We start from the raw sequence: 56,186 nt of genomic DNA, 5'->3' as shown, positions 1-56,186 counted from the left end.
ATATATATATATACAGATCCTATCCAGAGCGGAGCTCCGCTTTGAAATTAACGTGTGAAGTTCGAGTTTTGGGTCACTTTTCGGTCTCATATCCACATCTCGACCGTTCAGTTTTTAGGTACTAGTGTATAGATCATCTCTGCAAATTTTCAGCCAAATTGATGATCGTTAAGGTATCTAACTCGCTTAAACCAATGGACGGACTGAATCTGTCAACCTGAACCGTACTAGCTTTAAGGCAGTTATCAATGCCTTAACGATCATCATTTTTTCTGAAAATTTGCAGAGACGATCTATACACTAGTACCTAAAAACTGAACGGTCGAGATGTGGATATGCGACCGAAAAGTGACCCAAAACTCGAACTTCACACGTTAATTTCAAAGCGGAGCTCCGCTCTGGATAGGATCTGTATATATATATATATGATGTCACAAGTGACTCCATCATCTCTAACTCTCTATAGGTCTCCACCGTTGCGGGCTCAACAGTCATCTATGAGAGCTGAGGGCGCAACGAAAGCGGACTCTGATTTTTTTATGCTTTATTGTTCCTTCCGGCTAGGTTTCATAGATCAAGTCATAAGGTCGAGAAATCCAAACTTTTCTGTTTTGTTTTGCACTATACACGTGTCTTACAATTGTACTCTATCTGGCTGTCGGGTCGTGAAAAGAATTTGTTGCCTACTGCTCCTTAACTTAATTAGAACTTTAGGTGGAAAATGAACGGAATATATAAACTAATAAGTCTGTTTTATTATATCATATCACCTTTCATTAACTTATTTGCTGGATTCTACATCAATACGAGTTAGAATGATGATCATGTAATTTTAATTAACAAGACTGGTGGATCTAGTGGTCGTGGTGAAGCTAATCACCATTTTCTTTTCGTGTTCAGCTATTTAAAAGTTAACAGTAATATATGTGTGCACGAAAGAAGAATGGGATATGATGATGTTTGTTAAAATGATTATAAGAAGTTTATACAAAAATAAACCAACAAATTAAAGCACTAAACAAATAAGAGGCGTGCAAAGGGCTGATGAGACCACGTAGGGGACCAAGTTCTCTTGGATCATAATATGTAACTTTATAATTATGAGTTTTTGTCTATTTACCTCAATTTTAGATATTTTTTCCTACTTAATTAAGTTTTTTTAATTCCCCCTTATCCAAAACACTCTAAGGAGCTCTTTCCTAATATCTCATTAAATTTTTTATTTTTTTGTTTTTTTTGTTTATTTTTTAGACTATTTTACCCTCACCCCTTTCTATGTAACAGAAATCATAGGGACTTCGTCAGAGTCCCGTCACCGGCTGCCGAATTTCTGCCAACGATCGTTGGATTCTTGTCACCGGCCACCACCCACAGGGATTCTCAAAAAACTTCACCGGAGGTCTCCAAAGGGGTCGTCGGAGATCTCATAGGTCGCCGGAAAGGTTTATTAACCCCCAATAAACGTCTATTGCCTAAAAAGAGGGCTTTTTGGGCAAGAAACCTCTATTGCTCCTCAATAAACGTCTATTGCCCTCCAATAGAACTTTCGATCGCCGAAATGGAATTGCCCTCCGAATAGACCTTTAACAAACCTCTATTGCCTCAATAGAACTTTTTTTTCTTTCAATTTTCTATCATTCTGGGCCGCCTGCCCCAATTTTACTAAAAGAAAAAAGAAAAAAAAAAGAAATTGATTTGAGCACCTAGAGAAAAGCTCTGGGCACCAAATCAGAGCAAACCATCCAAAGAAAAGCTCTTGGCCTCTGTTGCTGATATGCTTCCCCTTCTCTTCTTCTTCTTCTTCGCCGGTTGTAGACCTGCACTGTGAGAGATCCAACTCAACGGTTGCCTGGTTGTCAGCGTCAGAGTCGAAGTCCGTGCTGCAAGTCGAAGTCAGAAACTGGAATTAAAATTCGAAGTCGAAACCGTGCTGCACGACTACCATGCTGCACGTCGGCGTTGAAATTGTGCTGCACTGTCTGATTCGAAACCATGCTGCACTGTCTGAGTTGAAACCGTGCTGCACTGTCTGAGTGGAAACCGTGCTGCACGACTACGAATTGAGCCTCGATGCCCGACCGATTTGAGCCTCGATGGTGCTGACGAGAGAGAGAGAGAGAGAGAGAGAGAGAGAGAGAGAGAGAGATAGAGATGAGTGGCAGGCTGTAGTTTATTACTTATCTTAAGCGTAAATTGACATTTTACTTTAAATTGGGTGAGTATGAATATAATTTTATTGGTGGGGTATGTGCGAATACATTTGCTCAATTTTTTTGCTTTGGGTTAAGGACCCTATAATTATTAGGGTTGGGCATTTGAACTCAAAATCCCGAACCCGAACCCGTCCCATCCCATCCCGGGAGATATGGGACGGGATCATTAATTTTTTTTGGTGATAGGGATGGTCCCGTCTCGTCCCGAATACTTTGAGATTAGATTGGAATTGTAATTTCAATCCCGAGCTCATCTCGAAATAATTAATTTATAATTTAAATTAAAATTTTAATATATGTGTCAATTTTTGATAGGTTGTTTGTGATCATTTTTAATATTTATATTTGCCAATTACTCAATCTTCTTGACTTATTTCAAGTTTTGTAAAGCCATAAGGTTTGGATTGATAGTTTTTGTACGGATAATGCTCGTATATGTTGGTATTTAATTATTTTAAACTTTGAATAAATCATTATAATTGATTTGATGCTAAGTTGAATCATTTAAACATGGGATGATGGGATGATCCTGAATGATCCCGAACGAACCCAAAACCAAAAGAGATGGGAGGGGATGAGATTAATTTTCAAAAAAGACAATCCCATCCAGTTGTAAAAATTGGGTTTGGGTTTGGGTTTGGGATTATGGTCATCCTGGCCCATCCATCCCATCCCATGCCCACCCCTAATGTTCTCTTTTCATAACGGTAAATATGACATTAGCCGGTAAAGTCTTTGCAGTTTGAGAAGTGGGAATACATTTGCTCAATTTTTTGTTTTGGGTCAAGGACCCTATAATTATTAGAGTTGGGCATTTGAACTCAAAATCCCGAACCCGTCCCATCCCATCCAGGGCGATATGGGACGAGATCATTAATTTTTTTTGGTGATCGGGATGGTCCCGTCCTGTCCTGAATACTTCGGGATTAGATTGGGATTCCCTTTCAAAAAAGACAACCCCATCCCGTTGTAAAAATTGGGTTTGGGTTTGGGATCACGGTCATCCCGTCCCATCCCCACCCAGTAAATATGGCCCTAGCTGATAAAGTCTTTGCAGTTTGAGTGTTGCATGGAATTCGTCAACAACAACATACGCGTACCAGTGGTACTACTGTATACACCCACACACCCAGTTCAACCATGCTGAGGCTGCTATAGAATTTCATTCGATCATCCAATAATTTGATTATTACAAACAAACCATATACTACACCCATCTTCGAACCTAACAATCGCTACGGAATTCCGCGTAGCTTTCAGCACTTGGATTTAGTATTATGTTCATATATGATATATTCATACAGGTCTCTGTTTATGGCCGGCCTCAGTCGTAATAAATATAGACCAAATCATCCTTCTAGCATCCCCCACTCTGCAAGCTGCCTTCAACCTCAAAACCCTCCGAGGCTTAGACTTGGCAATCTCAATTCCACTTACGATGGATAAACGCTTCAAGCTCAAGCTCAAATTCCCTCGAGTTATTCCTATGATCCACTTTTGCCGTCCTAAACACAACCCCAATAATTCGGTGGTCGTTCCAGCAATTTACCGTCTGTCCCCGATGAACCCGAAAGTCGAGGACATCGACTACCCCAGCATCATCCTGCCGGGACCACCACCATCAACACCGGAGAACACTTCCGTCAAGCGCCATGTGTCTTCCGGCACCACGGCGGTCGGTTGCGGATGCAGCGGGTCTAGGTCGTGGACACGAGACCTCTTGTACTCCAGCATCGAATCACCAGAGTATGAAGTTAATGCAACGCCGCATTTGATGACTGAAAAGTACTACAACGATAAGAAGAACAAGAGCAGCAATGAGAAGAGGAGGAAGAAACCGAAAGCGAAAGCCAGTCTTCCTTCATCGGAAAGCAGTAAACGCTGGTTTAGCAGCGAAGAGGAGAATGAAGAGAGCGAAACCCCAATCTATTCTTCGAGAAGTTTCTCGACAGACTTTTCAGCTGTGCTTGAGACTATAAGCGAGGTATCAGACAAACAAAGTAGCAAAACGAAGAAGAGCAATTACAAGGTTAGGAGACTGAACCGAGGCGTGTCAAAGAACTGGAAAGAAGCAGAGAAATCATCAACTGGTGAGATAGGGAAGATCAAGTCGGTGTTCCAGCCGATGAGAGTGTGCAGGAGACAAGGGATGGTAAAGGAGAGCTTGGCAGTGGTGAAGAAGTCGGAGGATCCGTTCGAGGACTTCAAGAAGTCGATGATGGAGATGATAATGGAGAAGCAGATTTTCGAGGCAAGAGAATTAGAGGAGCTGCTACACTGCTTCCTGACCTTGAACTCGCGCCATTATCAAGGTGTCATAGTTGAAGCCTTCTCGGAGATATGGAAGCTCGTGTTTTCAGACACACCCTCAACGTCAAGTGAGTTCTACTGTTTTGCAGAGAAGTCCCAAACAGACCAACTGTCGAAGTTGAAGATCTGATACTGTCGTTGCTATCCCTTGTGTTTTACTAGATTTTCAATAATAAAAGATTGAGTGTTACCTAATTTTACATATTTATGATTTCTATTTTGTGCCCTAACAATTAAAAGATAAAGCAATCAGATAATAAGACTCGCTACGAGAAGCCATAGTTAAAAGCTCCAAAGCATTTTACTGAGAAAAATATAATATTTGAGTTCACAACCTAAATCAAAAGCCACCAACAGTAGCAACATCAGAGTAAAACATGAGCACTTAATATATATACAGGGCCGTAAGAAAATGATTGTGGCCTGATACTGTCTTTGATCTCGACATGTAAATTGCTTCAAGCAGCTGCATTTTCACAAACCACGAACCTCCCTGGATCAATGGTAATGCTTTTTGTGCAATTATCAGTTTTGTATATCCCAACAAGTCGATCCGCCAGCTCAAACATATTGTTTCTAAGGCTGCATAAAACATAAAAGAACATATTAAATAAGTCCATAGCTGTGAACCCAGTAATTACCCTTCAGCAAGACCAATCAGTTAACCTTATGATTATGAACTGTGCATCCTTGGTCCTGTCCTTTACATAATGACCCACAATAGAGACATTCTTGAAGTCTGCAAAACCACATGAACCATAACCATATAGATGAGATGAATGTTGGCCAAAAGAATGAACGTACATAAACTGCTCAAGCAATCATTAAAAGTACCTAGGGCGGCATCGATTTCATCCATTACATAAAGAGGTGTAGGCTTGTAATGATGCAGTGCAAAAACAAGAGCTAATGAGCTCAATGTCTGCAAGCAGTGAAAGTAGCAACGTTATAGAATTCATATGTATTGCAACTGGAGTCAAAGAACAATGAGTTGAAAATATCCAGAGTACCTTTTCACCACCAGACAAGTTTGCAATATTCTTCCAACTCTTCTTTGGTGGTCTCACACTGAAAACAACACCTTCAGAGAAGGGATCCAGAGAGTCCACTAGCTCAAGTTCTGCATCACCTCCCAGTGTAATCATCTATGTGCATATGACAAAAGTTAGGAAACAGATGTGAGAAAACTAAACAAAGTAGAGATAGAACTGTAACTACATATTCTTTTTGAGATTGTACTGTCAAAATGAAAGGTAGAAACATTGAGTCCATAAAATACTGGAGACAGAGAGGTAACAGCCGACAAACCTGATACATTTCCTTTAACTTCAAAGATATAGCATTAAATCCTGCCATGAACTCATCCAACCTACACAAATCAAAATATTTCAGTTCAGTTAAAGTTACAGCTTTGAAAAGAGGCAATGCATATAAAAATAAAAAGGTGGCATGCCTCTTCTTTCTCCATTCATTATACTGCCTCTTTATGTCATCACGCTGTTGAGTGACCCTATTAAGATCCTCAACTCGTTCATTATATAATGAGACCTTTCTCCGATACCTATTAGATTGAAGCAGTTAGAAGAGCTCTGTGTATACAAAATCAAATCAGAAATATAATACAGCCAATATAAAGGGAAGACCTACTCTGCGACTGAATCAAGATTCGGATTCATCTCTTTCAGTTGTGCTTCCAGAAGTGCTACCATTTCAAGGCCCTTTTTAAGGTCACAAGGGTTATTAAGAATTTCATCTGCTAGGGTTGCTTGAAGCTTTTCCGCGTCCACTAAATCTTTCTGAATCCTGCAAACAAGGTAACATAGAAAATGTTAAAATGTCAAATACACCATTCTAAACAAGGATTTCTCAATTCACGTACTGTTCCATATGCTTCATAAGATCAGTTTGCAAGTCATCAAGCTTTTTATTGTAATGCCTTCCCTTCAATTCCTGCTCCTTGTATACCTTCTTCTTTTCTTGTAATTGAAAAACAGCATTACCCTGTGACACAGATATTTTTCAAGGTGTTAATGGGGAATAAAACAATGACCGGATAAAATAGACATAACATAGATAATTGCAGAAATCTGAAATGACATATTTGGGACTATGAAATACAAATAATGATCAAGATCAAATATGATGAGGAAATATAATGAGACCGACTACAAATCCAACTAGAAATTCTACAGTTTTTTTTTTTTTTTTTTACTTTTTTTAAAGAGGATCAAAGGATTTCACTCCTACCCCCATGGTGACTCGAACCCATGACCTCGATCTTAGGTAGTGGGTGCTCTAACCACTGAGCTAACACCACTAAACTAGAAATTCTACGGTTGTGCTTACTGCTTCGCACATCACATTTTTGTAGATTTTGTGGCTAGATGCCACTAGTGGATTTTCACAATGGTATTAATTTCAGTACAGTAGAAAAAACCATAAGGATATGCATTTTATATCATAGTACCTCTGATGCCCGCAATTCATACAAAGTCTTTTTCATATTGTCATAGTCAGATTTCGCTTTATCTAACACATCTTTATGATTATCAATCAGCTGCAAAAGATAAAGAAAATCATATAGCAGTAAGACACATTTCTTTCCATATAACTGACCAGGTTGCATAAGAATAAAGTAAAAAATGTAAACCTTCTGTGTTCGCTCGTATTTCTCTTTAACTTCAAATGCCTTTTTTTCTATTTCTTTGAACTTGCCAGACAGATTTTCCTTCTCCTTACCAAGTCGTTCTATCTCATTCTTTGATTCTTCAATCACATTGGTTAACTTCTTTATAGTTTTCTGGCCAGTCTCAATTTGGACTTTGCGACGGTTAACCTCAGTGTTATTTTTGTCAATATCCTGACAATGAGAAGCACAAGTTAGGAAACACACTCCCTTACAGTGGTGCAGGTATTTCATAGTGGTGCATATACTTACAGACTGAATATCCTTGACTTTTGACTTCTGTGCTTTTAACCTCTCACCTCCAGCATTTTCTATGTTGCTCTGAAGTTTCGTGGCCTAAAAACACAGGCAACCAGGAACCAGTCAGTCAATCAGACCTTAAAATAAGAAATGTGTATGTACTTTTGTATGTATGTGTGCATACATTTACAACACCATATTATAATTTCCAAGCATGCAAATGTATCAATCATTCTCAGCAATTTCTAACAGTCATTCTCAGAAATTGAAAATTCAATGACATGGTAAGCCAAAAGATAAACCACATATCAATGTTACAACATATGACTGTATTTTGTTGTTCAATCTAAGTAAGCAAGCTACTACTTGCAAGTACAAAAGTCATAAATGAGTTCCACACCTTCTCCTTCAGCTGCTGAGACCCTTGTATAAGTTTCTGAATCTCTTTTTCTTCTGCAGCAATATGCTTCTTGAGTTCATCCAATTTCTCAAGCTCATCCTTCTTCGGCTGTGATGCAGCCTCCAGGGAACCAATTTGCTTCTCAAGATAATCATGTTGCGAATTCAGGCTGTCAATCTATTCAAAAAGAAAATTTTTATCAAAACAAAATTCAACTCAGATATACACCTCCTTGGTCAATCCATAATAACAATCACCTCTTTCTGGCTTTTAGCTAAGTCCATCTCCAAGCGTGCAACTGCATTTTCAGAGGCTTGATATCTCCTTGCTGCATCAGCAATTTTCTGGCGCAAATTATTTAATGAAGAAGCCATGGCTTCAAGCTCCTTTTCAGCAATCGCAACAGCTTCTCCTGACACACTGGTGGCACGAACAGAAGTGCCCATCTTGCCACCACGTGGCTTACCTCCCCCGCCACTCATAGTGCCAGATTTTTCAAATAGTGCACCATCAAGTGTTACCACTCGCCGAAAATCGTGATTCCCTCCATATGCAATTCGTGTTGCCTAACATTTGAGAGTGCCATTTAATAGCTTGCCCGACTAAAATAAACTTTATTAAGATGCAAAGTAAGACATAAATGATCACTAATTCTGTTTGTGAAAACAGAGATAATCAGATCAAAAATAAGTTTGGAGTTATTTTCAAAACAAATTAAAACTCACCTACATATAAGAGATCATTGCAAAAATTGAAATATACCTGGTCAAGATCTTTAGCTACAACAGTGTTTCGCAATGCTGCATAAAAAGCAAGTTTCATTGTCTCATCCTGCACCCTAACTAAATCAAAAAGGCGAGGAACTCCTTCTGGAGTGCTTATCTTCTCCTTCAACTTTGGTAAGAGATCAGCTTGCTTTTCCTGAGATATTAAAGTCAGAGTCTCATTACTCCCAAAAAAAAACATCCTGCACTGCATTCCCTGCCATTAGTAAAAAAGTGGCTACCAGACATAACCTTCATTTGTTATGCATTAACTCACACCTCAGAGTAAAACCTAATGTTTTAAAAGTAGTATTGAAAATTTGAAATGATTGCAACCTGCCTCAGTCCAATATGTTGAAAATGTGTTCAATCTAAACTCTGCAGTCTATAGAGATTCACTTTGTTTCGTTCTAAGTGGTCTCTTTGGTAAGTTATGAAGAGCTAGTTTACAAAGTTTTAAACAAATATCCTCCAATTCAATGGAACTGCCCTACAAACCACCTCCCACAAGAAAGTTGTTTAGGTGCTTAGAACAACGAATAAATGTTATGATTAATTCTACATGACACTGTGAGATGGAGGAATACCAATATCATGCAAGTCACAATTCCAAGGTTCTCTCTCCGGAGTAGCTCAACACATGATTGTGCTGCAATAGTTGTTTCAACCACAATATAATCAAGTCCGGCACAAGCTGTTGATATGGCAACATCATATTTTGCTGCGAACACAAGGTCATAACAACAACAACAAAAGAAGCTCAATTCCCAATCATAAAGAGGTATGTGAAGTACGTGCCTTTCAGAACACAAACACAAGTTTTTAGCAATTAACAGAAACCCTCAATGCACAGAATACTCACCATCAATAGCACCTAAATCGCCCATCCGTCCATATATTCCCGGTATCCGGTTGGAATCCTTAGCATGTAGAATTGCTTTTAGAACTGTTCCCTGACTCTTCTCAGAATCCAGAACAGACTTCAGTTCTGCAACCTTCTGTCTTGCAGCCTGTTCAATAGGAATGAGAGCCTCTTGTTCTCTGATGTATTCCTGCAAGAGACAACATGTTATCACCACATCCCTTGTTATGCAACAGAATGACTAAAAAATAATCAAAAGAAACTAAAAAAGATTAATAATACAGACTTGTTCCTCATTGCGAAATTCCATTGCTTCGCGCTTGCTCATTTCTAATTCGCTTTGAATCCTTGCAATGCCCGCAGTTTTTGTTTCTATCCTTCCCAATATATCATCCATCTGCTTACGAGCATCTTCAAAAGCTGCATGACCAGCTTCATGCTGAAATTTTAACATTTTCCTTTAGCAATATAATTCAATACTCAAACTAATATTGATAAGTTAAGTGGCAAGACAAAGAAATTTTAGTTAATAGTCACATGACCAATATTTATATACAACTTATAAAGGAAGAGGTTAAGCATATTTAGAGAAGCAGTGTCACCATTAGTTCATGCTTTTACTCATCAAAAAAGAAAAAAGAAAAAAAGAAAAAGGAAGAGTGAATATAGCAATGTCACCTTCTCATTTAAAAGCTTTTGTTCAGTACATTTAACTTCGAGTTTCCCCTTGTGCTCAATCAGTTGCTTTTCCCATGGTTCTAATTCAGCACGAACTTTTGTAAGCTCAGAGCGATATTTTTCAGTTTCCACTGCTTGTGAAAAGAGGGAAAAGAAGGAAAGCATATAACGGATTAGAAAATTAGGTACACGGTTGCATCGGTGATATGAAGAACAGATACTAAAGATGAAAAAGGAACTGAAAGAGCACCACATCCAAGGATGAAAACATTGTTACAACAGACATTGAGAGAAATAAGTAAGCATCCGGGGTGGTAATATCAAAGAGATTTAATGATTAGTTCATTGCCCTTATCTCACTAAGATGCAAACAATCCCCAAAACCATTACATTTAGACCTAACCGAAGTAAATACCATGTATGACTTTTGCTGGCATACAAAGTGTTTATCGTACTAACTTCATCAAAGTAAAATTAAAAGTATGCAATAATATTACCACAAGCCCTGATTTGGCAGAAGCTGTTAAAACAAAGAAAATTTCAAGATTTTGAACAATGAAAATTGAAAAGAAATCACCTTTTGAATTCTCTAGAATTTCCTCTAGGACTTTTTCTTCATCCAACAATCGTTTTTGCAGTTGCGGAATACTTTCCTCAAGTTTTGGGATCAGATTTGTCGAGTCCTCACACTCCTTCTCTGTGTCAGCAATCTTTAACGAGTCCTGTAGTTAAAACAAAAGGTAAGATTTATATCTATTCCTTTGAACTAAAGAATGTCGCCCTCTCTCTCTTCCTTACCTTTTGAAGTTTATCTTTGAGTTTCTTGATCTTCATCTTCTTATGCTTCAGATCTTCCCTATACTTAAGATCCTCCCTTTCAAACTCCTTAAATTCTTCATTACTGCTTCTGAGGGCATTATCAAGTTCCTAGTTCAATGAAACCAGAACACAGAATCTGGTCATATCTTGACAATGCAGAATTGTTTTGGTCACATGACCAAATCAGAAATTCACATATCATAGTTATAGGCTTGGTTTGTGACAACAGAAAATGCATGTAGAATTGTAAACCAAACCTCTTGTTGTTTCATATGTTTACTGTAGACAGAATCAAGCTCCTTCAGTGCATTATTACTCTCCTGGATCTTCTCCCTAAACAATAACTGAGCACCTTAGTAAAAGTAAGTTTTAAATCAACTTTACTAACAACACGACTTACCTTTCGGTCTTTAGATTTTCTTCTAAGCTAGTTATATTCTCCTTTAGATCAGCCATTTTTGCAGTGGTATCTTCATGAGCCAATTTTGTGGCTTTCTCTTGCCATTTCAGAAGTGACAACTCTTTCAGCATATAGGCTTCCGCTTCATTTTTCACATCCTGTTCAATGACATGTCAGAAAGTGAATGAAACATATCAGAAGCTAGCCTATCAATGCTGCACATACGTACCTCCAAGGCATCTCTTTCTTTCTCAGCCAGTTTAACCATTTGCACAACACCAGACCTCTTCTCATTAAGGGATTCTAGCCTATGAGATCAAACACCATGCACAGTTAGAAACATGAGAATTCTGCATGAGCAAAAGAATATCTGTCCTTCAAATATCTTGGCAAAAAGTAGGGGAAAGTGTTCCCATCAGCAACCAAAGTTTGTAAAGCCACCAAGTTATGTATCAGATAAGTAACACATGGGATTATATTCACATTCATTTTAGCTTCTGGTGCTTATTGAATTGAAAAATTCTAAAAATATCCATCTGTTCTGTAAAATAGGCATGCATGACAAGTTTCCATAGCTTTCACTTTCTAGCAAACTAACAAAAACTGTACGTGCTTTGCATCAAACAAGTAGACATAAAATGTGGGGCTAAATTAAAATATGTGCTTTCAAGAGCAATGTTAAAATATGAAAACTTTTCAATGAACTAAAACACAGGCAAATGTACTCACTCTTTATATGCTTCATCAATTTTTTCAACATATTTGTTAGTCCCAATAATGTCCTCAAGGTATTCAAGAAAACCTTCATCATGGGATCCTTGAGCTTTTGGCTTCATAAGTGAAATCTGCTCAACTTCACCCTGATAGTAATCATAAGTAAACTCTTAATATAACAACCTTAAACAAACTAGAAGAGCAGAATGTCTAATATCAAACCTGAAGAATCAAAAAACGATTGTTGTCTAGGTCAACTCCTTTCCCTTTCAGTTTCTTGGTAACTTCAGTGAAATTACTTGCACGGTCATTGATGTAATACTTGGAGGTGTTATCCCGATATGCTATTCTAGTAATTACAAAATCACTTCCTGGAACAACTTCAAATTCTCCATCATCCTGTAATAATTGCAAATATAGTGTGAAAAAATCATCAAATTTTAACAACTTAAGCTCCCACCTGATAAAGAAGAAAATAGGAATGCAGCCAAGACTGTAAATCACCGTATTATCATTACTACATATCAGAGTAAATTGATTGATTTTTTTCAATTATTATCAGACTTGTGGAGTAACATGAAAAGAGTAAAGTACCATGTCAATGATCTCTTGGAAATGAACAGAAACTCCAGCACTATCCAGATTCTGGTGATTCGTGGAGTTATGTATAAGCTCCGAAACTTTGTTCAGTCGCATCTAGACAATTACATTGCACAATTAGGCTCCTAAAACAAGTAAAACAAAATTCAAAGAAGAATGCAAAAAACCCAAAGGAGCATCAATATACCTGCTTAGCTCGTTTTCCAAATACAAAGAGCATTGCATCTATCACATTGCTTTTACCACTCCCATTTGGTCCAACAACTGCAGAAAAGCTCTGAATAAAAAATAAAAATAAAAACTACATCAGTAAATATATAAATTAACTGAAACAAATACAAATAGAACCAGCTTCCGCAGCTCACTCAATCCCTACATGTTTGAATTATTTGACATAAACAAAATAAATTTCAAACCTAACCTAAAATTCCTATTTCACGGGCACAAACAAAATCCCTAGCTTCCAATTTTACAAAATTAAGTAAGTAACAAAGGAAATTTCGCCGGAAAACCCTAACCTTGTGGAAAGGACCGACCCGTTGCTCGCCGGCGTAAGACTTGAAGTTCCTCATGACCATTTCTCTGATGAACAGCCTTGGGCCCCTGGACGCTCCACGAGCGGTGTCGGAGCCATCGGCCATGGACTCGTCGTCCTGCGGCTCCATCCCCAATTTCACCGAGTCGACTCGGAGCCTTCGTTTATCTTTGAAACCTAACTGAGAACCGAGAAGAAGAAGAAGAAGCGAGATGCTTCTAAGTGAAAGAGAAACGAAAGTGAATCGCTAATTGCGAGTCTCTGATCTACATTTACACCGAAGCGCCATTTATAATTTAAAATTTTATTTATGTTTTTAATCAATTTTTTATTTAGTTTTGGGTTATAAAGATAAGGTGCGTCGTTTCCCTTTTCTTTTTCGGCGGGAAACTGAAAATTTTGAGTTTTGCCCTGAGAGGGTTCTCGAATGAGAAATGGGCCCAATATCAGGCTTCCTTAGAAAGAGCATCACGCCTCAATATATGGCCCAAAGATTGTTAAAAAACCATTGGTTTTCAAAACTTTGACGCCTCGTTTGGACAGTAATTACTTTGTCTTTCAGTTTCTTATGAAATGAATTTTTCATGAACTTTCAGTTTCAGTATTTAGTGACATAAACAAAGTTATTAAGAAATTTGTAATTAAGGTAATCAAACAATTAAAATGAGTAATAAATGCAAGAAAAAGATGGAGGAATTCATCGGATTCCTCTTGGGTATGGAGAAACCCATATCTTTCTTTTTATGCTGGATTTTCTATTTTAAACGCTTTTTGACTTTTGACTCCTAAACATTTACTAATTAAACAGGAGCGAAGATCTAGCTCTGATGACTGTTTTTCTTGTTCGATGGCGGTGTGTGGCAGGAGACCGGGATCGGGGTTGGTTTTTCTCTGCGGTGGCGTTGCAATGACCTGGATCGGGTTTGGTTTTCTTTGTGCATGGGTTGCAACGTCGGGGCCCGTGGCAGTGTGGGTCACAAGAGGTGGGACAGCTGCGGAGCGGATCGAGGAGGTGCCGGTCATGGCGGAGTGCGGCGGAGGGAGCTTTGCTTGACTGTTGTGAACGACGGGAGAGCATATAGTTTTGGTGGACTGGACCGGGCCAACGGAACGGGCCTTGGGTGGACTTTTTGTGGTGGCTGCCTTAGTTGGGCTTTGAGTTTTGGGCTAGGGCTTCGGCCCTAGTGCATTATTTATGTATTAGCTTAGTCTTTTATAATAAAGTTCCTTTTAGGAAGCCAATGCACGTTATGTGCACTCTATGTATCTTTAGCGCTTCTGGAGTAGTACTAAAGGAGGATCTCCGCTATGTCTACGCCCATGACAAGTCTAATGAGTGGGTCTATTTCTATGTATCACTGTGGGTACTATCACTATCTTCTTGTCTGTCTGTACATGACAGCGGAAAGGTATGTAACGGCCTATTATGGTTTTAGATGAATACATCTATCAGCACCCGGATTTGGGTTTGGTTCAAAATTAACTAATACTAATTTGAATAGCTAATGCAAAGAAAATGTATAGTTAAGAGATACAGTATCTTTCTCTCTCTATTTTTTTTTTTTTTTTTTTGAGGTAAGTGTGGATTTCATTAATGCATGCCAAAATGGCCATTACATATCCTTCTACTGCTTTCAATTAGACAGATCAAGAAGTTGTAGAAAGAGAACTATTGTGATATATAGAGATAGACCACCTATATTCGAACTAACCGCTCACTTATTTAAAAGTGAGCCTATAAACTATGGAAAAGATAGACACAGCAAATAGGCTCCTACCACAACCATCTATATTTTTTCTTTGCCCTTCAAGCGAGGGCTTGGGGGCTTACCTGAGTATAGAACCGTTAAGACCTCATCAGCAGAGACCGTCTTCGACTTTGGGGTTTTATTCTTGGACCCCAAAGGCCTTCCTCTCTTCTTTTTTGTATCTAATACTTCAAGAACTGGCTTTGGCATCATGATCTCAACCGGCACTAGCATGCCACCAGGGGTTTCCACAAGACCCAAAAATTTTGCACTGAATTTAGAAGAGAATTCAGGCAGCTTCATTTTTTTTTTGCAGAGGCCACAGGACTGGTCTTTCCCTCAAGCAGGTCGGACATCAAAAATTGTAATTTTTTTGGGGAGGGAAAAGATCTACCCCGTTTAGCTTGGCCCTCCACCTCTACCGGTACAAGAGCAAGGGAGTCCTCGTCTCTAAGACTCTAACTGTCCTTGCCTCGTCTCTAAGTCTCTCTATGTAGTTTATTATCAATTTTTTATTTCTATATCAGCAACAACAACAACAATTTTTTTTTTTAATTTCACGTAATATAAAATCCTGGCTCTGCCACAACCATTTTCATAACAATTTCAAGTTTTCAACATACACCGACAAACAGGTTCCCACGTACATTTAGGATTGAATTTCACCAAGGAGTTATGTTGAATAAACAAAAATGGATTCATATGAAGTCTAGACAGAGTAGCTAGTAGTCTAGTAACAGATATACAGTTTAGTAGCAGATACACCGACTTATCATCATATTTCTTTTCTATGTTTTATTGTTGATTGAAGACTTTGAAGTAATGTTACAAGTACAAGAAGTGCAGGTTCAAATGGCCTTAAACTGCCATCTGAGTGATCTAAGAATTAAACCTTAAACGAACTTCTGAAGTGAAAGTACATGAAAGTGATTATACAGGTCAGTTGCTATCATCCATAACTTGGTTGTTCACAAACAAACTTTCCCTCCGTTTTGGGAATCCCGAAGATTCTAACGCAGACCCTCTGAATTTCAGCTCTGAAGCTGTTCGAAAATTAGGATCAACAGATGATGGTCTCGGGTTATGATCGTTCGTACCTGGCCTAAATGAACTTGTAGCTCCACCTGCATACCGTGGAGGAGAGACGTACCTCCTGGATGGACCTCTGAGACCACCACCTCTAATATCCATCATATCAGCATTTCTTGATGAAGAGTCCACAAAAGACCTTTCTCCAGTGCTATTTCCACCCAATGGAGCCCCTGTTGTAGCTGAAGTCGAACTAAATGGATCATCGGGTCCCCATGAAGTGAGTGCTTCTTTCTTCTTAGCGAAAAATTGCCAAGCTCCAAATAGGAAAAGTACAAAGAAGAATACAGGGCTAGTCCATAGCATCGTACTAAATTCACCTTTAGATGCAGGAAGGTTCGAGCGATACATTCCTACATACCCTCCGCCAAGACCAAGAACAACAAGCTTTTCGCGATCACTAGCAATTAACGGTATCTCATTTCTTTTCTCTGCATCAGCATCCATGGTCTGATAATTTAGAAAGGACGATCTAATCTCATCAAGACCAGCAGAGAAGATAAGTCGAGGAGCACCCACCCTAACATAATGTTGGGACGACACATTATACACGAAAACCTTCTCCCCGCTAACAATAAGCAAACACCCCTTTATCGCCTGGAAAGCAAGAGGCTCATCCATTTCAAACTTCTTCTTGGATCTAACCCTGCACTTGAAGTTCATCACATCCCCCAACAACAGCACATGAATCAGGTCACCTTCTGATGTAAACCCGTAAGCTTTAGACCGCTCCATGGCGTCAAAAACATAGTACCGAGACAGCGAGTGATTCAACCCTTCACATTCAGACTCCCTAATCTTCATGGTCCTCAAGTCCAATGACCCTGCACCCGTCTCCGTCAAAAACAGAAGCCGCTGCTTCAAGAAAGCAAGCGGCCTACTCGACGGCATAGTGGAACCATGAACTGTCCCATTCTCTTTATAAACCGTAATCTTCCCACTCACATCACTGGCCAGTATGTAACTCATCCTCCCAACATGATGCACCTCCAAAATAGTAACCGGCAGCCCGTCTTCCCCGATATCAAACTTGCTCACACTCTCCATCATCACCGTACTCCACTCTTCTCCACTCACCCCCTCCCAAACCCTATGCATCAAAATCTCCCCATTCTTATGCCCCGTCACCACAAAGCTCTCGTTCTTATAAATCGACAAGAACGAAGCCATGGCCATTACGGGTGACCCCAACAGCGTATCAAACTCCACCACAACATCCCCATTTCTCAGAAACACATAAACCCTCCCTCTCTCATCCCCAACCGCAACGTACTTACTACCCCCCTCGTGATCCCGGAACGGCAACACGTGGATACATGTCGCCTGGGAATCCAATTTCACAGCCGAAACAAACTGAAACCTGTCCGACCAAAACGGACTGAACTTCGTTACCGAAACTGCCCTCGCCCTCTCTCCTTGTTGCACTTTTTCTTTTTGCCCGCCGTGTTTTTCATTTTCTAGTTTAGGCGAGACTAATCCCTCTACCACTTTCGTCTCCGACAGCTTGGATTCTAACCTAGCTACTATTTCAGTCAGGTTTCTCACTATCTCCTCCAGACGCTGCAACACAAGCTGTTGCTGATTGGGTTCGGTTTCGGTTTCGGTTTCGGGTAGTTCATGGGAATTGGATTTGACTAAGGGGTTAGAGGATGAGAAAACCAAGAGGAAGTAGATGAGAATGAACTTGCCTTTTATTGTGATCGCCATTTAACCGATGAGAGAGCTGGGAACCTCTTCTTGGTTGCACTAGTGTTACAGTTTCGCCATTGCTGCGGATCTGCGACGCGTGTGGATCTGGAATCGGAGGATTTTGGATCGGGTTTTGGGTAGATTTGAGGGAACAGTCGTGCGGGTCGGTCGGTCGGTCAGCTGAGACCTGTGAGCCTTTTTGACTTGGGGTCTTTATTGTGTGTACGGAGGTGAGATTATGTTTCAGACTTGAGTTGTTGGGAGAGTTCGTGAGTTTATATTTTACAGAATTACCATTTTCGGTGTGGAAAAAGGGAAAGATATATTCAGCCTGTATTTCTTATCTTTTGTACCATGTGTTCCTCACTTCCTTGGCTCCCTGTCCTTTAGTAGTGCGACACGTAGGACGGTGGCCGCGATTTGATTAGGGAAATTTTTACATTTTAGGCATTGACTTTGACTTGGATTTTCACCTTTTCCTACCTACCCGCGTTTCACGCAGGTAAAATTAGCTCTTGTTTAGTTCGGGAAAAGAAAATAGGAAAGTAATTCATCTATTTTCGTGGATTAGAAATTAATTTTTTCATACACTTTCCATTTCGGTGTTTTGTGACATAAAAAATGTTATCATGAAATTTATTACATTGACTAATGGTTTAACTAAAATGTTAGTGTAAATAAACTGTTTGCATTTGCTTTAACTAATGGTTTAATTAAGAGGTTTTTCAATCCAATTCTATTTTGCTATATAAAAGATAGATTCAGTCTACATATCTTTTTTTATTAATCGCAGTCTTTTACTATAAAAGGGATAATTCAATAGGAAAAAGAAGGAAACATTGGGACCGTTTGGTGCTTAAACCAATATATAAAGAGTTAAAAGGCAACGCACTGATAACTAACTGTGATTAAAAATAGTAATTTCAGAAAAGCTTATTCAGAAAATAATTTATATTTGTTATTCTATGAAATCTTGTTTGACCTTCTTTAATTATGTTAATATATAAAGAGTTTATAAAAGTTAAGTGCACTGATCACTTTGATAAAAATAGTAATTTAAGGAATCTTGTTTAGAAAATGAATTAGATTTGTTATCCCATGAAATCTTGTTTGACCTTCTTTAATTATGTTAAGCATGAGGACAATTATCACCATTTATTACAAAAATGTATAATAGGAATGCGAAAGTATATAATTAATCAAGGAACAAAATCTTTTGTCTGTGAGGTGAGTGATAAATTGACAAAAGAGATTCATCCTTTAAAAAAAAAAAAAAAGAATGGTATGGAAGTGATGGAACTATGTATATTGCATCCAATATAGAGGGTGAATTTTATCTTTAATTAAGAGGATAAGTTTTACAAAGTAACAACTAACAAGTATGTGAATACAGTAACACTAACAGGCTACAATTAACAAAAAAAATTCTTATGGAATCTATGGATATTGCATCCTAATATAGAGAGGATGAATTTCGTCTTTAATTAAAGGGATAAGTTTTACAAAATAACAACCAACGAGTTTGTGAATCCAAAAGTAACAGACAAGGCATCACCAGTAACTCCATCATCTTCATTGAGAATGTTGGTTGATTAAGTTCTTACATAGAAACTAGGTTCTTTGTTTGCCTTGACTGAACTCTTCCCACTCTGAATGAAGCTAATGCTGATTGAATCGTTCTATCAACGGAGACTGTTCTTCTCATTTGAATAACAGATTCCCTGTGAATTGTTTGACCTACAGATTCGGTGTCAATTGTTTGATCGACGGATATGGGTTGAATAGTTTCATCAATGATAGACTCCTTATAACAGCGCTTTGAATGCAAGGAATTTTGCCTCAGTATCTCAAAGAATGAAGTATCAGTCTTCACAACAGCTTCAGGTGTTGATTTCTCTTTACGACTCTTCATTTGGGAACTACTGAACTTTGCTGTAGTTCTTGCTGGTGTACTCTCTCTCTGAAACTGCATATTATTATAGCCAATACAAATGTTCAGCGTTAGTGTAAAAGGTTATGATTTGGCACCTTATACTGACTACAGAACTAGGTATAACTTTAGACAACTCGAGCTCATATGTGCTTCACTTCCCTAATAGAGCTTACCATATCTGAAGAATCCTCTGACACTGAGGTTGTGCTCATGCTATTGCTGTCATCTCTTCCAAAGATAAAAGAGCAGCGAGCTGTGCTTAATCCACGCTTACGGGATGAAGGCAGAGAATGATTTGATCCCCGTATGAATGATGACTGCAACATTACCAATGGGCAGAGTATGGGCAGAGTTATAACCAATAGCATCTTACACAAATCTTCCCAAAGTCAACAAATATTATGCCGTGCTGATCTAAAAGTATAATCCAATCATAATATTCAATCTCAACATTTCATGAATTTCTGTATACAGAAACTAACAAAATTCCTTGTAGTCTTAAAACATCCTAGGGGAAGCTTTGACATGAAGAAATCAAACTAGTGCCAGATATAATAATTAGGGTGCTTGTGAAACATAAAGGTAGGCAAGAATGAGCCTGCACAAATGTGCAAATTTGCAGACAAGTTTGAATTTAAAAGCCAGTAACACAAGCTGATTACCTTCGGTATGATCCCATTTCCTCCCATGAGCTGCATACTAGAAATGGCTGCAAAATACGAAAAAAACAACAAGAATAAGAAAAATCTATTAAAAAAATAAAGTCAACAAACTTTAGGATATAACTTTCACACTGGTAAAATTATGCCAATTTAATCTTACCGGATGTTTTGCCCTTCTTAGTGTCAGGCACAATATTCAGCTTCTTTATACGACCAAAAACCTCGCTACAACTTTCATCCTCAGCTGGTGACAAGAAAGTTGCCTGCTCTTCCTGTTTTAAATTAAGACGTTCTTGTAAGTTAAAAGAGTATCTTCAGAGCAAATAACTTCAGATATACAGTTATACAAAACCTAAAGAGCGGACATGTGGTTTGAACAGGAAAAAGAATTTCAACCATCACAGGGATCTAAAAGTCAACACATAAAATTAGTGTTAAAACTCACAGCTTTCTCAAACGAGCACGGCTTAGCTGGCCTCTTTTCTGGTTCATCATCATCATCATCTGATGACAAGTATACATCATTATCGGTAAACATTTGAGGAATCATTTGCTTTGCTATTCTTAAATTCATTTGCACCGAGACTTTTTTTGGTGAACCAGAGGCAGAATTGTTGCCTAGTACATCTGCAGCTTCATCATCAGACTCTTGATCTTCCTCTTCTTCTGCATGTTTCTCTTCAAGCGACATTGTTTCTCTTAGTTTTGAACCAAACATCAGTTTCTGCATAAGTTTTTCTGTTCCAGAAGCATCCTGTTGCTCAAGCCATTTTTGATGGAGTTCATTCCGTCTTTCACCATCAATCGGATTTTCTTCATATCCAGTTGCTATCATATCATTAAGATCCTCAGCATCTTCGTCAGCCTCATCTTCTTCTTTATCTGGGAACAGAAACTGGTCATGATCACCATCGTCTTCTTCCTCAGCTTCATCATCAACAAAAGCTTTGACAGGATCACAAATTGGGGATGTAGACAAATCAGCCAATCCAGGGGAATGAGGATCGACATTTTCTTTGTCATTGTCCTCCTCATCGGAAGAACTATAGAAATAAAAGTGTCTTTGTCAACTTCATCACTAGGAGTTACAGACAAAGATTGCACGAAGAGAAATATAAATTACTTACACATCATCAGGGGGAGTGGAATCAAGTTTTAACCTTAAGTCCATTGCAAGTTTGGAAGGTAAAAAAACCTCCTCCAAAGGACTACTGGGGGTATCATTCTCATCTTTAGAGTCGGTAGTCTGGGAATCAGAAAACAAATCCTAGAGCAATGCATAGGGTGAAATAGTTAACTTCAAATACACAATCTGTTTTAAGAGTGATACGCCTCAGAAAATTATAATGTGGAAAGTACCTGAGTATCATCAACAGGAGCTCGAAATGCTTGCTTGGATACCTTATCAACATCCTGCAATTCAACATTCAATCATATTAATTGGCAAGTTTATCTCAATGTAATGCAAGAAACCATTTATCCCAGCAATTAAAACATATTCCATGAAGACTTCTGGTGACAGTTGAGATAATCTTAATATCAGAGGCATAATTCAGGTATCACCTAGAAAAGATTAGCAATGATGATGAAAACATTCTGTGAACTCCAATGAAAAATTTTGCCACTCTGATAACTTTCTGTGCACAGAAAGCCTCAGCACTAGTTTTATTTCAAAATGCCCTCGATTTTAGCTTCACATAGTTATTATGAACCGTAGCTCACAAATTTACGGATGCATCACACAATGCACTCATTTGTGATTAAGTAATCTTTTCTTACTTTTTCCTTTTCTAAGCACAGCATATATATTCATCAAGAGACACCTAGTTATTGCACTTTTGGATCTAAGCAACAAAAAATTATCAAGAAACGTGTCTTCAAACTTACCATCTGGGAAGAAACATTTTCATGGCCGGAATGATCTATATGATCATTAGAAGCATCCATACACACCACATTTGTACCACTCCCTTTTTCAGTCTGGCATGCAATTGGCTCCTTAATTGCTGCTTTCAATACCTCACTGCCTCCAGTCACATCCACAGGATCACCTTCTGAACTGAACTCCTCCATAATCCGTCTGGAAGGTCCATTGTCATCAACAAAAGAATTCATAGTCATAGACCTGCAATACTCAGAAAACAATATCGCATTGTTGTAATTACAAGTTGATTGAACAAACACAGAGACCAAAATCATTTCATTTCTAACAATAGAATACCCACTTTTTTGAAACCTCCAGTTTTCTTCGCCGAATCTTCTCCAGAATTGACGATATGGGCTTCTGAACAATTGGCATAGGTTTAAATGCTGCTTCTCTGGTTTCTGACCAGGAAAATGCAATGTATTAGTAACATTATTGATTTACATGGTTGCATCACTTCAATTATGTACATCCTTATGTTCCAGATAAAGTTCAAACCTCGCAAAAGTCTCTGAGTTTCTGCATGAAGCTGCTTCAGATGCTCTTGTCTTTCCTATAAAATCAGAACAACTGAACATAAGCAAAAGCACATAAACTAATTGCACAATGTAATAATTTATTTGAGAACTCTAATCACCTTTTCAGCCCTCCTTTTGCTCTTGGCAGCGGCATCTTTAGATTTCGCATCATCACCAACGCTCTTGGCCCTCTTATTCTTCTTCTTCTTGTCCTTCTCCTCCTCACCGCCATCGGAACTCCGCCTTTTCTTCTCCGGTTCCTCCATCATCGTATCCCTACTTTCATCTAGCATCTCTTGGCTTCGCTCTTGGCCTTTTTCTCCGAAATCCTCATCCACAGACTCAAAATCCAAAGCCCTCTTAGCTCCAGAGGCATCTCCTTCACCTTCACCCAAACCATCAAAACCAGAATTCATTTCTAAACCAGATCCCTTTTCACCTTCACTACCGAAATCATCGAAACCAGAATTCAACTCTCCCTCACCATCAAAACCAGGATTCATTTCACCTTCATCGCCCAAACCCTCCGATCCAATCCTTGACTCCGATTGCTCATTCGATTCCCCTAAATCGAGGCCTTCGAATCCGGCGGCTCTCTCTGGTTGATCGAGGAGTGGATCTGGGGAAACCCTAACTCCTTTCTTTAAGCGCTTCAGCTTCCTTTCACGGACCGGAGGGGAAGCCTCGTCGGAGTTTGGTGGGAGCTCAAAATCGTCGTCGAACTCCATCTCTCTGCTTTGGGTTTCTCTCTGCAACGGATTGAGAAGAGCTAGGGTTATAATCAGACTATGGAACTTTTGGGGCGAATCTGAACTAATCTAGTGGTGGGTTAGTTTTGCAATTTAAGCGCCAAATGATTCAAAATAAATTTCGATCGCTATTTTGTGCCGCCAAATGTACAAGTCCACTGAAAATGGGCGGGGACATCCGGACCGTTGATTACCAGGGAATTACAATTAGCGTTTGTGATTGCATCACACCAAATGCAACAGAAGTGAATGGTTCCTTGCTGGCAGATCTAATGGGCTTTAATTTAAGTCGAAAATTATTCCATTTCCTGGTGGTTAACCCGCTAGAAAACATCCACCATCAGTGAACCGAACACTATTAAGACTACCCTTGGTTTAAGTGGTTTAGTTTTTCTTTTAAAGTTTTCCTCCGATTCTACACACGATGGGGAGCAATTTGGATTAGGGTTTTCTACCAGAATATCGGAAATTCAGGTCTGTGTTACTGCTAATGGAGAACAAGATATCATCTGTGCAAGAATATCATTTGATCCGTAGACTTGAACCTAGTTCAAATACACCAAGCCAGTACAAGCAGGAAACATGGTCAGTACAGGATCCATGGTCGAGATATAATGTTAGTTTGGCAGCCCAATTTATACGCGGCGCCAGGCTCTGCAGTTCATTCTCAAGCAAACATATTCAGTGTAAAAAGGGAAGAAACCATGGTCACTCCAAAAGAGACTGACTTCATTTTGTATGAATTGGAGATTTATGATCATTCATTAGAATCAGAACATCATAGATCAACAAATCGTATTTTAGGTTATTACTAGTTTCAATAATGCTAGTATCAAGCTGCCAATTGTGAATCTCACTAATAAAAACACACTATTCAACAGCCAAAAGATGTTTTAAAGCCAACAGCAACCAATCATAAGCTGTTCACCAGACTATAAGAAATTTTGATGGCAAATGGAACAAATCAGATTACTTCATATCTCAAAATCCCAAGTACTCTCAGCTGTTAACTTAGGCACTTTACGTTCCTCGGCCAAGTTGACAGATGCTGACACCTGCAAAGAATATAACACCACTATTAAAAAGGCTTTGCTCAAGTATAGGAGGCTCATCAGTAAATAATAAACATAATAAACCAGTGAAGGTTGAAACACAACAAAACATTCATGACAACCTTAAGTTGCGCCAAATCATAATTGTCAAACTAAAAATAAAACTATATCCTAGAAAACCCTTGAAGCAACATGTCCAAGTTGACAGAGCTTCTCGACATTTGGAAACCAATTTGCTCAGTAACAGACAGGTGGATTTGTGTTTAACATTTGATTGATGGCCACGTATATAGACTTGACGCAATTGAGCTCCATGGCATTGAAATGACATTATCACTCAATGCAGTCCTCTCCACCACAGAACACTCCTACTTCCTCTATGCAGTTTCACCTTTGATGTTATTGCCCACCAACAATTCAATCCAATCACAGAACTAGTCGCGGCCATAATGTCAACCCCTATAATCCCCTATTGTCAATACAGATTAGAAGAACATAATACTAATTACCCAAACTGTTCCTAGAACCCTTCACGGCTTCATGCAAATATTATCTGATCAGACTGGCCACTAAAGCATATAAGAGTCAAAACTCCCAGTATCCCAAGTATCAAATGTCAAATTTTAGAGGCTTCCCCATCTTCCCAGATGCCGATCTCACATTTATCAACACCCTCATAAAAATAGACGATGTCACCGTTGTTCTCCTGATTAAGGTCAGTTCAATTCCTTGACAGATTAAGACTATACATGAAACCGAAATGTCACCTCAGTTGGTGGAAGTATAACCGAGTTGTAAAAAAGACAGGAACACCAGTGATCCAAAAGCTAGTGGCAATTGCATATTCAAAATCAATTAAAAGTATATCTTATTAATTCCCTAACAGTTACTTCAAACCTATATACGATCAAGCAATGGTGACTATAATCAAATGACACAATTGTTGGATAGATAGATTTATGCTCAAATAGTCTATAACGGATACGTCTATACCATATGTATTGAGTTATTATCAACTATATTACTAATCGAAAACGCATCTTCGAATTGGTTAAGCAAGCAATACCTGACTCCTTAATCGAATTTAGAACCCGAACCCTAACCACATGCTTACTTGGAACTTCAAATTTCTACACAACTATAGGTAGCAAATTTAAATACAAACAACAAAATTCAATTACCTTGAAAGAGCCATTCACTTTCGAATTCCTCGACCATTCCAGCCCCAAGAGCTTGCTCGAAGTCTGGTAACTAGCCCTGAACACATCATCACCATAAACCCTCCTCGAAACCGCAAAATCCCACGAATTCTTGGCCACATCATAGCTAGGCTCGAACGTGGTCACCCCACCGTGCAGATAACTGTACTTGAGCTTCCCATTTCCGGTGCCGAGTACGTGATTGGCCGAGACCTTGTTGGCCGGATTGAGCACCAGAGTCCCGTCCAAAATAGTCCTGTTGTCACCTTTGCTGTGAATGTAAGTCAGATTCAAGGGCTTTTCTGCAACCCTAATTGTGTTCATAAACTGAAACCTAAAGTCCTGCACCACAATTCGAATTGAGGGGAAGTTGGTTAAAACGGCGACGTTTTGGCGGTGATTGAAGTCATGAGGAGTGGAAATTTGTGTGTACCTTTTTGGGGACGTTGTAGTCGACGATGAAGACGCCGGGTTTTTCGACGGCGAGAACCAAGCCGTTGAGGCTGGGGCCCCCGACGACGGTGGCATCGGTGAGAGAAGCTCGGAGCTTGACGTCGCTGGCGAAAACGGCAACGTTAGCGGCGGCGCCGCTCTTGTCTGTGTCGTACCTACCCTTCAAAGATGCTTTCATCGTCATTGTAAGCAAAGTGGGGCGAGATTATACGGGCGGAGAGGTAGAAGAGCGGATGTTGAGGGTTTTGTGAATACAATTTTTTGTTTTTATTTTTATTTTTAAATAAAAAAATGTTGGGTGTACCGCCTTCTGAAATCTTCTTTCGTTTTGTTCGCTTTGCATTAATTTATTGATGAAGATATATGACGACTGCTACCAAACCGTTGCGGTACAAAATTCAAGAGAAGTCAAATTGAATTACACTGAAATTACGGCTATAGTATTGAAGCGGTAATCTTTGATATTTGTCCCTTTTTTGCATTTAATAAAATGATTTAGAGTGTGGTTGTATTCATACTTCTTCAATTGGTATTTGGATCTCTAGTTTTACTTTTACCACTAAATATTTGTATTTATTTTTATTTACCCTCCAATTCACAATCTTTACGGATCCAACCCTAACAACGTAGTCGATCTAGATTGAATGAAAAATGTCTAGGTTTTTTCTACAAGAACTGTGGGAATTAATGGATTATAAAATTCATTCATTTTAATCGCCTTTTCTACTTTATTAATAAAAATAGTAATGGAAAACATGTAATTAGCAAGAACCTGATAATTTAGTTGGGAATGGTTGTTTATGAAGATGAAGCGGAGGAGGGGAAGACACGAGTTGGGAACTTTGAATTAATGGTAAGCAAAAACAAACAAGAAAAGGTGGTTTGTAAGGTTTATTGATATTAGAGACTAACCATAGTAGAGGCGGTAGCGGTCAAGCTTATGCATCAAATCATGATCTAGAGAACGAGAAGAAAGATGGCTTCAATTATAGGATAGAGAGTGCAAATCTAGGTTGTTGTTCTAGACTTCTAGTTTGTCGTGGTTTTCTTCTATGCTACAATTTTTATTTTATTTTCAATTTTTAAGAAAGGACAAAGTGGAGATCAAATTTGTTCAAAACTATGGGAGATCTACATACCAATTTTGGAGGTATGATTAGAACCACTCAATCATTTATTGATGAGTTAAAGTGTCAAATTGATTCCATTAAAAAAAAAAGTCAAATCGATTATTAGTTTTTTTTTTTTTTAAATAAAGTTTAATTGCATTAGATGATCAACTAATAAGTCAGAGTCTAACATACACTTAAGGACATAAAAATGGCAGGGAAACAACCATGCTCCTATCTAAGTAATGTAAACTCATTACAAGTCAATTTGAGCCCACTTGTAAAGCGCACCCATGAACTAAGAACAACTCCGTGTCTTCTAGGGCAAAAACATTGATTAGTCTCTCTATTAGCCAGACGCGCAATTGAGGTACCAACAGAGAGCCACTCCCTAGCAAACAAATAGGAGCAATTCCTTATCCATAAGTCGCTTGAAAAAATACCAATCTTATTTCAGATAATTACCAACTTCCACATAAGTCATGATCCGCAAACGATTGGTCTTGGACCAGATATCAGCCCAACTACCCAAGAAAGTCCACCTCTTGGGCCAGGTCCACCCTCACCCTTAAGTGATGATAAATGAGGGTGGCAAGGCACTCTCCTTCAAGGCCCACAAAATAGAGCCCAGTAGTTGAAGTTGGAGCCCAGGCCCAAAGGCCCAAGCCCAAATTCTTAGAGACAAAAAAAAAACGATTATTAGTTCACCAACATAATACTTCTAGTAATGTCCTCACTCGTAAAAAATTCTTCATCTATGTAATACTACTTTTAAAACAAACAAACATCCTAATGGCCTCTTCCGGTAGTGATTGATGGCTAGTGAGCTCTAGCCTCGTTGTTGTTGTGTTGCTGCCAGACGAGAATTTTGGTATTGCTGCTGGCTGGGAATTTTGCTATTGCTCCTGGTATGGGATAGGTGGACTTGAAGGTGAGAGGGATTGGTCGACAATGTTTTTGGTGTAAAGCACCTCGGTGATGAAGCTTTCGTTTTGCAGTGGTGTAAGACTTGTAACTGGTGGTGTGCTGGGATTTGGGCGTGTTCCAACTTTACCAGACGGCGGCGGCGGCAATGGCAGCATGATGGGAGTAGCCTGTGGGCTGGGGGCTAGGCCAATCCTGTTGGACTTTGGGCTCCTTTCCTTTGGGTCTTGGGCTCCTTTTTTAGTTTAGTTTAGTTTAACTTTCTAATCATTTCATACTTTTCTAGGGATCTATGCTCGTTAATTCTTAGTGAGCTCTAATGAGTATAGTTTTACTTTGCCTATTCACTATCTTTTAGCTTATAGGCTCGCTTTTATTAAGCGAGCACTAAATGTAAAAGGGTGGTTCTAGTTGGACCTCCAAATTTGCTATTTAGACCTCTCATACTTAGTACACTTCTAATTTACTTTTTAGAATACTTGAAAAACTAAGTAGACCTCCTTATTTTTACCAAAATGCCCTTGAACATGAGATACAATAATCTGTTATTCTACTTTTTATCTCTATCTTCAACCACGAGAAGAAAAATGAATCAAAATCACATGACATTGCTCTCTTATGAGTGAGTCTCTCATCCGCCAAAATTAATCAGATGGTTAGTTCTCGATCTTGATATGTTGTTGGAACCCCTTCGAATTTGCTAAAAGAATGATTTCAAGAGTATTGGGTTGGAAGATCGAGTAATAACTATATCATAATATTCAATTAATTTAGTTTAAGAAAATTCCAAATCAGATTGTTTTGAATTTACTTTTGTAATAAATGATAGGCCATGTATAGAAATTATTATTTTTATTTAATTGTTTTAAGTAAATTATAAAACTATATAGGCAATATAAGGAAATATCGGGGAAAAAAAATTTAATTGAATGTTATATTTGGTTGGAGGAGGTAAGAAAAGTATTTATTTATTTACTTACTTAATTTTTCATTTTTCTCTCTTTGTCCTTATTTGTCTTTTCATATAAGTTGACAGAGTCAATTAATAACTGAAAAAAAATTAGAGGTGCAAATATCAAATTTGGAGGTCCGACTAAAACCACCTAATGTAAAATGAGTGATTTATACTTATGTACCATCGTGGTACCCCAACAATCTCTTGAATGTCTATTAATAGCAGCGGAAGGGTATGTAATGGTCGTTCTAATTTAAGATCAATATACTGACTCTGCCTACATTGAAAAAATGTAATACTACTTTTATGGCCAATAACCTCGTAAACCTCGAAATAAGATCTTGAATGTAACATTTCTCTCGCGTGAAAGAAGTTGCAATCTCTTTATCAATTTCTAGGGAAAAAGTCACAAACAGTACCCCAATTTAAAGTCATTCTACGCTTTGGTACCTCATTTTCTAAATATATCACTTTGATACCTCAACTTATTATTTATGCATAAGATTCATACACGCTGTTAATAACACCGTTAACTCAAGTGTTATGTAGCTTTTTGCTATGGGTATTTTCGTCAATTTATATTTTCCCACCAAAAATTCCAGGGGAGATGATCTAAAATTCCTTTCTTTTTGCTAAAAATAAATCTGTCATTAAGGAAAATATTATATTTGGTTTATGGAAGATCAATTTAAGTTATTGTACTAGAATTTTTGACTTATTGTTATGATCCCAGGAAACATAATAATTAAAATGAGAAGAGGTGAGAGATTTATTGTTTTCAGCCTGCTAATTCACAAATAGAGAGTGATTTGGATAAGATCAAATTGTCTGCTAGCTTTATTAATTGTTGATTCTATATCATCTTATTTTAGCTCTTCAAATGTAATTTGTTGGGTAGATACTAAGTTTCTTTCAAGTTTAGGATTTGAGTCTTTCCCCTTTTAATTGAAGAACTCTTAAGACAGAGAAGGAAAAATGCTTATTCAATTCATTATGCATAATCAATTTCAATACCAATCATAGCAGATTGTCTCTAGTAGAGTTGTAGAAATTGCTTGAAACTTTTAGTATTTATGGTTGTTGTAGTTATTTGCTTACTCTTTAAATATAGATCCATGGTTATTTGGTTTCATCGGCAATGAAGAAAGATGTTTGTTGTGTTTTTGTTTTTTAATAAAAATAAATATGAATTAACGGAGTGAGTTTTTATTAAATGGCAAATAACATGAGATTTTTGGTGGGAAAATATGAATTGACGAAAATACCCATGACAAAAAGCTACATGACACTTGAGTTAACGGTGTTATTAACGGCGTGTATGAATCTTATGCATAAATAATAAGTTGAGGTATCAAAGTGATATATTTAAAAGATGAGGTACCAAAGTGTAGAATGACTTTAAGTTGGGGTACTGTTTGTGACGTTTTCCCCAATTTCTATGTAATTTAACATTAAAAACAAAAATCACAAGTACAAAAACCTAAGTCCGTGCCCCACCGACCAAGCAATACCAAATGGAAAGGATCCAAACCCGAGTAGTTAGGAGATAGCCTTTGCTCCAGAGCAGCCATTGCCACCATGCGCGGCTACAATAGGGTTTAGTAGATGTAACTGTCATCCGGTACATACGCAACACAATATTGACACCATCACTACAAATCTCCCTCTTTGCTCTTCAAATCCAAAGAACGACACGTTAGCATTTTTGTAAAGTTGATGCCTCCCATGAAGGCAATGCCGAAACTAGCAAGATTTGGTATAAAGTTGTAAAAAAATGACCACATGAGCTCATATCCCTAAACCCTAAACCACACTAGGTGTAAATTTCAATATTTGGTTACCACTTTTGGCTGCGCCACCACTTCACTTGAATTGATGCTTGCTGACATTATTATTCTCTTTGACAGTCACCTTGATCATATTTACATTATCAACTTTTTTTTTTCACCCAATACATCTAAATGTTATATCAAAGTTCACCAATATTAACATTTACCATAACCATCACCACCACCCCACACTCTCCATCGCACTCCAACCATCACCAATTGTCACTACAGCGACATCAAAGCCACCACCCTTAACCTATAATAACAACACCCTACCAATGTTGCCACATTCAGCGCCATAGTCACTAAAAATACCACCATTGATCTGTCACTATTATCACCATCCCATCAACACTATCATCGAATAAACTACTATAATTTAGGGGTCATCATTTGGCCCTTAGGCCCTAAATCCGCCCGACCTGGCCCTTGCATTAGGGCGGGTTGGCCTGACCCTTTTTTAAATAGGGTAGGGTATGGGCCATGAGAATGAAACCCGGCCCGGCCCTTTAGGCCGGCCCGAATAAGTCCTAATAATTTTCTATTTTTTCTATTTTTTAATTATGTTTCTCTTTTTTCTATAATATGCAATTTATCTCTTTTTTTGCAATTGATTTCTTAAGCTTTGTTTTCTTTAGTTTTTATTTTCTTTGTTACATAACAATTAATATTAAGAGATTTAGAGAGATAATTAATTGAATATAACCACCTTAACTAATTTAAAAAGAGAAACATAATTAAAAAATAGAAAACAGTATGCTCAAATTTCTACGTGTTTAATTTGAAATTATGAGGAACACAACCGAATAAGATAGACAAAACTACAAACAAAGCCATATGTTCAATTTCTACAATGAGATACAAAAATATACAACTAGGAGATAGACAAATCTCGATCGATCTCCCCCAAATTTAAAGCAATTTAATACCATTTCTTTTTCAAACTTAAAACAAAACGTTACATGTGTCGATTTCACCCACCACACTTTTTTAGTTTTTTTCATCCAACACTCATCTTCATTCATAGCATGAATGTGATTTTATCTTCAAAGGACATATCGACGGCTAGATGCAAAACCACGTGTCACCAGTTCCATACCCATGTACAGCACCCAATAATTTCCCCTCCCCCCCCGATTATTTAAGCGAGAGAACGTTGGTTCCCGCCAAACCATAATTGGGTTTGGCGCGAGGTTTCTAACTTTTCTACCCTCTAAAATCCCCCCCTTTTTGTTCCGCCACTCCAGTCTCCAAAAGTCCAAATCTAAAACCTAGCCGGCTCATTTTTCTCTACTCTCTACTGTTTCTCTCTCTCGGTGAATCCAAACAAGCTTCCTCTCTCTCTCTCTCTCTCCCCGTCTATTTCAGTTCAGATTCGATTTCTCCGAGACGGTGAATTTTTGTTGGATTCAGACGACTCTTGTCTTCAACTCCCATCTAATTCGAATCAGATCCGAGACGCCGCTGGATTTTTTGATCTTCCGATCTCCGGTGAGTTATTTTCAGCTTCAATTTTTTCAAATTTAGTTTATGAAGTACGCTTTCGCGTTTAGATCTGTGAGATCCGTCTTCAAGTTTTGCAGATATCTGGTAGATCTGTAACATTTAGGTTTTATAACAAAATGTTGTGTGTCCCGAAACGGGAATAGTGATCGTAGTTAAGGTCGATGAAGTATAGCGGCAGATAGAAAAGTCATTAGAATTTAGCGTCTGCGGTCTTCTTGGTTAAAAGGTGCATTGATTGGTTTAGGAAGAAATGAATTGATGTTAAATAGTTAAAAAAATTTAGTCTAATTATCAAATTTTGTTTGCAAGGGTTGTTATATATATATATATATATATATCACAGAATTTATGGCTTGCAATTGCAATTAGAATGCATCATTTCATGATTGACATGTTGATTTCATATTTGTATATTTGGAGTTCATAATGTAATTGGAGGCTTCCATACTCGATACATTCTGGGCAATTTGTTAGAGAGTTTGCATCATCAGTTAGAACTTTCGTTCTGGTATGGAATTGTAAAGGCTTGGCAAACACTAATTGATACAAAAATATGCTTTATTGACCCAGACCATTGCACAGCAGTCAAAACTTTATCATTTTTATGATTATTTGTTATGATGGATGGATATTAGATGAAATATAGCATGTATAAGGTTCAAGTCATCATGGCCATTCGTTGTTCTAGCAAAATGGAAGTCATTCTTGTCTGTTTTACAGCAAATAGTCTTGTTGTCATGTTGTATTGGATAGAGTTTCATTTTGCATACTAGGTTGCCCTCTCATTGAAGTTGTTGCTTCCATTTGTGGTGCTAGTAAAATTTTATGTGATTTGCATATTTAGCTTACGTAGTACATGATAATGCCACTCATCTCTTTTGGCATTGGATTGTAACATTTTTCTGTTAATGGAATATTAATTTATCACTAAAGTCTGTCTTCATTGCAGGGAGATCATACTAGGCATCGTAATCATTTGTGTTCTAGCAAGAATCATTGAGTTCTATATCTGATGGAATTGAGAAGTTGCATCCATTTGCACTTCATCAAGACTCTGACTGGTGGCGTATTGAAAAAAACACTGAATGTGGCTAGTGGAAAACCAGTACTCAGATTCAAGAATGTGAAAGACATATGTGAAGAACTAGATGCCAAAAATGGTCATTTGTTTCCAACAATTCCACCAAAAGATGAGTTCCGGGGCCTGCATATTGACAGCTCTAGGATCATGACTGAAAGCACAGATACAGGTAATGTTGGAAATATAAAAATCAAGAGTGAACCTGAAGATTCTGGCTTTGATTGTAATGATGGAGGAAACAGTGATTTGGATTGCTTTGGTAATGTGACACTGAAGCAGATCAAGCAGACATGCAAGACAAAGAAAAGAAAGCGTTCAAAGTTCACTGATTTGAACGAACAATTAGAAATGTGCTCTCCTGTAAAACAAGAGTATTCAATGTCGCAAGCTAATGAAGATAATGATCTCCTGGAGCCTCTAAGTAATTTGAGATCTAAACTTTCAAAGAATGCAAAGGCCAAGACAAAAAGCAAGCGTGTGAAAAAAGGTGCCTCTACCATCTCTCAAAAAGCCACAATAACTATCAAATCAGAACAGATCCCAACTGAGCAGGAGCTACTCCAATTCAATCAGGTTACACCTGCATGTGAGAGGGACATTGAAGTAGATGTTCCTGAACCTGGTTGTTCGGATGTCCAAAACACAAGCTGTTTTGATGATGATACCTCTCTGGTTTATGACAATATGGTGAGTTATTATGGAGTAGTGCCAACTGAATTCCCTATGACAGCTGCTGAATTGTCAATTTTTCCAACAGATGAAAATCAGAGCTGCGTTGTTTATGAACCATTTTGTGAAGATATGGAGTATGATCCTATGCCACTTCAGGTTGTAAGCAACTCAGGTTGGGATATAGTCAAGGCAGATGATACTGAGATAACCAATTACCAGTGTTTAGATTTTTGGCCTGCATTAGAATCTAGGATTCAAGGATATATCATGAATTCAGTTCACCCTGACCTCATTGAAGCAATATCTTCAGATGATACTATTTCCTCTGAGGATGCATTGTTATGTCAGATTAACAGTGAGACCAAAGATGGTTTATTTCGGTGCACGGAACCAATTAAGGGATCTGATGCATGTACATCTGATGCCTATAGCAAAGGTGATTTACCTTCTAATCAGGAAGCCAGTGCTAACTCTGTTGGTGATTGTGACTTGGGCTCTGGTAGCTGTTTGGTGTCTGTGGCTGATCACGTTTCCATGTCAAACGAAGAGGAGAAGCAATCTCAATTGTTTGCATGTGCTGATGCAAAAATAAGCTTGTCTCCTGGGGACATTTCATGTGAGGCTAGTGATGAGTGTACAGCAGCAGCTAGTGGTGGGTACTTAAAGCCGCAGCTTCCTCAAAGGCTTTTCCCAACAAGAAAGGTAAATGGTGTCTATTGGATGTTTATTAGCCTTGAATATATCATGAAGGTTGTTTAACCTAAATTGTTTTCATGTGCAGGCCATTTCACCAGCTTCCCAAGAAAAATTGTGCAAGGCTATGAAGTCAATTGAGTTACAGGATGGACATAGCGGTAAGTTATAAAGTCTTAGTTTTGATTCATGGAACCTTAACTCATACTGTATGTTGTGTTTAGGATCATAAATACTCTACACCACAAAACTAGGCAGCCATAAAGTGAATTTCTTGGTATTTCTGTTTGCTTGAAAGTTGAACTTAGATTCACTATTACCTATACATTTTCAAATTTTCTATTTGCTTCTCTACAAATTTTGCTTGTGAAACACAGGCCATCTATTGGGATGTATAATGCTAACGCATTCTTGTGGTCCAAGTAGAAAGCAGGGTGGTTGTTCTGGAATTATATCAAAAGCCATATTTTTTTTCATTATTTTAATTATATCAAAAGAAGTGTTTGATACCCCAGATTGGGAGCTGTGGTTTTTGTTTTCTTTTTTCCAATTGTTTTGTGGATAAGTGGTGAGCTAGCTGTGTTTTGGGTAGAGTAGCTGAAAAGGCCTTTCAATATTTTTCTCACAACAGCCCCTTACATGTTAATTAGTTTCTTCACGCCTTGTGTTCATGATGAAACTTTTAAATAAATTGTGTTTCTTCGGTGTTAAGTAACAAAAAGAAAAGGAATAAAGGAATTTTGTTAACAATAGGGAAGGAAGGGCGAGATGTGTGGGCTATTCACAATTTTCCCCGTGTCCTTAGGTTTCTACAGATTATCAGGTGTCACCACCTTGTGTTATTTAAAAAAGGTGATTATTGTATTGGAATTTGTATGCCTAAATCTGACTGTATTGCACTATGTACGTTTGTTGGGTAGCTGTTGCAATTTGGTTGTTAGAGGACCCCTTTTCTTCTTTTAGTCTGTGAAATTCTGTTCTGTACTCAGTTTCTGTTGATAAATTCTGTTATTTTCACATTTTCTTTGATGAAGAGTCTTTTGATTTGTTTTGTTTTTCTTGAAAAGGTTTCAGAGTAATAGTTTAAGCTCCCTTGCTCTTCTGTAAGCCTTTCTGAAATAAATATTTACCAGATGCCAAGAAATATTTTAGGGTCTCTAAAATTCAATTTAGTTGTATGGTCAGTACAATCTTTGTAATGAAATATTGCCTATCTCAGGTTCTTTGAATTCACCTTTTTTCTCTCTTTTCATTTCATGCACTTAATTCTGAGTTTGTGATAATTTCAGCGTGCAAGGGGAAACTATGTTTTGGAAAACATACTGAGAGTACAAACCATGGTGCTGAATGGCAGCCTAATCAGATCAGGAGACCTAAGTTCTCTATTACACCGCAAACCATTAGGAATCCCAAGAATGAGAAGATTAGTTCGCATCCTAGAGGCATCCCTAAAGCTTCTAATGGTTCTTCAACTGCACCACCACGTTTTAGTACAGGGTGTACATCCATTCGAACCTGTTCAGACAGTGCCATTGCATTCTCACAACGCCAGATGCATGACATTGAATGTATCACAACAAAACTCACAAATGAATTACAGACCATGAAGGAAATTGCAGAAGAAAGATTATTGTCCGGACCCTATCCTACCACATCACTGAAATATAATGCTGATGAGGTATGCTTTTATATGCTTCTCAATAACCTTATCTGTTGCACCCTTTATAATGTAATAGTGCTTGTCTATCTATATTTATACCCATAAATGGTGGCAGGTTAGAATGGCCATTCAGAATGTAACACGAGTTGAGGCTTCTGCTAAAAAGTTGCTCTCGATGATGTCAAGGGACTGTAGCCGATTTTGTAAAATCATGGTTTGCTCCTTGTCCTATTTTCTTCCCTCTCGTCATTTGGAAGCAATGCCATTGCTATATACCTATGCTCGCGGCATCATTTTGATTTTCATTTATGAATTGCAGAGAATGGCTGATCAGAATGATTCTAATGATTCCGAAGACGTTGGAAACAATCACCCAAAAACAACTATTGTAAACAAGGAGAGGAAGAAGATTACTTTTGCTGATGAAGCTGGGGAAAAGCTGTGCCATGTCAGGGTTTTTGAGAATGAGATGATATCATCTTCGGTAACTGGTCCATCTCAAAACCAGGAATTGCTAGTTAAATAACATGAATCACTTGCTAATTGACTTCTTGTAGATGTATATCTTTGTACGAGTGAGGCTGCATCTAAATTTGAGCTTTGGCTCCTTTTAGTATTCCCCTTTCATTTCTCATTCTTTTTCCACTGAATATGCGTTGCTGTGTATAAATTGTATCTTTCAATGATAAGAGTTTCCTTGTGCGTATACATCACCAAAAAATGTCGACTCCACAACCAAATTGTTCATCAGGCTTCTCTTTAACAGTTAATTTGAGTAGTGAGTCAATTCCAGAAAGCTTAAAACCCCTAGCTACTAGAGCATCCCCACCAAAAACGTATATAACTGGCAGGCCAGGTTAAACGGAACTTTTGTATGGGCGTTGAACGGTAAGATTGATCTTCTTGTTTTACAATTCCAGCCAAAAGTAACAAGCTTTTGGTTCTGGTTTTAGGCGAGACTGGCAAGTATGGAAGTCTTGGGTCCGGTAAGTATAGACAGGAGAATTGAGACCCTTCTCTTATCATGAATTTTCTCTAGAAGATTTATGAAAATACAAGGGGCCAGAGATCAAAGCAAATAATTAGCTAGGGCTAGCGGGGAGAATCACTCTTGGAATTCAAAGCCATCAATATCAAAAATTTTGCTTCTACCAGCATAATGCAAGAAGCTACAAGGATGCAACAGCCAAGAGAAAATCCAAGACTCCATAAATGGCATGACTTAATGTAACAGTCCTACATGGGCAATAAGGAAGTGATTTGCCATTACCAATCACAACCAAAATATTCACATATCAATTCCAGGTTAATAAGTATATCACAAGGTATTAATTGGTGAATGGGTGAAAAAACGGAGGTCCACTTCCAAATTCTGAAGCTAAGTCAACAACAAAATCAGACAGGAATTGCCAAGCCTTTCTTTGCCATGCTATCCAAGACGTCATTGAGCGCTTGACATAAGCCAACAATCTGCAGATACAGGTAGCCAGAGAAAGACTTAAAAGAGTTGAACCAAACAAAAGATATATAGTGTGAACTACTTGAAGTAACAATTTGGCCAGATTACACATCCAAATAGGGTTTAGGGTAGAGTCATTAAGTTTTTGAAATGAAATATGTAAGAATTTGACTTCTGACACTACCACTGAATTTACCTGCTGATCCCATTGTTGCAGCTCTTCAGTATCATCTTCAAAATGTATGACAGCTTCCACCTGTTATGGAACTTTTCAGATAAATGCCAACATGTATATAGATAAAAAGTCAAATTTGGAGTGGACTGCGTAGTCAAACAAGCCTGATGACTTTCAGCACTTCTTGGTCACAGTATGAGCAAGGTGAATTCATACCTGATCAATAGATCCCCTCATTCTGTCCTCATATATCATTCTTGAAGCAATCTTCTCAGCCTGTAAGCCACATATTGAATCCTTAGGAACATGAAGCATAGTAATAATGGTAACAGAGACCTGAATACGGAGTAGTGCTACTTAACAAATGAAGCACAAGATTCAACAAAAAGGGTATACAAGAGTGTACCTTTGGAGGCTCAATTCCAAGCAAGGTTCCCAACTCATCAAAACTGCAACAGAATCCATGATAAGTAACTAAACAGACCCACTACAATACAATAAGTTGAAGGTGGAAACCAACAGCGACATATAACCAACCTTATATTGGTGTAAAGTTTGCTGGCACTGAGAAGATTATGTTCAATCATTGCACGATCTAACACCGTAAAATTGTCTGGCAGAAGTGCTTTCTGTTGAAATAAGACAGACAAACTATTATAGCTTCCACGAAAAGGGTATGTGAAGATCCGATATCTGATATAGAAAAGAAAAAAAATACTTATAACCTGATGCGGCTTCAACTCTTCAGCAAATGCATCAATTTCTGGTTTCCTCAAAATTCTCTCCAAATACACCTAATAAGCATAGATATCCATTAAAGAAAGTAGTATACAGACGGGAGAAAAACGTAAAAGACCAAGACAATTATGATTTCAGAAACCATGTGGGTGTGTATGGAGAGAGAGACCTTTTGAAGTATTGGATAAACTTTCAGTTTTGAGCATCGCTCATCCTGAACCAAAATCGCAAGGTATCAGCATAACATGAAAGGAAAAACACATTAACACACACACACACACATAAAATCCAAGTAAGATGTTTACTTTGTACAAAGTGGCAAGAACACGGGAACGTTGTGGTCCTGCAGCGGCCAAAATTGTGCATGTAACTGCAGCAGATAAGGCTTGCTCCAAGGCATCCTCATCAATCTCTCTGCAATAAGTAAAAAGAAAAAAATAAGTATCTGCAGAATAAATTGAAAGAAGTAAAACTAATTATCATAATCAATATGCAGAAGAAATTTTTTGTAGGAGTTGAGATCAATTCTTGACATACTCATCTCCTATTTGCCTCTTCTCAATCTGAGAAATGTCATAATAACGTAATGCTGCTTCCAAGAACTTCCTCTTCAAATCTAAAATCCTTGCATAACAAACCTGTAGAGAAACAAGGAGGAAAAGTAGCAAATTCAAAACTCTAAAAACCAGCTGAATTTAATGCAATTACTTTCACTGAATATCCAACAATGACAAACCTTATACTGCAAATTCAATACTTCATGCTGACTGCTGCTAACCAAGAATGAAGCTTTATTAATAAATGCTTCTGCATTGACAGCATCATCATCCTACAAAATGAGTTTCTTTATTATATGTTCACACTTTTACAAGTATGTTCAATATCATAAAATCTGCATTAGTCGCAATGGATATTAAGGCTTCACTTTCCTCAATGAGCAAAACACTATAAACAACTTGGAAAGGCATGTCTACCAGTCACAGAGCATACAAGTCTTATTTACTCCTATATCAGCACTTCAAAGGGGTCCAAAGAATAACCATCAACTAAAGACAGGCTTTCTTCCTTAGTAAATGCTGATACAAGCACATGTTACATTGTTCACATCATGGATTACACAATAAATAATACAGACAGTCTCCACATCACTCCCAATGCAAACCACCCTCCTAAGAACCCCCTAATGCAGACACATCCAATGTATACTGTGCTAACTTAGTGAGGGTTGTGACAGACCAAACAGCAGCACTAAACACCACTCAAAAGCTAAACAGTTGGGGGAAAGCACATACCTCAAGATACAGGCGAGCAACTTGAACACACTTTGCTAACTTGAACTTGTCATCAATCACTCTGAATTGCAAAAACAGGTGTATCAGTAATTCCTACAGTCCATTCTTATGATAGGAAAAAGGAGCCCCAATAGAGTGGATCTTACTCACATACCTCATTGAGGAGTCTAGATTAATTCCACTGAGCATCTGAGCTGCTTTTGACCACTGCTGCTCAGACTCATACAGTTCTGCAAGTTTCTCCCTTATTATCAAAACCTGTAACGTTCGGAACATGAAGTACTTTTGAAATCAAAATACGCCCAAATCAAATGGTAGTCACGTGTCTTTCCAAAATGAATGAATTGGTCATCCTAGCAACCCCTACATTACATATGACACCATCATATCTAGCGACAGCTATACAAACCTATAAATTTCTATATTCCATAGACAATACACTACGAAAATTCTTTTAGCCTCAGCAAAAACATATTACTGCAAAGAAATTATCCTATTCTACTGACCCCTTGAACTAAACTTCTCAAAACCCTAGATTATCATACTACATTAACCTAAAAACCATCAAACACACGGAATAACTCCACTAAAAAAGTTCCGAATAAAGGCTAAACCGGCATATTATAGATTAACACCAAAAAAAAAACAAGCAGGTCCAAAACGAACCTGTTCTTCAAATGAAACACTGCGAGGCTGAATCTGAGCAAGGGTATAATGGGCAATCTCCTTCTGCGATTCCGGCTCCAACCGCCCCAAGTCCTGCGCAAAACTCTGCAACAGCTGCCGGGAAACCACCAGAGGGACGTCGTCCGACAACACTGAAGAGCCGCGAAAGGTTAAGATTGTAAAAAAAAAAACAAAAACAAACAAACAAACATTTTTGGGGAAAAATCAAGATAAGAGAATTCGGTAATTTACTGTGATCGATGAACTTCTTGGCCGGAACGACGTCGTCGGATGAGAACACAGTGGAGAGAATGTGCTTGTACTGCTCGATCTTCTGCCTCTGATCAGTGATCGCAGAGGCTTTGGCGAAGGCACCTTCCATGGCTCTTTGGTCTTTTGCTTCTGGAATTCTTTGAGGAAACCCTAAACCCTAATTTTGGAGAAGATTTTGTGTAGCTCCACCGCTACCAACTAGTTTGGTTGAATTGGTTCTGTAATTCTGAGACTTTGAAGATTATAGAGCGCTCTAGGAAGGAGTACGTTTGCAATTTGTATCCAGGCAAAACGCACCGTTTTATGTGTCTGACAGAGAAACGAAACGTCGTAAACTACACCCATAATGTTTCCTCTATAAATAGACTCTCTCTCTCTCTCTCTCTCTCTCTCTCTCTCTCTCTCTATTTTTATTTTTTTAATCAGGGTGAGGCAAATCCACAAGAGTATCCCAACAAAATCAGATTAATCTCCCGCCGCAAGTGCAAGAACCTGAAGACCCCTCAAACCTGCTGGCCACAAATTAGTGGGAGTTGGACTCGAAGACATAGATTGATGAGAGTTCCATACTAGACTACTAGACCGCTCGACCAACCTTACCTTACCGAGTGGTTCACTTTTTTCTTTTATTTTGTCTGATTCATCTATAATATTTATTTATAAAAGAGAGATTTTTATTTTTATTTAAAAATAAAAAACTAAATTATGAGGGCAGAAATTAATAATTTTTAATGAAAATTTAGAAGTATCAATATTTGAGGAGGTATAAGGACTACTTTGTGTTCTATAGAGTATAAATTGATTATTTCAATCCAAATGTGGTGACTTGGATACTTGCGTGATGTATATACAGAAATTTAGTAAACAATGTTTTCACATGATTAACTTTTAAAGTAACTTTTGTTTGTATAATGTAAAAATGTATCAAATAACTTGGATTATGAAATTCAGATTGTTATGTGTTAAATCACAACCGTATCTGAATTGCAAGATCGATCAGTTCAATATGTCAGACTCAGATATGTAAACTGATCAAATTGAATTGTGAATGTTCAAAAATATAAACCAACACTATTAGCAAAACAACAATTACCCACAGATTTTAATTTATGTGAAATAAGGTTTTCTCACACGAATTTCAGTGTGTGATGACTTTTACCCACGATACACACACATATTGAGTTACCGTGTAGTTTGTAGGGAGTAATACTCATTTCACATGGATTAGTTTGTCCGTGTAAATATTAGACGTGGGCTCCACTATCTTTCCATAAATATAAATTACCGTAATTGAATGCGGTCCGTGTGAACAACTCTATTTCACATGGATTTCTATGCCAAATATGTAAACTCTATTTCACACTGATTTCTGTGTGAAATACAATTCATATTTATTTATGTGTCAAAACCTATAACCTTATTGACACGGATTTTTGTGTGAAATCCCTATACTCTAACTCGCACTGATTTCAGTGTGTAAGGGTTACAACATTTAAAAAAAAAAAAAATTACTAATTAATTTGCACCCTGAACATAATAATACTTTTATTTCTCTACAATAAATATACTTCAAATATTTACAATAAAATGAACAAATCCACAACTCAATCGAAAATATTAAACTTTACATTCATAGCAAGATGTAATTTACATTTCTAGCAAATCACATTTCGTATCTAAGTAAATTCTTTACGCTCCAATTAAATATGAGTAAAAAAAACCATAGGCTTGCAAATTCATTGTTCTATTATGCAAGTTCTGATATTGGTGTACTTGGTTGGCTATTGTGTAAGCTAAAGGGCATAAAATTAAAAACTGTTTCTCAAGCATATGTGAGACATGCAGATCTAAGTTCCTGCAAATTTTAAGTTCCTACAACTTATTGTAATGGAAATCCGTCCCTCCATAATTCACATAACATAAAAAATTAACGATTTCTCAATAAACTAATTTGTAATACATACAGAAATCAGTGTGAATTGATATTCACACAGATAACCGTGTAAAAATATTTTAATTTTTACACAGACATCTGTTACTGTTGTTTATTCATATGAATTTCCGTGTTAACATTTCACTCAGATATTCGTATGTTAATCATTTCACACAAAAATCTGTACTAAAAACTTATTGTAACGAAATCTGTCCCTCCATAATTCACAATTAACGATTTCTAAATAAACTTATTTATAATACGTACAGAAATCAGTGTGAATTGATATTCACACAGATTACCGTGTGAAAATGTTTTAGTTTTTACACTGACATCTGTTTCTGTTGTTTCTTCACACGGATTTCTGTTGATATTGTTGTTGTATAAATTATTGTAGGCCCAATTATACCCATTTTACATAGTTATCTGTTAGTATTTATATTTCGCACGGATATCTGTGACTTTTAAATACAGTAAATTCGTGTGTATTGTTATTTTGCCAGAGTATCAAAACTGACCACATTACATAAGTTCTGTGTTTTTATTATGAGATCAAAAGTAAAAAAAATTACTTCAACCAACCCTTTGTACTCTGGAGCACATATATATCTGCAAACAAAGAGAAGAACAATAAAGGTAACAAATTAAGCTTCCCCTTGGGCTGTCATGCATCCTTGACATTTTATGCTGGTTGCTCACCACAAAGATTCGAGTTGTGTGCAAGCAAGATGTATATCAATTCAAGATGACAGATTCATGGTCACGATATCCGGTTACTCCTCTCGCAAATACTTATCAATACAAACTGAAAAATAACCAGATAAGCCCATCTCTTCCATGGCATTGCTGGCTTACTTCTGTAGTATTTTCAAGTGAGCTGGCTGTAGCACAACTGCACAAGCACACGAAAACTGCATCTTATAATATATAACTGGTGACAAGTCCATATTTATAAATGCTTCTATTTGACTTGATGATCAGTACTGTTGTCATTGATGTGATGATAGTTCCCAAGAAACTGGAAATGCAAAACCATGCTTGGTTAATTTCTGTATTATCCCACTGATCAAAAGTCATATAGATATCAACTACTATCAGAAGGCAAAATGAATAAAAACCAACTAGACTGAGTGATACTGATATTAGCGATCGAGGGCCAACTCAATTAGTCAAGTACTGGAGCCTTTCCTAATTAACATGGATATACTTATCGCTGGAACTAAAATATGAAGTAAAAAAAGTAACCAACATTAAAGAAGAGAGACTAACCCCTAGGATTATGAGCAACCAACTTGCCAGACTTCTTATCATGCCTAAATCTTTGAACATATATGCTCGAACCCCTGATGAGATCTTTAAGCAGAACAAAGCTTTGAATATGGACATATGCAGCATCATGAATATTTTCTATCCCATCAACCTCATTCTTCACAAAGCCCTCGTTTGGAGTACTATAACTCTGCAACCTATTATCTAACACCAAGACTTGCCTCTCCTTTGTGTATTCTAGAACACGAGTAGGATAATCACAACTACGTTTTACAAGACCACCCAGTATTTCTCTAATGTCAACCTCTCTGGTCCAAGAGTACTCCTTAACACCATAATTCTTCATCACCCAAATCCTGATATAATAGCTCGAGCGAACAGTTATAGAAAGGCAGCCGTTAAAGACTCCAAGGTTCAACTGAGCTTTATGGGGATCAAAACAACAAGGTGGCATTGGTAACTGCTCATAACTCTCACTTTCAAGGTTAAAGGAATGTATCACCAAAGAACCCTTACCACACTGGCCTATCCAATGGAGATATCCATTTACATAAATCCCATTTTCTTGCTCAGAATGGTAGCCGGGGTACCAAATGCTTCTCCAACTCCCGGAGCCAACCGTCAAAACCATCACCTTCTGAGCAAACGACATAAGAAGTACCGCCTTATAGACCTCAGTCTTGGGACTGTATCCAAACCCAAAACCAGTCCCAACTTAACTTTGAGAGCTAGTTTCCACGATAGGTAATGCAAGAGGTACAGACTCACCACTAATGGGATTGGATCGATATGTAAAAACTGATTATTTCCCGCTCAAAATCTTGGTAATGGCAAAGCAAGCCATTGCATACACCCGCAAATTTCCGGCTATGAGTTAGGTCTTCGGAAACCTTCAATGCAACATCTTTTGGGCTCGAGGCATTATCCCAGTCGACCAAGAAGTGGTGCTTCGTGGAGTGTAAGTATTTTGGGCAATTACCATTCAATACATGATTTCCCATTGTCACAAGGAAACCGGAGCTTCAAGGAAACAAAGAGGAAGATGTGTTCAAGCAGAATTGACTCACTGATCTTGAGTTTAATTCTCCAAATCATGCTGCACATTTTTAATTGATTTACATGTCTATTAAATTGATTTGGTGTATTTTGTATTAAAGACTTCTTGCATGCAAAACAAATAAGTTTTGATATCTTTCTATATCTATCTTATTTGGTGTTTTAAGAAAAGATTTGTTTGAGGGGGAGTTTTGCCTCTTGTATAAAAGGCTTCGAAACTAATACATTTTGTCAGGGTTTTCATCTGCAGCATAAAAACGTTTGTTCATTCTTGAACTATGTTTTTCCGTCAAAACCATTTTTCTGAAAACTCTCTTTATTTGTTTCATGCTTTATCTTGTGTTGTCTAGCACTTTCATAAATCATCCTCAAAGATCAGTGAGACATTGAGAACAAGAAAGATCAGTGATTTGATTAGAGTTGATAGATTGAAAATCAAGTAAATGTTAGATCAGTTGTAAATCAAGTTAGCATTTGTTGCTAAGTGATTGTGTATGTTATGAACAACATAACTTGTGTATTGTAAACTCTTTTGATTCATATTGGATTGATCTTTCGTGTTGGCTACGTTAAAAGCCACACAGTGAAGTTTCCTCAGTGGCGAGGTTTACACTGCGTTAGCAAATTCTGTGTCCCTATTGTTAAAATACTTTTGTAGTTAAATTGTTCTTTGAGTTGTAACGCAATATCGTTCCATTTGGTATTTTTATTTGGCATCAGAGCAGGTTCTAGATTATTCTAGTAGATCGCAGGGACGATGGAACAACATCGAGATAGGGCTGCTGGTGGATCTGTTAATAGTCCTCCATGGTTTGATGGAGGATGTGAAAAGTACACTCAATGGAAGATATACATGAAGTCATACTTGTATGCACAAGATGAACATGTATGGAACATTGTGGAAAATGGTTGGAAGACACCAATAATTCTAGCTAAAGGCGAGGGCTCATCAATCTCTATTCCCAAGCCACGGAAGGACTGGACTGACGTAGAAGTACGTGATCTTCAAGCCGATTTCAAAGCAAAAAATAGCATTTTCACCGCTCTCTCTGAACGTGAAAAACTGAGAATTAGTCACTGCGACACTGCAAAACAAGCTTGGAATCTGCTGCAGACTACATATGAAGGAAACAAAAAGGTACGTGCTCAAAAACTGCAAGGTCTGATATATGAATTTGAAACTATGACCATGGGAGAGGAGGAAACCGTGGATGACTTTCATAGTAGAATTCTAAAGATTACTGGTCAATGTCGTAGTCTAGGTGCCCCTTTTGATGAAGACAAGGTAGTCAAGAAAATACTTAGAGCCTTACCAGAAAAGTTTCACTCTAAAGTCACTAGTATTGAGGACTCATTTGACATTGATGAATACCCTTTGGATGAACTCATTGGAAATCTAAAGACTTATGAACTAAGACTAAAACCTGAAAAGAAATCCAAAGGTGTAGCTTTCAAGGCTGTGAAAGGGAAAGAAGAGGAAGATGAATCACTTGATCTTGCTCTTCTGACCAAAGAGTTCAAAAAGTTTCTTAGAAATAAATCCTCCTCTCAAAGCTTAAATGTTCCCAAGAAAAATTTTGTTAACAATGATAACAACGTTAGAGGGAATTTTAGAGCAAACAAATCTGGAAAAGTAAAATGCTATGAATGTGGTGGCTATGGCCATATTTCTATTGATTGTGGTAACAGGAAGCATGGAAATAGCAACAATAAATCCCTCCTCTCGACATGGAGTGATGATGAACCTCAGGAGATCAAAAATGTTACTTTCGTGTCATCTCTTTCACTTGAATCTGAAAGTGATGAAGAATTCTCAGATGATGAGACTAATGTCCGTTGCAAACAACTCTATAAAGCGTCAAAAGCCACATTAATCAAAAATGCAGGTTTGGAGGATGAAATTGTGAGGCTAAAAGCTAAAAATGAGAAGTTGGAACTTGCATGGAGGACCTCTCAGAACACGTGGGAACAAGAAAGAAACAAACTCATAGAAGAGCTACAGAACTCACAAAGCGACAAGAGTTCTCAGACCTGGAAGATACAATGCACTGAATTGAAAAACAAAATCAAGATGCTTGAACTTGAGGTAAAAGGACAACATGCTCTAAACTCAAACCTACTAACTGAAAATGAATCATTGCAGAAAGAGTTGAAGTCCACTCAAGAGAAGTTCACAAAGTTTGAGATAAGCTCTGCAACAGCATCTAAGTTATTCAACTCCGGAAAAACCCACCATGATACATTCGGACTTGGATATTCTGGAGAAAGCTCCAAAGGCACACACTTTGTGAGAGAGTCAAATTCGAAATTGGAGAAAGATGATCCCATCACTCAAGTCATCAAAGACTCTGTTACAAGGGCTGACAAAGAACCAAAATCTTCTCAGAATGTCACTCAGGTAAGGTTGAGTCGGATGCCTTCTACTAGTCATAACAGGTATGCGACTTTTAAGTCCTTTATTCCTACATGTCATTACTGTGGCAAGTTAGGACACATTAGACCAAGATGCAATGAGAGACTTAAGTTAATTCCATCTGGTGAGGAAAAGCTATCTGTAAAATCTTTACATTGTGAGCTTAAAGAGCAGAAAGAGCTTATCAACAAATTGGCTAGTCTGATTACTAAAGCAAACATGCAAAATAGAAGTAAACCTGTCTGGATTAGAAAGAACTTAAATAAACATCATTCTAATCACTCTGATTCTACTGACTCTATTAATGATGTCTGCCTCATGACAAGTGTAAATACAGATAATTCTTCAGCATACATTGAAGCAACTTGCCTGGTAGCACTCATGGCCTTGGCAGACAAGCGAAAAGATTTTTGGTATGTGGACAGTGGTTGCTCCAGACACATGACTGGAGATAAAGCTTGGTTTATCTCATTCGAAGATGAAAGCACTACGGGTTCAGTTACTTTTGGTGATGGGAGAAAAGCAAAAATACTTGCTCGAGGAACAGTCAATACTCCTGGAATTCCTAATCTAAAAAATGTCTTGTATGTAGAGGGTTTAACTGCCAATCTAATAAGTGTCAGTCACTTGGCTGATGATTATGAGGATGTGTGGTTCAATAAGTAAATATGTGTAATTCTTGATAACAAGGGAGAAAATATTATGAGAGGTAAGAGATCTTCAGATAACTGTTATCACATTCAATGTAATGAATCTCTAAATTTACAGGATTGCTTGACTGTGAGATCTGCCGAAGAAACATTTGAAATATGGCACAGAAGACTGGGGCATGTAAACTATCAGGATCTACTCAAATTATCCACTAAGCAGTGTGTCAGAGGTCTACCAGCACTAAGTGGTAGGACCGACAAGATATGTGGAGAATGCAAAATCGGTAAGCAAACCAGGTCCCCTCATAAAATAATAAACGCTGCCACTACCACAAGAGTTTTGGAACTGTTGCATATGGATCTCATGGGACCAGCTCAAACAGAAAGCATTGGAAGTAAGAAGTACATACTTGTGATCGTTGATGACTTCTCCAGGTACACTTGGGTTAATTTCCTAAGAGACAAGGCTGAAACCTTTGAATCATTCAAGGGATTAAACCAAAGAATACAAATTGAAAAACAGTCCACGAACATGTGCTTAGTAAGAGTAAGGTCAGATAATGGAACTGAGTTTAAAAATACTGCTTTTGCTAACTACTTTCATGAGTTAGGTGTTTCCCATGAGTTTTCAGCCCCGATCACTCCACAACAAAATGGAATAGTCGAGCGCAAAAATAGAGTGCTGTTAGACATGGCAAGGGTAATGCTGCATTCTATTGGTCTAAGCTCGAACTTTTGGGCTGAGGCTATTAATATTGCATGCTACACCATCAATAGAGTTTTCTTCAGACCTGGAACTGACCAAACAGCTTATGAGTTGTGGAAAGGTAAGAAACCAAACATACACCACCTTCGTGTGTTTGGAAGCCCCTGCTACATATTAAGAGATCGAGAACAACTCCGAAAATTTGATGCTCGAAGCGATGATGGTGTCTTCCTCGGATATTCTACTAATAGTCGGGCTTATAGAGTCTATAACAAAAGAACCAGGATTGTCATGGAATCTATCAATGTGTCTATTGATGATTCCTACATTAGACAGGAGGAAACCTTTGCAGAAACATCACCCACATGCAAACCAGAACCAGAAGACACATCAACCACTAATGAACAGAGAGAAAATGCTGACAACATCTTCGAGCTAGTTCCTCAAGCAAAAGAGGGTTCAAGCAAGTCCAAAAGGATCATTCACGTCAAGACATTCTTGGACAAATCTCAGATGGTCTCAAAACCAGAAGCCAAACTTCTCCACAGGTAAGTGTAGATGAGGTAAGTCGAGGTAATGTTTTACTTTGTTTCATTATAGAAAATCAAATAGTTATGAATGTCATATCTCTATGTGGGTTTGTTTCCCTAATTGAACCAAAGAATATCAAGGAAGCCCTACTAGATGATAATTGGATTAGTGCCATGCAGGAAGAATTAAATCAATTCACTAAGAATGATGTGTAGTACTTGGTACCAAGATCTAGAGACTGTAATGTAATAGGCACTAAGTGGATTTTCAAAAATAAAAGTGATGAGAAAGGCAATGTAATCAGAAACAAAGCTAGACTAGTAGCACAAGGTTATTCACAGATTGAACGTCTCGACTTTGATGAAACTTTTGCCCCTGTTGCAAGATTAGAATCAGTGAGATTGCTTTTGTCTGTTGCGTGTCACCTAAGAATCAAACTGTTCCAAATGAATGTCAAAACTGCCTTTCTGAATGGTGTGTTGCAGGAAGAAGTCTATGTGGAACAACCTCAAGGTTTCAAAGATCCACATAATCTAAATCATGTTTATAGACTCAAGAAAGCTCTTTATGGTTTAAAGCAGGCTCCACGAGCTTGGTATGAAAGACTCTCCACCCATCTGGTGGAAAAAGGGTACACGAGAGAATCAATTGATAAAACATTCTTTATAAAACATGTGAAAAATGATCTTATCATAGCTCAGGTGTATGTTGATGACATTATCTTTGGTTCTACATCTAAATACCTTGTCAGTGAATTTCAATCGGTCATGAAAAGTGAATTTGAAATGAGCATGTGTGGTGAGCTAACCTTTTTCCTTGGACTGCAAGTGAAGCAACTTGATGCAGGTATCTTTCTCACTCAACCAAATATGCTAAGAATCTAGTCAAGAAATTTGGACTTGAATCCAAGAAAGTGGTTACAAATCCCATGAGCACCACTACAAAACTGAGCGAGGATCTGAATGGAAAATCAATCGACTCCACTCTCTATAGAAGCATGATTGGCAGCTTACTGTATCTAACTGCTAGTCGACCTGATATTTCATACAGTGTGGGAGTGTGTGCTCGATTTCAAGCAAATCCCAAAAAATCACATTTGGAAGCTGTCAAAAGGATCATCCGATATATCTCAGGTACAATTAACTGCGGCATTTTCTATACTTTTGACACTAACGTAGAAATTGCAGGCTATTCTGATGCTGATTGGGGTGGAAACCTAAAAGATAGAAAAAGCACTTCTGGAGGTTGTTTCTTCATTGGGAATAATCTTGTTGCTTGGCACAGCAAGAAACAAAACTGCATTTCTCTGTCTACTGCTGAAGCTGAATATGTCGCAGCTGGAAGTTGCTGCACACAAATGCTTTGGATGAAGCAAATGCTTCATGATTACGGCATCACTCAAGGTAAGTTGTCTATTTTTTGTGATAATACCAGTGCTATCAATATTACCAAAAATCCTGTTCAACACTCTCGAACAAAACACATTGATCTGCGCTATCATTTTATTCGAGATTTGGTTGAGCAAAATATACTTGAGTTAAGCTTTGTGCCCACTGAGAGTCAACTTGCTGATTTGTTCACTAAGCCTCTTGACACTGCTAGGTTTGAAATGTTAAGAAATGCTTTGGGAATATGTTCCAAGTATTAAGACAATCTAATGTGTGTCCACTGTTGAGAGAGAACATTATGATCTTAGTGTGCTTTGACCACTGTTGTTAGTGACTTGTACATTTTCTCTGGACACTATTGTCATGCCTTATTTTGGACAAATATGGTGTACTCATGGTTCGTATCCTAGTTAGTTATGCACTTTCACTTATAGCCTATGTGGTGGCATGCTCCTTGTTTATTGTTTAAGAGTTTCAGTGAACTAGGCGAACTAATTAAAACTACTCAAATAACTCATTCCATCTTCTCAAAGTAATCAGGTCCTAGTTGTGGTGAACTTTCTAGGATTTGTAAGAAACGAGAATGGATGATTCTATCCCATCTCTCCTAGTAATCAGGCCTTAGTTGTGGTGAACTTTCTAAGGTTTGCAAGAAACGAGTGGGTGAGTGATCTGTGCACGAAAAATCAAATAAAGCAGACAACTACTCGAGACTTTCTCCATGGAGCATCCTTGTTATGTCTAGTACCCTAAGAACATCTATTCTGGGAGTTGCTGAGAAAATTCTTGTTACATGAGTTCTAAGTGTCGCAAAATAAAAAGGGTCTATGACTCCAATCCAATACGTGCTTGGGAACAATATTTTCCACTCCTTTTAAGGAAATTTATTGAGCGTAGTTCACATGTTTAGTTCTCTTACTTCACTACTTCTCTTCTTCACTAAACTTGTTTCGAAGCCCCATATACTGGTTACACTCACTTTAATCACAAGTTTTCTTCCTAAGGTTTGACTATGAGTACCCATTCATTTGTTGATAGAATACATCATGCCTGCTGTTCTGACCTATGTTCTCTTCACTACATGATTTGTGCTCTCTGTGCTTCAACTATGCTATATTTTCTCTTCTCATTATGACAATTGCATTAATTGCTTGGATACTATACCGACGGATATATTGTGTGCTATAATTGAAGATTGTGGGAATCCATGGTTCTCTCGATATCTATTCTGGATTGCCATCTGTTTGTATTCCCTTTCCTTACGTGAGGGGGAGATTTTACTTGCATGCGTGTTTCTCGGAATTATACCTTGCAATAAATTTTCCTTCCCTTGGACGCTATCACTGACCGATGCGTCTCTTGATTTTCCCTAACCTACTGGTTCGCTATATATCTATATCTCTTTCGGATTTCACTCTGCCTTGTCTTAGTGTGCAGATTCTCTCACTTCTTTTTCTCTCACCATGGTTCGCACTAAGATCACTCCTCACCGCGGAGGTCATCGGCGCCTTCCTCCTCCAGAGGAGGGGCGCCAGGCCGCAGCCAGAGCCGGTATTCTTCATCCAGGCATGCACCGTGAACGAAGCAGAAGTCCTCCTCTTCGTCCATCTCCTTCTAGTGCACCTTCTGCTGTTTCTCTTGAGGGTCTTCGCGACCTCATTCTGGTCACTGACCGGCGGGTTGCAAATCTCACCACCGACATGGATGACATGCACTCTCTCCTCGTTCGCACCAACCATACTCTCAGGGAAGTTCTTCAGGAAATCCGAAACATGCAGCGCCACCCTCCCGGGTTTGACGCTCCTGGTCCGTCCATGCCTGTGCCAGAGGACGATGATCAAGCAGACAGCAAAGGTTCCATGGACACCGAGGACTTTCAGGACACCGTGACCAAAATGCTGGAGGAGTTTGATGTGCCTTCCCATTCAAAGGGGGAGAATTAATTTCCATCTTTTCATCTTCTTCTTTTCTGTTTCTGTTTTTAAATTTTTCATGAACAATATTTATTTTTTTTGGTTTTGAATTTGTAAGTGCATAAGCACAAACTACTTGGGATGCTTATTTTTGGATGAATATTATTATTATGTGATAATTGTTTTAGTTACTTGGATCTGGAAAAGGATGGAAACTGATTCCTTAATCCAAGTAGCCATCCTTGTTAGTGATTAGTGTTTATCTGTGAAAAACTAACATGCAGGACAAAAAGATGAAAAATCATGTGTTGAATGGGAATGCCCAAAGGGGGAGATTGTAAGTATTTTGGGCAATTACCATTCAATACATGATTTCCCATTGTCACAAGGAAACCGGAGCTTCAAGGAAACAAAGAGGAAGATGTGTTCAAGCAGAATTGACTCACTGATCTTGAGTTTAATTCTCCAAATCATGCTGCACATTTTTAATTGATTTACATGTCTATTAAATTGATTTGGTGTATTTTGTATTAAAGACTTCTTGCATGCAAAACAAATAAGTTTTGATATCTTTCTATATCTATCTTATTTGGTGTTTTAAGAAAAGATTTGTTTGAGGGGGAGTTTTGCCTCTTGTATAAAAGGCTTCGAAACTAATAAATTTTGTCAGGGTTTTCATCTGCAGCATAAAAACGTTTGTTCATTCTTGAACTATGTTTTTCTGTCAAAACCATTTTTCTGAAAACTCTCTTTATTTGTTTCATGCTTTATCTTGTGTTGTCTAGCACTTTCATAAATCATCCTCAAAGATCAGTGAGACATTGAGAACAAGAAAGATCAGTGATTTGATTAGAGTTGATAGATTGAAAATCAAGTAAATGTTAGATCAGTTGTAAATCAAGTTAGCATTTGTTGCTAAGTGATTGTGTATGTTATGAACAACACAACTTGTGTACTGTAAACTCTTTTGATTCATATTGGATTGATCTTTCGTGTTGGCTACGTTAAAAGCCACGCAGTGAAGTTTCCTCAGTGGAGAGGTTTACACTGCGTTAGCAAATTCTGTGTCCCTATTGTTAAAATACTTTTGTAGTTAAATTGTTCTTTGAGTTGTAACGCAATATCGTTCCATTTGGTATTTTCATGGGGTCAATGACCAAAAGGTAGGTTGGTGTTTTCAAAAACAGGTCTTTGGTAAATTGTTGGTTTGAAAACAAACGGCGCCAGGATTTACACACAACCCGGCATTTCACAAGTGTTTTGATTGGTATTTTGCAAAAGATTTGCACTATGATGTGGTTTGCCAGCTGCAGAATGTAGGGTTTCTCATCTTGCTCCTGCTTCTTTTTGTTCCTTATCATCTTGCACCCTTTGGTTTTCTTTGTCAACGAAGAGCTATCATCTTAATTGCTTCTAGTATCTTAATGGTACTGAAGCACAAAAAACGACAACGAAAAATAATGAAGACCCAAAACGAAAATACATAGCATTTGATACAATATTCATATAGCCAGAATTTTCAAACAGCAAGAGCAATTCATTATTCATATATCATTTCTTTCACATTGCACCATGCACAAAACAAATTAAGTGGCATTTCAGCGGTATGAAGTCTAGAAAGTTATCAAAATATACAACAAATTTCATCATTACTCATCTATGATTCGAAAGAAAGGAAATTGCATTCTGGGGGTTGAGAATTATGGAACCTGATTTGAGGATGTGAGTGAGAAGGTTGGCGAGGTGGAGAGCAGGGCAGAGGTTGGGGATGACAGCTCGAAATGAAGTTGGGGATCCAAAATGTGGCGATATTTTTCAACAGAAAAGAAATTTCACTTTGGCTCACACGTGAGTGACGTGACTCGACTACTTCCACGTTCTTCTTTTCTTTTCTTTACTCTCTTTTACCATTTATCGTTTGAAATTGATGATTAGTATTCATACACGATTACACATCTAATTTTATAGTATGGATTTTCAATCAAACCATATATATATATATATATATATATATATATTATATTTTATGAACTAAAGGTTGTGAAACTATATAGGCAGAGTTTTAGATGTACATCGCTTTCTAATTTTGTTCGAAGTTAATAATACTCCATGCATTATTGAGTGGTATTGGCCTAAAAATGTATGAGATGGGTCAAACAAAAATTGATGACCAATGATCCGCCTATGAGATTGTGTCGTGGTTGCTATTGGTGGCGTAGCCAAAAATTTTATATATTTTAAATTTTATTATCTAATTAATAAATTTAATTTTCTCCCACCATTCTCTAAAAATTACACAATTTTAGAAAAAAGTTGAAGTGTAGTATTAACTCACATATGAAAAGGAAAGTTGAAAGAGTAAAAAAATAAAAAATATGCTCTCTCTTCTGACTCTCAAAAGAGAGACTTCTCGACGGCGACCAGTTCTGGTTGGTGGTGGTTCGTTACCTTTGACCGGGAGGGGTGTCTTCTCACCTCCTTTTGGTCTAATTCTTGGTGGTGACGGCTGTTTTCGACGACACCCCTTACTCCTGGGCCTTGGCCTTCTTCTGCTTGCTACAATCGCTGGAGGTGATGGTAGCTCTGGTGGTTCTGGGCTTTATCTGAGATAAAGTCAGGGTTGGTGTGATAGTGCGAGGACCGGCGCTTATGCTGTTGCGTCTGGTTGGACTTGGGAGATCATTATTGACTCTGGAATAGGGGGTGTTGGATGGAGATTGGAAAATGGTTCTATTATTCAAGTCAACTTGGGCTTAAATCCGATCGAATGGGATCGGTTGTTTTTGGTGTTCGAGGACGCAAGGATCGGAGGCGATTTCGTTTTTTCTTCGTCAGCAACGCTCGCAGTTGGATTGGTTTTGGACTTTGACGAGGGTGGTGGAGCTTTCTTCTCCTTGTCGGATTTGATCCCAGCGCGGGCTGGTCTGATGGTGGACCGACGCGGTGGAGGCAACGGCTTTTGCGGTGGTAGTGGTGTGGATGAGGTTGACGCGTGGGAAGACTACTTGGCAGCTAGGGACGCTAGGGTTTACCGCTGGGTTCCAGGTTATTGGGCCTG

General features: G+C 38.0%; 8 protein-coding genes across 9 annotated transcripts; 2 read left to right on the top strand and 6 right to left on the bottom strand.

Annotated features, from left to right (window-relative positions):
- Positions 1-3,234: 3,234 nt before the first annotated feature.
- On the top strand, positions 3,235-4,713 carry LOC112168919 (transcription repressor OFP8). Its single transcript, XM_024305852.2, has one exon. It carries the CDS (start codon positions 3,652-3,654, stop codon positions 4,651-4,653), a length of 1,002 nt encoding a protein of 333 aa, XP_024161620.1. The 5' UTR covers positions 3,235-3,651; the 3' UTR covers positions 4,654-4,713.
- A 92-nt stretch (positions 4,714-4,805) lies between these two features.
- LOC112168918 (structural maintenance of chromosomes protein 4) lies at positions 4,806-13,513 on the bottom strand. 2 transcript variants are annotated; one of them, XM_024305851.2, is made up of 28 exons: positions 13,205-13,512; positions 12,874-12,963; positions 12,681-12,782; positions 12,309-12,485; positions 12,102-12,232; positions 11,602-11,680; positions 11,373-11,530; positions 11,230-11,305; positions 10,952-11,080; positions 10,731-10,875; positions 10,154-10,284; positions 9,762-9,914; positions 9,476-9,665; positions 9,201-9,334; positions 8,612-8,770; positions 8,107-8,415; positions 7,850-8,026; positions 7,462-7,545; positions 7,174-7,383; positions 6,991-7,080; positions 6,403-6,524; positions 6,171-6,326; positions 5,977-6,084; positions 5,832-5,892; positions 5,534-5,668; positions 5,358-5,445; positions 5,190-5,262; positions 4,806-5,105 (listed from the first exon to the last, which is right to left on the bottom strand). In XM_024305851.2, the coding sequence occupies exons 1-28, from the start codon at positions 13,349-13,351 to the stop codon at positions 4,982-4,984; spliced, it is 3,738 nt and encodes a 1,245-aa protein (XP_024161619.1). In that variant the 5' UTR covers positions 13,352-13,512; the 3' UTR covers positions 4,806-4,981. The 2 variants fall into 2 exon arrangements, with proteins under 2 accessions (XP_024161619.1, XP_024161618.1); XM_024305850.2 differs by having other exon boundaries at positions 5,832-6,084; positions 13,205-13,513.
- Positions 13,514-15,717: 2,204 nt separating this feature from the next.
- On the bottom strand, positions 15,718-18,006 carry LOC112172354 (uncharacterized membrane protein At1g75140). Its single transcript, XM_024309654.2, has one exon. It carries the CDS (start codon positions 17,763-17,765, stop codon positions 15,909-15,911), a length of 1,857 nt encoding a protein of 618 aa, XP_024165422.1. The 5' UTR covers positions 17,766-18,006; the 3' UTR covers positions 15,718-15,908.
- Positions 18,007-19,067: 1,061 nt separating this feature from the next.
- Positions 19,068-23,978, bottom strand: LOC112172818. Its single transcript, XM_040509035.1, has 12 exons — positions 23,739-23,978; positions 22,904-23,533; positions 22,765-22,819; positions 22,568-22,667; positions 22,230-22,467; positions 21,702-21,755; positions 21,470-21,609; positions 20,788-21,385; positions 20,503-20,614; positions 20,343-20,389; positions 19,854-19,997; positions 19,068-19,713 (listed from the first exon to the last, which is right to left on the bottom strand). The coding sequence occupies exons 1-12, from the start codon at positions 23,865-23,867 to the stop codon at positions 19,348-19,350; spliced, it is 2,613 nt and encodes an 870-aa protein (XP_040364969.1). The 5' UTR covers positions 23,868-23,978; the 3' UTR covers positions 19,068-19,347.
- Positions 23,979-24,241: 263 nt separating this feature from the next.
- On the bottom strand, positions 24,242-26,517 carry LOC112172819 (outer envelope pore protein 24, chloroplastic). The gene is made up of 3 exons (XM_024310306.2): positions 26,218-26,517; positions 25,767-26,126; positions 24,242-24,588 (listed from the first exon to the last, which is right to left on the bottom strand). Exons 1-3 carry the CDS (start codon positions 26,419-26,421, stop codon positions 24,508-24,510), a joined length of 645 nt encoding a protein of 214 aa, XP_024166074.1. The 5' UTR covers positions 26,422-26,517; the 3' UTR covers positions 24,242-24,507.
- A 5,731-nt stretch (positions 26,518-32,248) lies between these two features.
- Positions 32,249-37,202, top strand: LOC112174037. The gene is made up of 6 exons (XM_024311731.2): positions 32,249-32,545; positions 33,510-35,015; positions 35,095-35,167; positions 36,296-36,684; positions 36,782-36,880; positions 36,986-37,202. Exons 2-6 carry the CDS (start codon positions 33,573-33,575, stop codon positions 37,190-37,192), a joined length of 2,211 nt encoding a protein of 736 aa, XP_024167499.1. The 5' UTR covers positions 32,249-32,545; positions 33,510-33,572; the 3' UTR covers positions 37,193-37,202.
- A 569-nt stretch (positions 37,203-37,771) lies between these two features.
- Positions 37,772-41,586, bottom strand: LOC112174036 (COP9 signalosome complex subunit 4). The gene is made up of 14 exons (XM_024311730.2): positions 41,249-41,586; positions 40,997-41,148; positions 40,485-40,588; positions 40,331-40,391; positions 39,775-39,867; positions 39,576-39,676; positions 39,344-39,452; positions 39,208-39,252; positions 39,026-39,094; positions 38,838-38,929; positions 38,707-38,749; positions 38,517-38,576; positions 38,322-38,381; positions 37,772-38,136 (listed from the first exon to the last, which is right to left on the bottom strand). Exons 1-14 carry the CDS (start codon positions 41,376-41,378, stop codon positions 38,062-38,064), a joined length of 1,194 nt encoding a protein of 397 aa, XP_024167498.1. The 5' UTR covers positions 41,379-41,586; the 3' UTR covers positions 37,772-38,061.
- A 2,880-nt stretch (positions 41,587-44,466) lies between these two features.
- On the bottom strand, positions 44,467-45,123 carry LOC112168903 (putative F-box protein At3g16210). The gene has a single exon (XM_024305839.2). It carries the CDS (start codon positions 45,121-45,123, stop codon positions 44,467-44,469), a length of 657 nt encoding a protein of 218 aa, XP_024161607.2.
- Positions 45,124-56,186: the final 11,063 nt, after the last annotated feature.

This window comes from Rosa chinensis, chromosome 6, assembly GCF_002994745.2.
Source record: "Rosa chinensis cultivar Old Blush chromosome 6, RchiOBHm-V2, whole genome shotgun sequence".
NCBI classification, from domain to species: Eukaryota; Viridiplantae; Streptophyta; class Magnoliopsida; order Rosales; family Rosaceae; genus Rosa; species Rosa chinensis.
Note: the sequence above shows the minus strand (reverse complement) of the source record. Positions and strands in the feature narration are given on the sequence as shown.

Coding starts and splice junctions, on each gene's coding strand:
- LOC112172818 (XM_040509035.1), bottom strand. CDS start 23,867: ATGTTTTCTAGCGGGTTAACCACCAGGAAATGGAATAATTTTCGACTT. Junction 23,534..23,738: donor TGCAATCACAAACGCTAATT/GTAATTCCCTGG, acceptor AATCCGTTGCAG/AGAGAAACCCAAAGCAGAGA. Junction 19,714..19,853: donor CAGAGGATTCTTCAGATATG/GTAAGCTCTATT, acceptor AATAATATGCAG/TTTCAGAGAGAGAGTACACC.
- LOC112168919 (XM_024305852.2), top strand. CDS start 3,652: ATGGATAAACGCTTCAAGCTCAAGCTCAAATTCCCTCGAGTTATTCCT.
- LOC112168918 (XM_024305850.2), bottom strand. CDS start 13,351: ATGGAGCCGCAGGACGACGAGTCCATGGCCGATGGCTCCGACACCGCT. Junction 12,964..13,204: donor GGGTCGGTCCTTTCCACAAG/GTTAGGGTTTTC, acceptor TTTTTTATTCAG/AGCTTTTCTGCAGTTGTTGG. Junction 12,233..12,308: donor ATCGTTTTTTGATTCTTCAG/GTTTGATATTAG, acceptor GATTACTATCAG/GGTGAAGTTGAGCAGATTTC.
- LOC112172819 (XM_024310306.2), bottom strand. CDS start 26,421: ATGACGATGAAAGCATCTTTGAAGGGTAGGTACGACACAGACAAGAGC. Junction 26,127..26,217: donor ACTACAACGTCCCCAAAAAG/GTACACACAAAT, acceptor ATTGTGGTGCAG/GACTTTAGGTTTCAGTTTAT. Junction 24,589..25,766: donor AAGTGAATGGCTCTTTCAAG/GTAATTGAATTT, acceptor TATTCTTTGCAG/GTGTCAGCATCTGTCAACTT.
- LOC112172354 (XM_024309654.2), bottom strand. CDS start 17,765: ATGGCGATCACAATAAAAGGCAAGTTCATTCTCATCTACTTCCTCTTG.
- LOC112174037 (XM_024311731.2), top strand. CDS start 33,573: ATGGAATTGAGAAGTTGCATCCATTTGCACTTCATCAAGACTCTGACT. Junction 35,016..35,094: donor GGCTTTTCCCAACAAGAAAG/GTAAATGGTGTC, acceptor TTTCATGTGCAG/GCCATTTCACCAGCTTCCCA. Junction 35,168..36,295: donor GTTACAGGATGGACATAGCG/GTAAGTTATAAA, acceptor TGATAATTTCAG/CGTGCAAGGGGAAACTATGT.
- LOC112174036 (XM_024311730.2), bottom strand. CDS start 41,378: ATGGAAGGTGCCTTCGCCAAAGCCTCTGCGATCACTGATCAGAGGCAG. Junction 39,677..39,774: donor TATTGAATTTGCAGTATAAG/GTTTGTCATTGT, acceptor GTTTCTCTACAG/GTTTGTTATGCAAGGATTTT. Junction 38,930..39,025: donor AAGAGTTGAAGCCGCATCAG/GTTATAAGTATT, acceptor TTATTTCAACAG/AAAGCACTTCTGCCAGACAA.
- LOC112168903 (XM_024305839.2), bottom strand. CDS start 45,123: ATGTCGTTTGCTCAGAAGGTGATGGTTTTGACGGTTGGCTCCGGGAGT.